General features: G+C 40.1%; 1 protein-coding gene and 1 pseudogene across 2 annotated transcripts; one reads left to right on the forward strand and one right to left on the reverse strand.

Annotated features, from left to right (window-relative positions):
* Positions 1 to 32,085: 32,085 nt before the first annotated feature.
* LOC308240625 (putative P2Y purinoceptor 10) lies at positions 32,086 to 56,448 on the reverse strand (the record flags this gene model as incomplete). The annotated part of the gene is made up of 2 exons (XM_080653956.1): positions 56,328 to 56,448; positions 32,086 to 33,121 (listed from the first exon to the last, which is right to left on the reverse strand). The coding sequence occupies exon 2, from the start codon at positions 33,070 to 33,072 to the stop codon at positions 32,086 to 32,088; it is 987 nt and encodes a 328-aa protein (XP_080510082.1). The 5' UTR covers positions 33,073 to 33,121; positions 56,328 to 56,448.
* LOC308240099 (SPARC-like protein 1) lies at positions 39,088 to 43,020 on the forward strand (annotated as a pseudogene). Its single transcript has 3 exons — positions 39,088 to 39,091; positions 41,249 to 41,852; positions 42,003 to 43,020. The product of its transcript is annotated as an SPARC-like protein 1 (transcript).
* Positions 56,449 to 67,189: the final 10,741 nt, after the last annotated feature.

A 67,189-nucleotide genomic window follows, 5' to 3' on the forward strand; every position in this document is an offset into this window, starting at 1 on the left:
TATTCAATTAGAAAATATTTTTTAGACAAGATGTGCAGAAAGGAAGACAGCAAGTAAGCAACTAAGGACACAAGCAAGATGGAAGGAAGGAAGGAAGGAAGGAAAGAAGGAAGGAAGGAAGGAAGGAAGGAAGGAAGGAAGGAAGGAAGGAAGGAAGAAAGGGAGGAAGGGAGGAAGGAAGGACAGAAGAAGGAAGAAAAGGAGGAAATGTAAACCAAACATAATTTCACTATGCATCCATGGAAAAAATAAAGATTTGAAATATATTGATGTTTGTAATCTAGTCACTGTAATTAACAGTATATTATGAATATCTCCCCTTGTGTAAATAACTATCTGCAACACCATTTTAATGGCTGCATAGTATTTATTCACTTGATTGTGTAGATCACAATTTATAATACCATTTAAGTATTATAAATGGTACTAAGCCAAGTCTTCGGCAATAACATTTTGTTATCATAAATTGTACTATGATGAACATCCTTATAGCTAAATTGGTTGCATTCTTAATTAGTTCATTAAGGTAAATTCCTAGAAGTTGAAATGTTGGATGAAAATGAATGCTCTTTTTTAAAAATATAATTTTTGTTATTTAATGTAAAATCTCTCCCTAAAAACTAGTATTTTATAGTGTCTTTTATACAGGGCTCATTCATAAACTCATTTAATCCTTACTACAATATTTAGATGTACATATTGTTATTATCTTCATTTTTCTAATTCAGAAATGGACTAGAGAAGTTAAGTGTAGTAAATCAGGTAATAGAGCCAGTAAAGACTCAGACTCTGGGTATCAGCCTCCAGATTATAGGGTCTTTCCATGATACCATTTACTATTTTGCTATTATAATCCAGAATTGTGTCAGGTTAACATTTCACATTTGTCAGGACTTGATGATACCTGGTAGCACCTGACTTTTGTAATTTTCTAGCAAACAAGTGACTTCTAGTACCAGTCACTCTGGCATCTCTTGTTGAGACTCAGAATATCACAAAGTATAAAACTTAATATTTCTCTTTTAAGATCTAAGGTTTGTTTCTATTAATTACATTAGATTCACTCAAAGTTTGTGTCTAACTTAATTCCCAGTGTCCAACATATCATATCACTTAATATTTGCTGTTGATTATTGTATGATTTTGAAGGGTGGCAGAAAGGGCACATGTTGCTAACTTAATTAGAATCACACATTCTATATGTGTCATGTCTCTGAATCTCTTTTTTTATTTTTTATTTATTAATTTGAGAGAGATAGAAAGAGAGAGACAGAGAGAGAGAGAGAGAGAGAGAGAGAGAGAGAGAGAGAGAGAGAGGGAGAAACCGATCTGTTGCTCCACTTATCCATGCATTCATCGGTTGCTTCACATATACACTGAGTGGCCAGATTATGATGATCTCTGAACACATAATAATCTGGCCACTCATGGAGGCCACAGGGGCATAGGCTACCAAGGAGACAGAACTGAACCTCACATCACCCTGCTTGGCCCTGGAGGATGGCTGGTTAGCCAGAGATGGGTAAGATTCCTCAGGGAAGGAACAACCTAAGACAGGCACAGTTGCAGAGGGGCCATCAAGAGAGAACTTGGTAGTCAACAGAGGTGGGGCACAAACCCTCACCTCCCCAACTTTGCAGGGGCCTGAACCCTCACCCCTTCTGAGGGAGGTCTCCTGCCCCCATGGCTGCTTCACTTCCCATTGCCAGCTCAAATCAGGACCCAGGTAACAGACAGAGACTTGGCCAACAGCAGCTGCCCTCTCACTGCAACAAGACTTGTTTGAGTTGTCTTTTACCCAGGGTGTGGGGAAGTAGGTTTTGATATCTAAATCCAACCTAGCACCAGGAATGCTCAGGGCCTACTCAAGAAGGCAAATAATTCTTTCCACTAATATTTACAGGGTAAAATAAGATTGTTGTTAGAGTATTAAATTTGACAGTAAAATAGTAGTCAAGTTCTCAGACTAATTTAAATAGGCTAAGTGAAATAAGCGAATATTCTAGAAAAATTAATGGTACTGGACAAAAAGCAGTTCCTAAAGTGTTAACTAAAATTTTTATTGGTAGTTCATCTCATGGTAAAATTGTGTAACATGTAATGAACCTAATGCAGTCATATTTTAGTGCAAAAAATTAAAATTTAAAAGCTATCAAGACTACATTATAAAATTGTCAAAAGCCTCCTAATATTTAAATCAAAAAAGGGGGGATAGTAGAAGAATATCATGTAAGGAAAAATATCCTGTAAGTAAATTACACCTAAAAATTTTTACTTTAGAACATTAAAATTAACTTTCATTAGTAATGCTAACAGCAAGACACCCATGAAAAACACACATGGTGTCAAAACAAGCCAAAGGACAATCGTTTGGGCAAAAAATGTAAAGGGATCCCAAGTCAAATTTATAGAAAAGATTCCTTTATTAACTTTTGGTCGAGAATATGTTTGTATATTTTCAGAAAACACCTCCAAGACCATGTAGATTCCTGCAACAGAGAGGAATTGACAGGACTGCTCCAGCCATGAAGACAGAAGAGAAACAGTCCAGAGATGGAAGACACTGATGATGCCTTGCTATACTAGCAGTCAGCAGCTGTGCATCACTGCAGGTTGCCCAGGACCAAACCAGAGAGGGTCGGACCTGCATTACCACCATTTGTCCACCATCCAGAACTGAAATATCATTGCTGGCATGTACACATAAGGAACTGTTTGACATTGAAATTGGGACTCAAAAGAACTGTTGGCCTAGAAAGAAACTCACTACAGACTGATTCATTTGCCTCTCAGCATAACCATTATTGCTTGTCTCATTTTCGGTTCTCATAAGTGTATTTCTAGTATCACATGATCTCACTCATCTAGGGGAAATAATGAACAACATAAACTGATGAACAAAAACAGACCTGGAGACAGGGAAGCATCGATCAGACTGTCAAACCTCAGAGGGAAGGTAGGGGAGGGTGGGGGTAAGGGGGAGAGATCAACCAAAGGACTTGTATGCATGCATATAAGCCTAACCAGTGGTCACGGACAACAGGGGGGTGGGGGCATGCGTGGGGAGGGGTTTGGGATGGGAATGTGGGGTGAGGACAAATATGTGATACCTTAATCAATAAAGAAATTAATAAAAAAAGAAAAAAATAATCTGGCCACTCAGTGTATATCCTATATAGTAAAAAGCTAATATGCAAATTGTCTCCTCGACCAGGAGTTCGACCAGCAGGCAGGCCGGCCAACCGCCCATGTCCCCTCCCCCTGGCCAGGCTGGCCGGACCCCACCCATGCACAAATTCATGCACCGGGTCTCAATATATATATATATATATACACACACATACACATACATACATACATATATATGTATATATGTGTGTGTATATATATATATATATATATATATATATATATATATATATATACACACACACACTGAGTGGCCAGATTATTATGCCCTCAGAGATTATAATAATCTGGCCACTCAGTGTATGCCCTGTACAGGGATCAAACCACATCTTGGCATGGGATGACGCTACACCCACTGAGCTACCTGGCCAGGGCATCTCCGATTCTCTTTTAAAGTACAAATATTCAAACTCGTTCATAGCAAAATGTCAGACACTTCCTCATAGGCTCATGTAGCTGAAGTAAATGTTCTTTGTTTCCTTAAGGGCAAGCTTTTCAAGAGACCTCTGGGCACTATAATTAATAAGGATACATTTCTAGGAATATCATTGCTGAAAAAATGTTCCTTCCTAAAACGTACCAATTTACAGTTCAAGTAACAGAGCCTGTTCCCCTGAACACTCACCAAGATGACATATTATTATTTGCTTTAATTGTTCTTTTCATAGGAAAAATACTGTATATGCAATTACTCTATTAATTTTTATTTATTTCACATTGAGGTTGAATGTTTTTCATGTTTATAGGTAGTTTGTATTTTTCCTTTAGTTTATTACCAGTTTATGCTCTTTGTCCATTTTTCATTGGGGTGTTCATGTTTTGTCTTATTCATTTATAATAACTTTTTGTTTTTGAATGCTGTTTACTTTTTTTGTTGCATATGTTTCACATAGTTTTCTTCCCTTTGGTACTTCCTTTTTACTTTTTTAAAAAAATATATATTTCTATTATTTTTATATAATGAAAATTGTAGTCATTTGATAACTTATTATTCCTCTTAAAACAAAACCCAAACTTTTTTTCATAGCTATAAGACCATGCATTATTTAACTCATATTTACCTCTACAAATTTATCACAATCCTCTTTTCTATAGCTGACTATTAACTGCCATAGTGTTCACTTCATGTCCTACAAACATACCAGGTCAATTTTGTTCTCAGGGGATTTGAGCATGCCATTTCTTTTGCCTGGACAGTTCTAAGCCAAGTCTTTGATGGATACCCTTTACAAATTATTCAAATCTCAACACAAATATCACTTCATCAAAACTTTCATTGACTATCAAATCTTAAATGTTTTATCTAGGTATTTTATTTTACATAAGTCCATTTGATTTTTAATTATACTTCATACAATTAATAACTAGCATTTCTTCCATTCTTCCCACTTTACAAAGGCAGGGAATAATGTTATCTTGTTCATCCGTACATATCTAGTTTTTAGAAAGCACCTAGCAAGTAACAAATGGTCAATAGAGATCTATTAAATGAATAAGTAAATATCTTACTTTTAAATATATTTTAAAATTATAAATCTATTTTATAAAATTGACTCATTGTATATAAAACTTTGTATATTCAAACCAAATGCAACTTTGCACTTTATTTTAACCAACTTTATAATATGTCTAGAGGCCCGGTGCACGAAATTCATGCACAGGGGTGGGGCGGTCCCCTCAGCCCAGCCTGTACCCTCTCCAATCCAGGACCCCTCGGGGGATGTCCAACTGTCCTATGGATTGGGCCTAAACTGGCAGTCAGACATCCCTCTCACAATCTGGGACCACTGGCTCCTAACTGCTCACCTGCCTGCCTGCTTGATCGCCCCTAACTGCCCCCCCTGCTGGCCTGGTTGCCCCCAACTACCCCCCCCCCCCCCGCTAGCCTGGTCACCCCGAACTGCCCCCCCACCAGCCTGGTGGCCCATCACTACCACCCTCTGTCAGCCTGGTCGCCCCTCACTGCCACCCTCTGCTGGCCTGGTCTTCCCTAACTGCCCCCACACTGGCCTGGTTGGCCCCAACTGCTCCCCCTCTGGGCCTGGTCGCCCCACGCAGCCTGCTGCTCAGTCATTTGGTTGCCCCTCACTAACCCCCTGCCGGACTGGTAGCCCCACACAGCCTGCTGCTCAGTCGTTTGGTCACCCCTCACTAACCCCCCTGCCAGCCTGGTCACCCCACGCAACCTGCTGCTCATTTGTTTGGTCGCCCCTCATTGCCACCCCCAACTGCCCCCCCTTTGGGTCCAGTCACCCCACGCAGCCTGCTGCTCAATGGTTTGGTTGTCCCTCACTAACCCCCCTGCCAGATTATTTTCTTACAGCATAATGGCTCTCTAACATTATGTCAGATGGATGTCCAGTTTGTGCAATCACTCCTGTCATTAGTCACTTACATTGTTTGCAATTATTTGCTATTATTAAAACACTAGAATAAACCTCTTTGTCAAAAAATTTTTAATCAAATTTAAGTCACTAAAAGATTCCTCAAAGTGGAACTACCAAGCCAAAGTGTATGGATATTTTTTTTAAAAAAATGTTGATACATTTTTCCAAACTACTTTCCCAAAAGGGAGCCATCATTTTTCCTTTAACTAAAATAATAGCAAAACTAGTCTCCCACATATTGTGAATGCATAAAACCACTTCTATATGTGGTTTACAGAAAGCTGAACTTCAGGTAGGTAGGCACTTGAAATTTCCACATAGTCTCAATATTTCTTGTTAATCCTCACCTGAGGATATTTTTTCCCACTGATCTTTAGAGACAGTGGAAGAGAGGGAGGGAGGGAGGGAGGGAGACAGACAGAGGTAAACATCAATATGAGAAAGACACATTGATTGGTTACCTTCTGCAAGTGCTCCAACGGGGGCTGGAGATGGAACCTGCAACTCAGGTATGTGCCTTTGACTGAGAATTTAACCTGCAATCCTTCCATGCTTTAGCCTATGCTTTAATCACTGAGCCACACAGACCAGGGCAAGAACTCTATTTTAAATATACATTTTTTTTCTGAGGGGTAACCCTTGATACTCTCAAGAGGCATAAACACAATATTATAGATTATTTTATTATATTGAAGAACTAATATGATAACTTTGAGGGAATGGAACATAGACTAGGTATGTTTTGATAAGCCCTTGTATATGGGAGAATGTAGGGTAAAGAATACCCACACTTTTTAGGAGTCCTCCAAAGGCAGAGATTATCTTATCTCACTTTATGCCTTCAAAGGTGTAGAAAGGAGCCTTTCACTTATTATACTATGAGTAAATACTAGTAGAATGAAAAATAAAACTATATTAATATAGGAGATTAAAGAACTCTTCCATAGCCATTACTTATTTAATCTTCATAAAAATCTTTGGAGACAAATATTGGTAGCTCCTCTTTATATATGAGAAAATAGGCTCAGAGACTCCCAGTTAAATGAGCTAAAATGACTCACCCAAAGTCAAACAGCCACTAGGTGAAATAATCAGGATGTGGAGCCAGTTTGTCTGACTCCAAAACCATATTTCTAATTCACTATGCTGATTGAGTGAATTAAGAATGATAACACATAGACTGTCAACACAGAAAAGGAAAGCAAGGTAATTTCAGTGTAACCACACTGGGGAACTGAAACAAACTCTAAGGGAGGTAGAAACCAGAAAAAAAAGCAACATAAAGCTAAAAATGATTTCTTCTTAGACTCCCCTGCTCCTCTCTCTTTTTTTATATCATTTAAAAAATTATTATTATGCAGAGGTGCCTCTCCTATGGTTTATATGTGTGTTTCTCATCACAGTGGGGACTTGGCCATCCTTTTTTGGTCTGTGGTTGGGTATAATCTGTAAACATGACATCTCTAGATATATTAAAAAATTCAATTGTATATCAGAAACTAGTGATTCATTACTGTGGCTTGTAGATGACATAGAAATAAGCTCAGTAAGACCAAATTCCTCTCCCTCAAATACCATTGTGTCTTGTATAGCAAAAGGATTATTTTAAAGCAGTTAAATGAGAATGCTTATTTCTTGGTGGCTCACTAACTATATCATGAAAGTCTTTATAGTTACCCTTCTGCAAGACACAGTTCTCAGTTTTAAAATTTTGCCAGATGTCCTAAAAATGCAGTGTTGGCCCAAGTTTTAATGACTCGTCTTTATTTTGTCTATGTCTATATACATAACTATTTTGCCATTAAGACAATGATTGGAGAGACTGTTAGTAAATTTTTCTTCCCACACCAGGGTAAGACTGACTTTATATTTTTCAAATTGAAATCCACTGTCTTCCATAGACTAAGCATTTATAGGTTGTCAAATGGTCGAAGACATTCAAAAGTTCCATTTTTCTGGGGCTTAATAGTCAAACCCATCATTGTACTTAATTTCTTATCAAATGGTGGTAGTCAAATATCATATCTGTGCTTTTTGTTCTCTTTGACTATTTGATAATGGCCAGATAACTAAAACAACCAGATAATTAAATTTGCTTTATTGTTCTATCCTCAATAAAAAGACATGCCTTTGGATTTTCTCCTTGAAGTTACTTTCATTTTCAGTTTAGGGGAACAGGAACAAAGGATTGATTTTGTTAGTTTTATGTATAACTGGGGAAAAAAAATTGTTAATATTTTCTTTTATTCTTGAAATATTTCTGAAATCATGCTTAAATTATTCTATAAAATTTCAGCTCAAAAATGTTAGTATAGGTTATTAATGCATTACTGAATTTTATTTGCCAGTGTTTTATTTAGTTTTGGGTCTAGATTTAGAAATAAAATTTATTTATTTTTATGTTTATCATAATAAGAACCATGATTGCATAACAAAATGACTTAGATGCTTACCTCTGTTTCTATATTTTAGGAGCAATTATGAAAAATGGAAATTATGTACTCATAAAAAATGTTAAACGCTGAATTGTGTATAGTTGCCATTGGTGGAGATATGTTTAATGCTTCTCTTAATTTCTTATGCAGTCAATGATTTAGGTTTTCTTCTCTTGCTTAATTTTTATAATATTTTTAATAAAAAATTATCCATTACAACAAATAGTTAAATTTATTTGCCTTACAATTATAGCATTGTCTTATATGATATTGTGTTTATTATTGTGTACATTCTACTTACTACAATTTACATTCTCAGTCATTCTAATTTTGCTCATATGATGTCATATGCATAATCATTGTTTGTGTATCTGAGGCTTTCATTATGACATAGTACATAACCAAATTTCATAAACATTCCATGGATGTTTCAGAATCTACACTTCCTTTTGTGTGATTTAATGTCTACAAACTAGCCATTATGCCTTGTTAGGTTTTATATTCACCCCAAAAATGTTATTTGTTCTGAAGCAATTGTATTTCCTTCATTTGCCTAATTGCTGATTAATGCTTTATAAAATTTACTATTTTCTGACTAAAATTAATATGTTTAACAAAATAATTCTAGAAAATCAGAAAAAAGTAAAGTAGAAATTAATCATAATTCATAATCAGGTTCTCAAGGATAACCACCTTTAATAATTCAGTTTACTTTTTCAAGTTTTTAAATACATTTTATGTACTTATGGCTGAGTCCATCCATACCATCATATATCTATCCAACCTAATCCCCAGGGCTTTGCTACCACACAAGAAGTTGATGCTGAAGCAAAAATTAGATTTCAGGATATTAGAATGTGTAAAAGAAATATCAAATCAGTTATCACAACATTATAAGTGTATGCTTTGTTTTCAATAAAAGGAAAGTGTGCTTTGAAATGTGATGATTTCCCATTAAATTTATTCTGCTGTAGTAAGATATATGTTAATATTTTTTAGACATGAGCTCTGAACTCAGACTTACAGAGTTAAAACCCATAGCACTATCACTAATTATTAGCTGCATACACTTGAACAAATTACTTAAACCTCCTTATACTTGATTTTTTATCTGAAAAGTGGGGATAACTATAACTAGCTCACGGAGTTGGAGAATTAAATATCCATGTAAAAGCCCTCACATAGGCTCAATAGATGATAGCTATTTTTGTTGTATATTTCTGAATATTCACATGCATGTTTGTGGAATTATCTACATAATTTAAACCTCAGAATGAATGAGAAAGCAATGATATACACTTACCACCAGACCTTTGCCAATATTCTTATATAAAATCATTGTTTCTCAAGAAAAGTTAAATATAAGCATTTTTATTTCCACAATGTTCATAATTCACCTTTCTGCACCCCACCAAACAAAAGTAAAAATGCTATACCTGACATTTACATTATAGGCCTATAAATTACTTATATTTATATATAATTAACATATAGCATTATAATAGTTTCAGGTGAACAAAATAATAATTCAATATTTCTAAATATTTGAAAACAGAGGAGAAACCAAGATGGAGGCATAGGTAAACACCTAAACTGCTGCCTCGCACAACAATTTCAAAACTACAACTAAAAGACAGAACGGACACCATCCAGAACCACAGGAAAGCTGGCTGAGTGAAAATTCTACAACTAGAAGGAAAGAGAAAAGCTCACAGAGAATTGGAGGTAAGGCAAAGGGGCTTTGTGAGCGCAGAGACGAAGGGCTGCTGAGAGCCTGGCTGACTTTCTCTGGCGGAAGGGGGAAGGAAGCCTCCGACCGCACTGAACCCCAGTTCTGACTGCACTGAACCCCAGTTCCGGGCGAACCCCTGGGGACCCATGCTCTTACGGGGGGAGTCTGGACTCTCGGGTGGAGACTCGAGCTGGGAAAGGCAGAAGTCTGAAGGCGCACGCGGGCCAGTGCGCACAAAGGCTGCGGAGGTTGCCACAGGCTTTCCCTAGTGGAAGGGAGTCAGAGGATCCTGACTGCACTGAGCCCCAGTTCTGACTGCAGTGAACCCCAGTTCCAGGAGAGCCCCTGGGGACCCACGCTCTTGTGGGGGGAGTCTGGACTCTCGGGCGGAGACTCGAGCTGGGGAAGGCGGAGGACTGAAAGCGCACATGAGCGCAAGGGCAAGGCTGACAGGAAGCCAAGACTGAGACTCCACTCCATCCAAGCTGAGCACAGAGGCTATTGCAATTTGGCAAGTCTAATCCTATAAGGCTGTCTCCAGCACCGAACTTCTCCCAGCATAGACACAGCTGATCCTTACAGCCAACTGGCCCGGAGGTCAATTCTTCCCAGTGATATCAACAACAATAAAGACTTAATTACAACAAGGCTGTACACACAGTCCACAAAGGGGTGCACCAAGAGTGTCCACCTCAGGTTAACTGGGGAAGCAGACCCACTGGGCCATATTGGAAACCTAGCACAAATATCTACCTTACCAACTCAGGGAATCAGTGAAAATGCGGCGTCAAAGAATCAGATCACAAACGAAAGAAATGGAGGAAAACAAACGACTGGATATAGAATTCAAAACCACGGTTATAAGACTTTTTAAGAATATCCTAGAAAAGGCCGATAAATATAACGAGACCCTCGAAGATATGAAAAAGGACCAACTAGAAATTAAACATACACTGACTGAAATAAAAAATATTATACAGAGACCCAGAAACAGAACAGAGGAACACAAGAATCAAGTCAAAGAATTGAAATACAAAGAAGCAAAAAACACTCAACCGAAAAAGCAAAAAGCAAAAAAAAAAAAACCCAAAAAGTTGAAGATAATGTAAGAAGACTCTGGGACAACTTCAAGCGTACCAACATCAGAATTATGGGGGTGCCAGAAGAAGAGAGAGAGCAAGATACCGAAAACCTATTTGAAGAAATAATGACTGAAAACTTCCCCCACCTGGTGAAAGAAATAGACTTACAAGTCCAGGAAGCCCACAGAACCCCAAACAAAAGGAATCCAAAGAGGACCACACCAAGACACATCATAATTAAAATGCCAAGAGCAAAAGACAAAGAGAGAATATTAAAAGCAGCAAGAGAAAAACAGTTAATTACCTACAAGGGAGCACCCATACGACTGTCAGCTGACTTCTCAACAGAAACTATGCAGGCCAGACGGGAGTGGCAAGAAATTTTCAATGTGATGAATAGCAAGAACCTACAACCAAGATTACTCTACCCAGCAAAGCTATCATTCAGAATTGAAGGGCAGATAAAGAGCTTCACAGATAAGAAAAAGCTGAAGGAGTTCATCACCACCAAACCAGTATTATATGAAATGCTGAAAGGTATTCTTAAAGAAGAGGAAGAAGAAAAAAGTAAAGAGAAAAATTATGAACAACAAATACATATCTATCAACAAGCGAACCTAAAAATCAAGTGAATTAAAAACCTGAGGAACAGAATAATCTGGTGAATATAATAGAATCAGGGGCATAGAAAGGGAGTGGACTGATAATTCTCAGGGGGAAAGGGGTATGGGGGGTTCATGAAGAGAATGGACAAAAATCATACACCTATGGATGAGGACAGTGGGGGGGGAGGTAAGGGCAGAAGGTGGGGTGGGAAATGGGTGGAGGGGAGCTATGGGGGGAAAAAAGAGAAATAATTGTAATAATCTGAATAAAGATTTATTTTAAAAAAATAAATAAATAAATATTTGAAAACAATCATCATGATGAGTCTAGTTAACAACTGACATTATACATACTTACAATTTATTTTTCTTATGGTAAAGATTTCTAAAATTTACTTTTAGCAACTTTCAAATCTATAGTAAAGTATTGTTAACTATTGTCATTATTCTATAATGTTACATTTCCATTATTTATTTATTTGTTTGTTTGTTTATTTTCATGATCAAGTGGCATTTATTCCTTGGATGCAAAGATGTTTCCACATACACAAAACAATATATGCAATCCTATCTAATAAAGAGAAAATATGCTAATTGATCATCACACCCTCACATGATGGCAGCACCCACAGTCACAAGATGGCAGTGCCCAGTCCCCTCAGGCCCACCTCATCCAGCCGGAGTCTCCCAGTCCCCTCAGGTCCACCTCATCCAGCCTCAGTCTCCCCGTCCTCTCAGCCCTGCAGGGGAAGGCAGTTGGGGGCAATTGGGACAGCAGGGGAGAGCAGTTGGGGACGATCATGCCAGCAGGGGAGCAGTTAGGTATCAATCAAGCCAGCAGGGGAGCGGTTAGGGGGCTATCAGGCTGGCAGGCAGAGTTGTTAGGGGCAATCAGGCAGGCAGGCCGGTGAGTGGTTAGGAGACAGCAGTCCCAGATTGTTAGAGGTATGTTGGGCAGCCAGTTTAGGCCCGATCCCGCAGTTGGACATCCCCCGAGGGGGCCCAGATTGGAGAGGGTGCAGGCCGGGCTAAGGGACACCCCCTCCCTGTGCACAAATTTCATGCACCAGGCCTCTAGTATAGCATAGTAATAGAATGAAAGACAAAAACCCTATGATCATTTCAATAGATATGTTAATTTCAACATTCATTCCTGATAAAAAAAAATGTCAACAGGATGGGAATAGAAGGAACATACCTCAATTTAATAATGGCCCATATACTCAATAGTGATAGGTTGGAAATATTTCCTCTTAGATAAGGAACAAGACAAGGGTGCTGATTCTCAGCACTTTTTTTTTCATATTTTTTATTGCTTAAGGTATTACATATTGGTCCTTATCCCCCCATTGCACACTCTCACTCATGCCCTCACCCCTGGTGTCTGTGTCCATTGGTTAGGCTTATATGCATGCATACAAGTCCTTTGGTTGATCTCTCCCCCTTACCCTCACCCTCCCCTATCTTCCTTCTGAGGTTTGAGCATCTAATCAATGCTTCTCTGTCTCTGGATCTGTTTTTGTTCATCAGTTTATGTTGTTCATTATATTCCACAAATGAGTGAGATCATGTGATATTTATCTCTCTCTGAATGGCTCATTTCACTTAACATAATGCTCTCCAGCTCCATCCATGCTGTTGCAAATGGTAGGAGATCCTTCCTTTTTACAGCAGGGTACTATTCCATTGTGTAGATGTACCACAGTTTTTTAATCCACTCATCCGCTGATGGGCACTTAGGCTGTTTCCAAATCTTACCTATTGTAAATTGTGCTGCTATGAACATAGGGGTGCATATATCCTTTCTGATTGGTGTTTCTAGCTTCTTGGGATATATTCCTAGAAGTGGGATCACTGGGTCAAATGGGAGTTCCATTTTTAGTTTCTTGAGGAAAGTCCATATTGTTCTCCACCAGCCTGCATTCCCACCAGCAGTGCATGAGGGTTCCTGTTTCTCCGCATCCTCGCCAGCACTTGTCATTTGTTGATTTGTTGATGATAGCCACTCTGACAGGGGTGACATGGTACCTCAATGTTGTTTTTATTTGCATCTTTCGGATGATTAGTGACTTTGAGCATGTTTTCATATATGTCTCTTGGCCTTCCTTCTGTCCTCTTTCACAAAACATCTATTTAGGTCCGTTGCCCATTTTTTGATAGGGTTGTTTATCTTCCTTTTGTTAAGTTGTATGAGTTCCCTGTAAATGTTGGAGATTAAACCCTTATCGGAGATTACATTGGCAAATATGTTCTCCCATGCAGTGGGCTTTCTTTTTGTTTTGTTGATGGTTTCTTTTGTTGTGCAGAAGCTTTTTATTTTGATGTAGTCCCATTTGTTTATTTTCTCTTTAGTGTCTATTGCCTTAGGAGCTGTATCGGTGAAGATATTGCTTCGGCATATATCTAAGATTTTGCTGCCTGTGGATTCCTATAAGATTTTTATGGTTTTCCATCTTACATTTAAGTCCTTCATCCATTCTGAGTTTATTTTTGTGTATGGTGTAAGTTGGTGGTCTAGTTTCATTTTTTTGCATGTATCTCTCCAATTTTTCCAACACCATTTACTGAGGAGACTGTCTTCACTCCATTGTATGCTCTTGCTTCTTTTGCCAAATATTAATTGAGCATAGTAGTTAGGGTCAATTTCTGGGTTCTCTATTCTATTCTATTGGTCTCTATGTCTTTCTTGTGCCAGTACCAGGCAGTTTTGAGAACAGTCGCTTTGTAATACAGCTTGATATCTGGTATTGAGATCCCTACTACTTTGTTCTTCTTTCTCAGGATTGCTGCAGCTATTCGGGGCCTTTTTTTATTCCAGATAAATTTTTAGAGAGTTCTTTCTAGGCCTGTGAAATATGCCATTGGTATTTTAATGGGGAGTGCATTGAATCTATAGATTGTTTTGGGTAGTATGGACATTTGGGTAGTATGGATTCTACAAATCCATTAACATGGTATGTTTTATCATCTGTTTATATCTTCCTCTATCTCTTTTTTCAGTGTCCTGCGGTTTTCTGAGTAGAGGTTTTTTTACCTCCTTAGTTAAGTTTATTCCTAGGTATCTTAATTTTTTTGTGCAATGGTAAATGAGATTGGCTTTTTAATGTCTCTTTCTGTAAGTTCACTATTGGTGTATAAAAATGCCATGGATTTCTTGGCGTTAATTTTGTATCCTGCTACATTGCCAAATTCATTTAATAAGCCTAATAATTTTTTGATGGAATCTTTAGGGTATTCTATGTATACTAGTATCATGTCAACTGTGAATAATGACAATTTTACTTCTTCTTTTCCAATTTTGGATGCCTTTTATTTCTTCTTCTTGTCTGATTGCTGTAGCTAGCACTTCCAGTACTACGTATGTTGAACAGGAGTGGTGACAGTGAGCATCCCTGTTTTGTTCCTGTTCTTAGGGGAAGTGGTTTTAGTTTTTGCACATTAAGTATAATGTTGACTATAGGTTTGTCATATAAGGCTTTTATTATGTTGAAGTATGATCCTTCTATTCCCACTTTGCTGAGTGTTCTTATCAGAAAAGGGTGTTGGACTTTGTCAAATGCCTTTTCTGCATCAATTGATATGATTATGTGATTTTTGTCTCTCAATTTGTTTATGTGATGTATCATATTTATTGATTTGTAGTTATTGTACCATCCTTGCATCCCCAGAATAAAACCCACTTTTCATGGTGTATGATCTTTCTAATGTAATGTTGGATCTGGTTTGCTAGAATTTTGTTGAGGATTTTAGCATCTATGTTCATCAGGGATATTGGCCTGTAATTCTCTTTCTTTGTAGTGTCTTTATCTGGTTTTAGGATTAGGGTAATGCTGACTTCATAGAAAGAACTTGGAATTTTGCCTTCCTCTTGAATTTTTTGGAATAGTCAGAGAGGAATTGGTTTTAGTTTTTCTTTTAATGTTTAGGTAAACTCCCCTGTGAATCCATCCGGTCCAGGGGTTTTGTTTGCTGGAAGCTTTTTGATCACTGTTTCAATTTGTTCAGTAGTTATTGGCCTATTCAGGTTTTTTAATTCTTCCTGATTGAGTTTTGGAAGGTTGTATTTTTCTAGGAATGTATCCACTTCGTAGAGCTTGTTCGGTTTGTTGGAATAGAGTTGTACTTAGTATTTTTTTTTTTTTTACAATCCTTTGTATATCTGTGGAGTCAGTTGTAGTTCACTCCTTTAATTTCTGATTTTGCATTTTTGGGTCCTCTCTCTTTGATTCTTGGTGAGCCTGGCTAGAGGTTCATCAATCTTTTTTATCCTTTCAAAGAACCAGCTCTTGGTTTCATTGATCTTTTGTATTGTTTTTTTGTTTGTTTGTTTGTCTGTTTTTTGTCTCTGTGTCATTTATTTCTGCTCTTATATTTGTTATTCCCTTCCTTCTGGCTTCTGTGGGCTTTTCTTGTTGCTCTCTTTCTAAATATTTAAGTTGCAAGGTTGGATAAGTTATTACCATTTTTTTCTTTTCTTTTTTTTTTTTTTTTGATGTAGGCCTGTAGAGCTATGAACTTCCCTCTTAGGAATGCTTTTATTGTGTCCCATAGTTTTTGGATTGTTGTGTTTTCATTCTCATTTGTTTCCAGGGTGCTTTTTATTTCTTCTTTGATCTCTTTGCTAACCCAATCATTGTTTAATAGCATGCTATTTAGACTCAAGTGTTTGATTTTTTTCATTGTTTTTATTGTCGTTTATTTTTTAATTTTTTGCCATTGTGATCTGAGAAGATGCTTGTTATGATTTCTAACTTATTGAATTTGAAGAGATTTTGCCTGTGTCCTAATATGTGGTCTATCTTTAAAAATGCCCCAGGTTCACTTGGGAAGAATGTATATTCTGTAGCTTTGGGATGAAATGTTCTGAAGATGTCAATTAAGTCCATCTGATCTGCTGAGTCATTTAGGCTTTCTGTTTCTTGGCTGACTTTTTGTTTAGAGGATTTATCCAGTTGTGTCAATGGGGTATTAAAGTCCCCTACTATAATTGTATTGCTGTTGATCTCTCTCTTGATATCTTCCAGAAGTTGTTTTATGTATTTGGGTGCTCCTGCATTGGGTGCATATATGATTACCAGAGTTATATCCTTTTGTTGAATTGCTCCCTTTAGTATTATGAAGTGGACCTCCTTATCTCTTGTTATTGCCTTTAATTTGAGGTCTATTTTGTCAGATATAAGTATTGCAACCCCAGCTTTTTTCTCATTTCCATTTGCCTGAAAAAAAAATGTCCATCCCTTCACTATCAGTCTGTGTGAATACTTTGTTCTGAGGTGGGTGTCTTGCAGACAGCAACTATATGGGTCATGTTTTCTTGTTCATTCAGCTACCCTATGTCTTTTGATTGGAGCATTTAATCCATTTACATTTAATGTTATTATTGATAAGTACTTGCTTGCTGGCTTGATTGTAATAAACTCTCTTAGTCCTTTTTTGTCTGTGAAGCTCCTGATTCCACCTTCAATTTTGAATGATAGCCTTGCTAAGTAGATTATTCTTGGATTCAGTTCCTTGTTTTGCATCACTTTGTATATTTTATTCCATTCACTTCTGGCCTGGTGTGTTTCTGTTGAAAAATCAGTTGATATTCTAATGGGATATCCCTTGTAGGTAACTTTCTGTCTCTCTCTGGTAGCCTATAAGATTCTAACTTTGTTGTTGATGTTTGCCAATTTAATTATGAAGTGTTTTGGTATTGGTCTTTTTGGGTTCATCTTGTTTGGGATTCTATGTGCTTCTTGGACTTGCATGGATTTTTTCTCACCAAACATCAGGGAAGTTTTCTGTCATTATTTCTTCAAACAGGTTTTCAATTCTTTGCTCCACTTCCTCTTCTTCTGATACCCCTATTATGCAGATATTGTTTCATTTCGTGTTGTCCCAAAGCTCCCTTAGGTTCTCCTCCTGCTTTTCAAGTTTTCTTTCCAGTTGCTGCTGTGTTTGTATGTTTTTTCCTACCTTGTCTTCTGATTCGCTGATGCAGTTGTCAGCTTCTTCTCATCTATTGTTTAAGCCTTCCATTGTGTTCTTTATTGCAGCTATGTTATTCTTCATTTCCTCTTGGTTACTTTTCATGTTGTTGACATTCTCATTCAGCTTCTTATAATTCTCATTGAGTTGTGTGTATTTCTCATCCAGCCATTTGAGCATCCTTATAACCATTACTCTGAATTCTTTCTCTGACATGTTACTTGCTTCCATTTCATTTAATTCCCTTTCCTGTGATTCCTCTTTTTCTTTCCTTTGGGGATTGCTCTTTTTCATTTTTTTTTTTTGTCTCCCCATGTTTTGTTGTAATGTTTTAATTGTTTCTGCATCCTAGATCCAACTGCTTTGCTACCTATGTTCTTTGGGGCGGGGGGTGGTGCTACTGGTGCTATCTCTCAGGTCTTCTGGGCTTGGTGATCTAGCGGAGCTCCCTACTTGAGTTATTTGGGTTCTCTTAATGTAGTTGCATATTGAATCTTAGTTTCTTATTTGTGGATGAAATCTTGTCATGGATTGGCAATGTGACTGACCCCTGGCTTCACTGATGTGATCATGGCTTCAAGCTGTTTTTGATGTGATCATGGTTCCAGCTCTTGTGGAAAAGGTTGTCTGAGGTCTCACTGGTATGTGCTCACTCTGGGTTCCCAGAGTCCATGACCTGGGAGGAAGGAGTCTTGGTGCCTGAGGCTCAGGTACTGTGACTTTGGCCAGTGTGGTGTGACTCTTGCTGGATTAGCATCACTTTGAAACTCACTACAAGGGTCCCAGAGCCTGTGACAGTGGGGGTGGGTGTCTCATACTCTGTGGTTGAGGCAGGTTCAGGATCGAGCAGCTAGGGATGTGGAAATCTCAGAGGCTGTGGCTAAAACAATGCGACCTTGTCCAGGGAGGCAAGTGATCATTGACTCATCAAGCTGTCCAAAGGTAGGAAGCTGGGAGGGGGAGGTCTTGGATCCTGCTGAGGAAGCTGTGTACCTTTGGTTGGAGAGGCACACGCCCAGTGGCAGCTCACAGAGAGTCCCTGGAGCCATCTTCAAGGGGTGTGTGCTCGTGGGGTCCACATGCTATATCAGAGTGATTGTGGTGTGCCACCGGCCCTGTGGAGGGAGAAGTCCCAGTTTCTGCTTCGGGGGATGTGCACTCTTGGTTGGATACATGTGCCCAGTGGCTGCTTACAGAGGCGCCCATGAGCTGTATGTTGGGGACTGGATGCCAGCAGCTGGGGTTGTGCCTTGCAGTGGCTCAGAGTGGCACCCAGGGGCCACCTACCAGGGCAGCAGGTCAGGGGGTTTGCACGCTGGATCAGTGCGACTGCAGTGATTGGAGGTCAGCAGCTGAGGAGGGGGAAGTCTGAGTTTCTGCTGCCAAGGCCTTGTGCCCTTGGTTGGATTCGAATGCCCTTAGTGGTGGCTCACAGAGGCACCTGGGAGTCACCTGCTGGGGAAGCAGCCTCAGCAGGCCTGCATGCTGAAACCACACAACTGCAGTGTCTATGGGTAGGCAGCCAGTAAAGGGGAAGTCCGTATTTCTACTGCGGGGGCTGTGTGCCCTTGTTTAGATATGAGCGCACCCAGCAGGGGCTCAAGGAGGCACCTGGGAGCTGCCTATACAGGCAGCAGGCTCAGTATGCCTGTGTGCTGGAAAGGAGCAACTACAATGTCTTGGGGCAAGCAGCCAGGGAGGGGGAAGTCCCAATTTTTGCTGCCTTGCTCTCTTGGTTGAATTCACATGTGCCCAGTGGGGGCTTACAGAGTCACCCAGGAGATGCCTGTCAGGGTTGTGGGGGTCAGGAGGCCTGCTCACTGGAAAGGCACAACTGTGGTGTCTGGCGGCCAGCAGCTGTGGAGGAGGATGACTCAGTTTTTGCTGCCACGGCTTTGCACCCTTTGTTGGATTTACTCTCCCACACCCAGCAGCAGCTCACAGAGGCACCTGGGAGCCGTTTGCCAGGGCAGCGTATGTAGAGGGGCCCTCCCACTGAAACTGCGTGACAGCAGTGTCTGTGTATAAGCAGGTGGGAAGGTGAAAAACCAAGTTTCTGTTGCTGGCACTGTGCACCCTTGTTTGGATATGACCGCACCCAGCAGGGGCTCACAGAGGTAGCCAAGAGCCGCCTTTGGGGTGGTGGGGCTCAGGAGGCCTGCACAATGGAAAGGTGCAACTGTGGTGTCTGGAGGTTGGCAGCTGTGGAGTGGGAAAACTCAGTTTTTGCTGTCGGGGTCTTGTGCCCTTTTTTGGATTCATGTGCGCCCAGTAGCAGCTCACAGAGGCACCTGGGGGCCGTTTGCCAGGGCAGTGCACTAGAGGGGCCCCTGCACTGAAGCTGCGTGACTGCGGTGTCTGTGGACAGGCAGCCAGGAGGGGAGGAAGTCCAAATTTCTACTGCTGGGGCTGTGAGCCCTTGTTTGGATATGAGCATGCTGAGTGGGGGCTCACAGAAGCATACAGGAACCACCTGTCAGGGTGATAGGGTTCAGGACACCTGTGCACTAGAAAAGCGCAACTGTGGTGGCCAGCGGTCAGCATTTGTGGAGTGGGAAGACTCAGTTTTTTGCTGTCAGGGCCTTGAGCCCTTGGTTGGATTCATGCTTGCCCAGTGACAGCTCACAGAGGCACTGGGGGCCCTTTGCCAGGATGGTGCACTCATGCACTGAGAGGGGCCCTTGCGCTGAAGCCGTGTGATCATTGTGTCTGTGGGCAGGCAGCTGGGAGAGGAGGAAGTCAGAATTTCTACTGCTGGGGCTCTGCACCCTTGTTTGGATATGAGCACGCCCAGCGGGGGCTCACAGAGGCACCCAAGAGCAGCTTGTGGGGTAGTGGGCTCAGAAAGCCTGCACACTGGAAAAGTGTGACTGTGGTGTCAGGAGATTGACAGTTGTAGAGTGGGAAGACTGTTTTTGCTGCCTGTGGCCTTGCACCCATGGTTGGATTTGCACGCACCCAGTGGCAGCTCACAGAGGCACCAGGGGTCCTTTGTCAGGGTGGCACACTCACACACTGAGAGGGGCCCTTGCACTGAAGCCGCGTGACCATGGTGTTGGTGGGCAGGCAGCTAGGAAGGGGGGATTCAGAATTTCTACTGACGGGGCTGTGTGCCCTTGTTTGGATATGAGCATGCCCAGCAGGGGCTCACAGTGGTACCCAAGAGTGGCCTGTGGGGCGGTGGGCTCAGGAAGCCTGCATGTTGGGGAGGTACAACTGAGGTGTCTAGAAGTCAAGTAGCTGGGGTGAGGGAAGTCGCACTTACTGCTTCAGGAGCTGTGCACCTTTGGAGGTGGATGTCCTAGCGTCTGCAGGTCTGCGGGTGGGGCAGCAGGATTTTGGCTGGAGTGGCTGCAAGGTTGAAGGCAGTGTCCAAGGCCAGTCTTGGTGGTGGTGCTGATGAGTTCCTAGAAGAGGCTGCTCTCCCCTTCAAGATGGCATGGGCTCTGTGCCTGAGCCCTGCAGCCGGGGAGTGCCCACAGAAGTGGTAGGTGCTCCCTATCCAGGAGAACCTGGTCTGCCAACCCCTGCTACTCCTGCCAGATTTAACTGTCACACACACACACACACACACACACACACACCACACTCTCCTTTCACCCCCTCACTCACTCACACCCTCTCCTTCACCTCCATCCTGCTAGCCACCATCTTCACTTCTCTACTTATTTAATTTATAACTGAAAATGTATACCTTTCAACTCCCTTCACCTATTTTGCCTAAGCTTTTAATCCAAGCCTGTGGCAATGACAAATCAGACTGTGTTGTGGAGCGAACGCGAGTAAACGACCACTGAAGTCCAGACCAAATTAAAATTTAGGGAGCCTTTTAATAACCAGCTGGCTGACTGCTCTCTCCACACAGCAAGCCCAGAGAGCAGCCCTGACCCTTTGTGTCTGACCGTATTTAAACCCATTCACTACATCCTGTTTTTGCAGAGCAAACAGTCTAAAATAATTTAAAACAAAGCAGTTCTATCCAATTAAAAAATACACCTGGCATGGCATTGAGGTTACGGGCATATCTAGTCTCTGGCCTACAAAGTCAGACAGCTAAGTTTATCTTCCTCATTATTCAAGCAGGCTAAAGCAGGCTAGAAAGCAAAGTTAATTTTAGAATAAAAGTCCGTCTAAAAAGAACAGTATGGAATTCCAAACAGTGGTTTTACAAAATAGGGGTTAGCCTTCTCACTAGGAGGAAGCATGCTCAAAAATTCCCACTCTCCAACATTCCCACTGGTTTTATGTACATGAGTCAAATCATTGACTCTTTTGGGTCATTGTTGGCAAGGGAGTTATATTGACCCATGAGGACTATAAGCTTGATAGAATTAATTCTCTGCTGAATAAAGTCAGTGGGCCTGTTTATAAGATAAGGGCCCAGAATGAGGGCCAGGACTAATCGTTAGAGGGTCTGAAAAGTCCTGGACTCTCTATTTTGCCTGGGCTGTCTTAAGCCGGGTGTGATGAAGCCACGTTGGGATTCCGTTAACGTTGACTGCCGTGGAGATGGTCCTTTCCAGGTAGGAGTCAGTCCTTAGGTGGCAAATTTCTTTACCCAAACAGAGTCACCAGGGTGGAAGAGATGAACCGGATCAGAAGCTGGTACAGGTAGAGCATCTCAGATGTGCTTCTGGATTGCTTCCTGAGTAGACTGTAAAGCCTGTGAGAACTTGAATAAAGACTGGTTATGGATTTCAGCTTTTCTAAATTGGGTAGATCAGGGTCTGGAAGAGTCACTAGAATCTGTAGAGGCCCCACTGGTTTTAGGACAGCCTCCCAGGCAGCTTTATCTGTGGCCCTGTTCCCTCTTGCTTCTGTGGAGACCCCTTACCTTGTAAATAGCACTATGTATGTGAGCTATTGTAAATGCGTACCTGCTATCAGTATAAATTGTTACTGATTTTTCTTTTGTCTACCAGAGAGCCTGAAACTGGGTGACTCGAGTGTTTGACATCCAGTGCTCTAGTGTGTTCTGGAGTAAAGCCTTGACCTCATGTGGGGCAGTTAGGATTTAGTTACTGCCCTAGGGTTAACTTATTTGCTTTTTCAATAAGCATAGCTGTGGCTGCTACCACCTGGAAGCAAGTATGTCACCCAAATGCAAAGGGGTTAAGTCTTTTGGATAAATAGGCTACTGGCCTTTTCTAAGGGCTGAGACTTTGGTGAGTACCTCTTTGGCTATGTCCCTTGTCTCACATACATAGAGGTGGGAAGACTTAGTTACATCTGGTAGCGCTAGTTGGTCCATCATCCTTACTCTGCTCATGTCTGTCTAACTGCCTAATTACCTCAAGGATCCTGGCTCTGAATTCCTGTAGGGAAAATGGACATTGAATTTCTTCTGTAGCTGCTTCGTGCTGAGGAGGGTCGGAGTTTTCCCTCAGAGCCAAGAGATCCTTGCTGTCTGTCAGAGGGACGATGAGGCCTGGGCACAGAAGGAGGTGGGCTTGTGACCTGGCAGAGACAAACTGTAACAAATGGTCCGGTGGAAGGGAAAGAAAACCTTTCAGTTTTAATAACCTCTATTGAAATAGAATTTTTTTTCCTTAAAATTACCTCTATGTTTATTAAAAGAGCCAAATCAAGACTACTTTATCTATTGTATTTAATTTGGCCTGATTGTTTGCATAAACATAATAAGAATGGTAACTGACTACCTTTGCCAGAATTTCATGATTGAATCTTAATGTGCCCCATAGGGCCAGGAAGCCAAGCCATCCAGCTGCCGTCAGGCCTGCCTGTAGTATCTGCTGAGTTAGGTGAAGTCCTCACCTATAGTGGCTCTACCTGAGCCCATGCCCTAGGCTTCAAGGCCCATCTCAGCCCTCCTACTTGTCGCGGCTCAGAGTGCGTGGGGGTCCTGCAGGGATGCAGAGGCGCCCTTATTGCTCCCCTTCTACTCTGACCAACCGCCAGTGATGGTAGGTTAGGGGCCTGATGCTCCAGCACCAGCTATTTTCAGGGCGACCAAGCAGGATACCAGACTTTCTCCATGGCACTTTTATTGGCTTCAAGTCTTCAGAGTTCAGGCAGGGCTCTTTAAAACATGATACTCCAGTCAAAGTTTCCGGTCAATAAAACCACTATTAGAAACCGGTCTTATTGAATTTATGCAAAGAAATGTATTGCCATGATTTATTAAGCATTGCCAAATTTCAGAGGAATTATATAAGGAGAAAAATATACTGACCTGCTTCAAGATCTTCTGATTTTCCTTGTCAGTCATTTCTATGGATTCTTCAGAGTAATATAACTGTCTTCAAATGACAAGGAGAAATTCAAAATGTGTCTATATTTAAGTAGACAATTTTAGCTTTCCTTGTAGTAGGGTTCCCCCTACTTGACTTGTCCTTAAAATCTCATATGGTCTCTAGGGGGGTGACATGCCCTCTGAGAAAGGACTAAGGGAGCTTTATTGCTTTACAGGGTCTCACATGTCACAGGACCTCATGGGGTCTGTAATTCCTGTAACAAAGGACTGGTACTCACCACTTCCCTCTGTTCCAAACAGGCCTTCCCCAGTTTCCTAAAGTTGAGGTTTTGTGCCATACCTGACATAGGCATGGTCACACAGGCCTGTAAGACAGTATACAGGCTGCCAACTATCTTTTAATAGAGACCAAAACCAGATGGGTATTCTCCTTGCCCATTTGGGCACCTGCCCTTTTGGCAACTGCATTCAAATCTGTAAGGTTAATGCAATATTATTCACACAATGAAGTACAATACTGGCACTGTGGCCACCTTAGGTAGCCAAATCTTCTGCTACCATATATGACACATGGTAGGGCTATACAAATATCTTAGGGAGGTGACTAAAGTCTATTCTTGACCTTCCCACACAAAGCAAAATTGTCCTTGTCTTTATGGAGTCATGTCCATGAAGATGCAGGCATCATCTAAGTCTATTATACAGTTTTCTGTAGGCCACTGTCAGGGCTGTGCATGGTGGCCAGTTCTTCTTCCTAGCCACAAACACAGCCTGTCTAATTTCCCTAAAATTTATTCTGGCACGGGAGAAAATTGTTTTGCTGTAAACAGGCAGCTTAACCCCTACATAACTGGGCTTGGACATCTGCCTAGAAAGCTGTAATTTATAAGTTTAACATGTGGCCTTAGGTCCTTCCAACCCAACAGGGTCTCTGCCATCCCTCAGTCAGACTCCTCCTCTCTTGGAGAATCTCAAAGTCCTGAAGGCTCCCCGGTCCAGGGAGAGTGCCTTTCCTTTGCTCTTTGACTTTAAGCTGCCAGTCCAAAACAGCCAGAGTTGCAGTTAGAAACAGCTTTGCATACTGCAAAGCGCTTCTGTGGCAGTGGCTTGGGTATTAGACCCCTTGTCTTCCCGCCAGTCCCCTTTGTGGCAGAGCAGCGACCAGGCCTCTCCCAAGGGAGTGCACTGGAAGGGGATCTCAGCCCCTCCTCTTCCAGCAGCAACAGGTACTGAACCCTTTCAGTACATTTGCAAACAGGGAGCTTTCACTAGCTCTAACTGCTGCTTTTACAGATCCCGGGCCTGCTGCTCTATTTCTGGGGCTGCAGGAAGGCTAGTAGCAGTCACTGGCTTCTGGTTTAACTGCTGCAGCCAGCAAGCCAAAGGCCTAAGTCTTGTATTGCTTGTTGTAAAACACTCATTACTCACTGGGCAGCAGCGGGGTAGCTCTAGTGTCAGGTAAATGTCTGCTGTCCCCTGCTTTTCTCGCTGCTGCGGCTTAGGGCCACTGCAGGCAGCTCGGGCATCCAGCCCCCCTTCTTTCATCTGGCTCTTGGGGGCTGAGTCTGCCTAGCAACCAGTTTTAAATCACCAGGGCAGCTGTGGACTTCAGCTCCGTTTCTCCTCCGCTTGGCTCCTGGGAGTTTAGTTTTTTTTAATGTATTAATTATGCTTGCAGAAAACTTGCGACCTTGAATCTAGTGAAGTTCTGATAAGACACCTGGACCAGACCCCTACACCAGCAGAGCGGTCTGCAGCCAGTAAAAATCAACAAAAACCTATCTCTCCCTGCTTCATAATTAACTGCTGACCCCCCCCCCCCTTTTTTTCTGCATTAACCATTTACTCTGTCCTGAAACAAGGCAAATGGTCTGAGATCTTGTATATTTAGGCTTTTTACATTTAAGGATATTTTTTTCTTTCTGTAACCGTTGTTTTCCCTCATAGATTTCTCCTCTTTACTCTAAGCCCCTAGAGGATCTTAAATCCTCCTCCTTTACCACTCTTGATTTCTCCAACCATTCCCATTCCCCAGTCCAGTTGCTTGTCTCCCTTTCCTATTGTGTCAGAGGAAGACAATTCCTACAGAGGGGAGAAATAGAAACAGTGGGGGTTTCAGAGAAAACTACAGACTACCGCTGTAGCAGTCCTCCCTTTCGAAGACTGAGGTCCAATCTGTGGGGAAAAATGACTCTTAGTCAGCCTGGAAAGATAGCGGAGGAGTATAAGGATGTGTAGGGAGATTTCTTGCGAACTGAAAGCCTGGATGGCCTCCTGAAAGAAAAGATCTTTAATCCAGTTACAGATGCTATTAGAATCAGGATGAGAGAGGAAGGGAAACCCAGGTTATGTCCTCTATGAGGATCCTAATAACTGAAAACAGCAAGTCAAACAAATGTTGGACTATGATGTCACAGGCAGGGACAGGGCCTGTAAATCTCTCCGCCCTGCGGAGCTGTAGCCCTGCCCCTGGAAGTCTCCAATTACCAAAAGAGATAAGAAAGCCATAAATAAAAGTTCTTTGTTCTTTGAAATGTCACAAATTTATACCTTTAAATTAACCCTAGGACTTTAAAATTTCAATTTAATACAGCAAATTCACAAATCAGAGCAAACTGAAACCCTTACTTATACAAACAGAGAGAGAAATTTTTATTAGCTAAATGGGCTGATTCCCTCCCACTGTGATAGAGAGCAAACATCTCTGAGAAAAATAACTCAGCAGCACTGCTTAAGACATTTGCAGACCATCACAGCAGGTCTGCCCTATCTTTAAACAAATTAAACAATAGAAAGAGATAACAAATACTCTCCTGTGTACAGCCAGAAGGCACAAAGTGGCTTTTGCTTCACACAGACCAGTTAATGAGCAGATAATTATGCCAAGACAGACAAACATCCATACTCACACTCTCTCAGTAGACTAGCCCAGACTGGAGCTGAGCAGATGAACGAAACAATGCCCAACTTCCCAGACAGGAATGGGGGCACCCCCGGCACCCATGCCCCAGAACGGAATTCTCGTCTTGGTGAGAACCTACCAGAGGAGTTAAGACTGCGTCCAGTCTCCCTTCTCGGTAGCAAATTGGCTAGTCCCACACAAACAGCAAAGTGAACTCATAATTCCTTCATTCACCTCCAGAGTCCCACATTTATATACTAGCTAGTCCAAGTTTTTGACTTCTACCAGATATTTATTCAGAGTTTAAACAGTCCACCTGATTCCTGATTAATTTGCCTGAGGAAGCCGTATGGCTTCCGGGGAGGTGATCAAGCTCCCCCTTCTACTCACTTGGGTATGGGAAAGTTGGCCATTCCCGCTCACAAAATTTCTGTAAATCAAAAGCATTAACAGAGGCTCTGCTTGAATTCCTGAAAATTTTTCAAAAAACATTGCAGGGGAGTACAGACAGAGGAACATGAACTAGACTGACCCATTTTAATGATAGAGACAATTAGACCACAATAACACAGAATAACAAAGACAATGACAACCAAACAGGATCGCCGGGCACCGTCGTGCGCCGGGATCTGGTCTCAGAAGTAGTGCTGCGTCCAGCCTTCCAGAGACCCCAGATGGGCACCCACAGAACAGAACCAGAAATAAGTTTCTTACCGGTAAGAACCAGATCCAGGTGGCTCCAATCAGAGTCCATCAGGAAACTTAGCAGGCGGGGTCTCCGACCTCTACCAGTCCCGGGGCTGAGGAACGTCTCTCAGAGATCTCCCCCTATGTCGGAGAGTCTGGGGACCCCGGTGGGTTCCGGTCACAGGACCAGGCAAAGGCTGGTTATCTCATGGGGGCCTCCAAATGTTGTGGAGCGAACGCGAGTAAAGACCACTGGAGTCCAGACCAAATTAAAATTTAGGGAGCCTTTTAATAACCAGCTGGCTGACTGCTCTCTCCACACAGCAAGCCCAGAGAGCAGCCCCGACCCTTTGTGTCTGACCGTATTTAAACCCATTCACTGCATCCTGTTTTTGCAGAGCAAACAGTCTAAAACAATTTAAAACAAAGCAGTTCTATCCAATTAAAAAATACACCTGGCATGGCATTGAGGTTATGGGCATATCTAGTCTCTGGCCTACAAAGTCAGACAGCTAAGTTTATCTTCCTCATTATTCAAGCAGGCTAAAGCAGGCTAGAAAGCAAAGTTAATTTTAGAATAAGAGTCTGCCTAAAAAAAAAAAAAAAACAGTAGAGAATTCCAAACAGTAGTTTTACAAAATAGGGGTTAGCCTTCTCACTAGGAGGAAGCATGCTCAAAAATTCCCACTCTCCAACAACTGTATATATCCAAAAAATAAAATTTAAAAAATTAACATGGGAAATGTGCCTCCAAGACCCAAAACTTCCAAACCCCAGCCCTCATTTGATACTCCTAATAGAAAGCCTTTACTTGCAAGTGCTTTACAGAAATGGGAAGATTTAACTAGAAAATATAAACTTAAAAAAATGGCCAAAATGCAGTTGTCTTTGGGTACCAAAATTAATATTTTGCATGCAAAAATTAGAAAAATGCTAACTCTAAAATTTAAGTGAATGAATATATACGAAGCATATCTTGATTTGGAAATTGGCTATCCTGATCTGTTCCAATTATTACACCTCCTGCTTTCTGAGAGCAAGGCAACAGAATTACTAAATAAGGTCTGCTGTGTAACTGTAGATGATTCTGTTTTTGTTGTAAAAAGCCAGGTCACCATAAGAAAGATTGCAGAAAACTAAAATGGGATTTACAAAGAGAAAATAAACACAAGTGAAAATATGGATGTTCTGAGGACTGTGAGAAGGTGTTTCCCTTTCTCCTTACTAATACTTTAGGGTAAATTGAAATTATCATAAAAGGGGAATTACTAAAGCCCTTGTAGATACTGGGGCTATTTTATCTGTTCTTAACGCTACCCAACTAACTTTCCTTCTCCCTCAGAGTAAGGCTTCTGTGCAAATCTAAGCAACCAATGGCTCTTTTAAAGTCAGAACCTGTCCCCTTTCAACTAGGGCATGTTATGGGGCAACATATATTTTACTGGTCAAATCAGGCCCAATTCACCTGATAAGGAGAGATTCAGGTCAAGGGCACATGCCTAGGTTGTGGGCTCGATACCCAGCAGGGGGCATGTCAGAAGCAGCCAATCAATGATTCTCATCATTGATTTTCCTATCTCTCTCTCCCTCACCCTTTCCAAAATCAATAAAAATATATATTTTTAAAATCTTGCATTTTTCTCTGGAAAAATTAGTAATTTGATTTATGTGTATGGTGTTCATGTATATGTTCTTTATGTGATATGTATTTGTCTGTGTATTATGTGTGGTAGTTTTTTAGCCTCCAGATGGCATTACTTGGATATAATATTCTATTGTCATAATTTAAAAATGATTAAATACTATAAATTAAGCAGAATTCTGTGGTCTGGACAAAATATTTAATATTAAAACTGGTTTAAGTTTGATTAATGTCTTTTAGAGTTATTACCTTAAAATACGTTTTTACTTAGATTTACAAAGAGTTTATGATACAATGTTTTGGTTAAGTATATCTGACAACCTACCCAAAGTTTAAATTTTAAGAGACTTTTAACTGAGAGATGACTTTGAGTCATTCCAATGGGCCCTGGAATGCCTCAAGGATTTATTCTCTCATCTTTTTTTTTTTTAAATATATTTTATTGATTTTTCACAGAGAGGAAGGGAGAGGGATAGAGAGTCAGAAACATCGATGAGAGAGAAACATTGATCAGCTGCCTCCTGCACACGCCCCACTGGGGATGTGCCCGCAACCAAGGTACATGCCCTTGACCAGAATCAAACCCGGGACCCTTCAGTCCGCAGGTCGACGCTCTATCCACTGAGCCAAACCGGTCAGGGCTATTCTCTCATCTTAAAAAAAATATTTTTAAATTAAATTGGGCCTATTTAATATACTTGCAATTACATGGGAAGTTTGCCAAATAAAAATTAATAATAACTCTATTCTATTTGTATACATATATTTTGTTAAAATGGATGTTACAGAAATTTCGGTCTTCTCCAGAAAGGAACTTGCAAGGATTCAGAGCCAAGTTCAAACAGGAAACTCAGTGGTAGCAGGTATCCAGTCAGTGACACCAGAGAAGCCAAAAGTGATGGTTTCCTGTGGAGGGAGTCCAGCAGTGATACTCCGGATATTTGTGCTCCATATTGGGAGTTTATGAATTATTTCCAATGCTCAATGCACACTTCCAATAAGCCATGTGTAACATTTTAAATTTTTACATGTTATTTGTTCTCTATATGCTGACATTATGTATTGAATCTAAATATATATAGACTTCATATTATTCTCATGCTATTTTACAGTAATTATTATTTACCAAGAAATTATTGTCTTGGAATGTTATATCTTATAGAAAAGCAAAGTTTTTTTTATCAATTATATTACAATAAAATCTATAACCATGCCACTTTAAGTTTTGTCATTCATAGAAAGAAATTGTTTTACTCTGATGTATATGTTATGTCTTTAGAAAAATCCATGAAAAGGACCCTGACTTCAAGTTGCAGGCTTCTAAGCAGGTCATATCTTTTACCAGGATGGAGATTTATAGACCTCTAAGGAATAACTAAATTCATTTTTAAAAATACTGGCAAATAATCAAGATAAACAAAAATAGTTATGGGACTAAATGAATTGAGAATAATTATTATTCTTATGACTCTGTTTAAAATATTGCTGATTTTTAAATCTTTTGTTTCTCCCAATATTAGGAACTAAAAAGCAGACATTCTGCATTAAAATAACTGATAAATTAGCAACATTCATTTCACAGTATTCCCAAAAGACAAAGATTCAAAGACCACAATTTACAAGTGGGAGGTTTTTGTCCACTGGGAAAGACATTAATGAAAGACTCTCTCCAACAGTGTTAAAGGGACTTTACCTTATCAGGTACCTAACCACAAATGGGCATCTGCCCCTGTCTCTGACACTGGCCTTCATCTCAAGGATGAGAAGCTACCAGCCTCGAAGAAGGCAGGCAGCTATTCCAAGACTTCAACAAGGCCTGTATGCTCACAAATTAATGCTGCTCAAACTTTGTTCTTATATCACCTAATTGTTTTTGATTGAATGTATATAAAGTGATTTTTATTATCCTTCTTATGGTTTCCTAGTGGGAACAATATCTGTCTCCCCAGACCCCTTCCCTTATTAGACATGAAAAATTTTAACTTAGGTACCTGTAAATCTTTCCCATCTACTAAACTAATATTCTGATTATCAGCTATGATAATGAATGAATGCTTTGTTGGGCATACACTGGACTTCTTCTATTATCAATATAAGCTTTGGTACATTTTTTTCTGGCTATATGTATTATAAAGGACCCATCTTAGACAAACCTCTCCAAGAACACCTCCCTAATAATTCCTCTAGGAGAATTATATATGGATCTAATCTAGATGAGTATTTTAAATGAGTAATGTCTAAATATAGGAATGGATGAAACTAACTGCCCAGAAGAAAAATTAGAGCTTCTAGATAATAAAATAGTAGAAAGTTTTAATTCATCTGACCAAACATATCGTAAAGTACAAGTTACAGTGGATGAAGGAAGAAAAACATATAACAAGCTTAATAAAAAAAAATATGATAATACATGAAAGGGTTTTTCAGTTGGCTGGGATGCTTGTTCCCTTTGGGCCCTTCCTTGTCTAGTGTCAGACATTTTTTTCTGTTCCTAATCAGTGTTACTGGTTTAATATTGTAGCTTTTGTTCCTGGCATGTAAATGTTATACTAGATGCAGAAAAACAAAACTTAAGACAAGCAGCAAAATTACTTGGATCATGGTGGCTCAAAAATTAGAAATAACACAGAATACATTTTAACAAGGACATATAGGCTCTGACTGCCTCTCATTTGCCTGTCTTTTATTTTAAACTAGTGGCCCGGTGCATGGATTCATGCACATTGAAAGGAAATTAATTAGAAGAAATATTTTTAAATTGCCAGTGCGCGTCGGACATACAGCTGACTAAGTGACGAGCTGTATGTCCAACATACAGAATGACTAAGTGACGAGCTGTATGTCCGACGCGCACTGGCAATTTAAAAATATTTCTTCTAATTAATATTTAATCATATATAATTAATATATATATGGGTCCCAGAGTATGTAGAGGGCACTCTGCAAAGTTGCTATCATACAGGGTGTTGAACACAAACACAAGTGTGCAGTAAACCAGATTCGGGGCCCACAGTGCCCCAGCAGCAACATAACCCACGGCCGAAGGTGGAATTGCACAGCCCAGCAAGGAATTGGGCTCTGTCCTCTCTGGTTCTGGGGGGTGTCACCAGAGAACTGCCACTGCCAAGTCACTGCAGCTCGGCAGCTCCTGCATTGAGCGTCTGCCCCCTGGTGGTCATTGCAAGTAGCAAAACAGAAAACATAGTTAAACAAAGTCATAATTGAAAAGTTATTTTATTTTTAGCCAATCATTGATGAACCACTCTCCCTGCTCATGAGGCGGGAACGGGTCACAGAACTGCCATGGCGGGAGAGTTGGTCACGAAACTCTGAGGCCATGAAATAATAGAGAATTGGATCCAAAAGGCAGCAAAGACTTGCAAGGCATAGACAAAAAGGGTGAAAATACAGTGTGCTTTTGACAATGGAACAACTGATAATGATACGTTCCTTTACCATGGTGTAAAAAATAAAGTTAATATGATAGGGAGTGAAGCATATGAAGAAGACTGCAGCACACATGAAAACCATACGCAATGCTTTCTGCCTCTCACTGATTCCCTGGAAAGCCATTGGTGGCTGTCTCAAGGATATGGTGGTTTTCCAGGTACACCATGCGATGATGATGACTGGAATCACAAATCCTGCCAGTTCAGCAACTGTGATCATCCCAACCAAAGATACTAGACTCATTTCCTTGTATCCAAGATCAGCAAAGCAGGATTCAGTATTGTTGGCTAAGTCTGTGCTTCTGTAGATGGGAAATGGCAAACAGGCAGTGCCCACAATGACCCAGATGACAGCACTGATGCCCACATCATACCTACGCTTCCAGACTCTGGCCCTGAAGGGCTTCAGGAGAAAGAAGCACCTCTGAAGGCTGATGCAGGTCAGGAAGCAAATGCTGGCGTACATGTTGAGATATTTCAGGTAGAAGCACAGCAGGCAAAGGGTCCTCTGGAAAGGCCACTGGTGGCTGATGTAGTAGTAAATCCGGAGGGGTAAGGAGAGCACATGAGCAAGGTCAGCCACAGAGAGGTTGATCATGAAAATGATGGCTTTATTTTTCTTGCTGATGAAGCGGCACAGAACCCACAAGGCTGCACTGTTAGCCAGAAGACCAGGGATGAATATGAGGATGTAGGTGGTTGCATAGAGAGTGTACTGAAATGTCACATTAGTGGCACTGCACTTAGTCACAGCATCGATAGCACTGTTGTTATGCATCTTGAATATTTCAGTATATTCATTAAGGTAAGTCGTAGAGTTATGATCCCTGCCCAAACCAAAGAAAAAAAAAGTTTAATGGTTAACCAGTTCTTTCACTGAGATTTATTTTCACATTTAAAAAGACATAGAATATTATAATTAGAAGAAACCTGTTTGCAGATGAATAAACTAATGCTCAAGGAAAATATACTATTGATCTAAAGTCACCCAATGAATCAGTTAGAGAAACATGGAATTGCCCCCAAACTGCTTTCCCAGATATTGAAAGTTGTCTTTTGCAGGCAAGGATGTCCTGAAATAGTCAGTCTATTGTTCTCACCACAGCAAAATGGGTGTGACATTTGAGTTTGTTTCTTTTGTGTCCAAATTTATCTTGCAAAAGCCTTGGATAAAGTAAATACTGCTCAGTCATTCTCATTTGTAATGATAGAAATCTAGCTTCACTTTTATGTCCCTTTGCCTCTCCTTTGTCTGCTACCTTGCCCATTGGACGCTGACTTCCTATCTTGACACCACAATACTTGGAAAATGGCCCTGTTTTTCTTAGCCTGCATTTCCAGTATCCTGGCTAATTTTCAATGGTTAGGAATGTTATCTCCTCATTATTCTATCACAATAGCTTGTGGTTCTCATGCACTTTATGTCTTTCTCTAGGCTTAGGTCCAATTTGAAATTTACATTTAAAAATTCAGTAATAGTATATGAATTTAGAAGCTGAACTGGGATCTTTCCCCTTATGTGGTCTGGAAGAGAAGAGAGTAATTCTTTGTGTAAGGGAATTCTGTACTGGTGTAACATCATGAACATGACAGATTATCCAACAGTCAGAGTAAACATTGATTAAGGCACCAGCAAAACAGGCCACCAAAATCATTTATTGGAAACAATTTAAAAGTTAATGTGTTGTGTTTTTTTTTCATTGAAGTAGTCATCATAAAGAGTAAAAGACCTTTGGACTTCTTTAATCTTTTTTTATGATTTAGTATGGTTTCTATTATGTATCATGTGTAGGGCCTGGGAAATATAAAATATTTAGGACTTCTCAAGGTCTGGCTGTGGATTTATTGGGTTTATGCAGGCTGTCTACAAATAAGAATGGCTAAAAAGCAGCAAACTTATTATTTTACTTTACCTCTTTTGTAAAATTTTAGACTGAACTTTGAAAATCATTTAATTCATTCTACACATAATACCGGTAGAAGAAGCAAGGCCCAGGTCATTAAAGCCACAAAGCCACTGAACAGAGATCTAATAAGAGGAAAATATGCCTAACATTTATACACATTCTTCTCTTCATTCCTTTTTCTTTCAAAGACAAATTTTACAAACATAGCTTTTTTCCAATTTGCAAGAATGTTTATTACAGTTAGAGCTAGAAGTGGAAGAAATAATGCAGTGAGGTTATTCCTCAGGTGAAGTAAGGTTTTTTGTTGTTATTATTTTTATGTTGTTTTGATTACTTTAAGTTTATAAAAAGGGAGTGGACAAATGTCTATTCAGATCCTCTGCCCACTTTTTTTTTTTAATCCTCGCCCGAGGATATTTTTCCATTGATTTTTAGAGAGAATGGAAGAGAGAGGGAAAAACAGAGAAAAACATCAATGTGAAAGAAACATATCGATTGGCTGCCTCCTGCACCAGCCTTGACCAGGGCCCGGGCCAGGGAGGAGCCTGCAACCAATGTATGTGCCCTTTACTGGAATGGAACCAAGGACCCTTCAGTCTGCAGGCCGACGCTATATCCACTGAGTCAAACCAGCCAGGGCCTCTGCCCACTTTTTAAATGGATTGTTTGTTTGTTTTGAGTTGTATGAGTTTTTATATAAATTTTGGATATTAACCCCTTATCAGATTTATCATTGGCAAATATCTTCTCCCAGTTGGTAGGTTGTCTTTTCATTTTATTGATGGTTTCCTTTGCTGTACAAAACCTTTCTGGTTTGACCCTGATAATTCTGCCACCAACATAGTTACTGCAATATTATTGACTTATATTCTCTATACTGTACTTTATAACCCCATGACTATTTTGTTTTTTGCTTGTTTTTTCCTATGACTATTTTGTAACTAACAATTGTACTTCTTAATCCCTTCACCTATTTAACCCAGTCCCTTAAACTCCTTCCCCTCTAGCAACTATCAGTCTGTTATTTTGAATTAGTGTTTTGGGTTTCTTTGGATATACACTGAGTGGCCAGATTATTATGATCTCTGAACTCATAATAATCTGGCCACTCAGTGTATATCCTATATAATAAAAGGCTAATATGCAAATTGTCCCCTCCACCAGGAGTTCGACCAGCAGGCAGGCCGGCCAAATGCCCATGTCCCCCCAACCCCGGCCAGGCTGGCTGGACCCCACCCATGCATGAATTCATGTACCGGGCCTCTAATATATATACACACACTGAGTGGCCAGATTATTATGCATTCAGAGATCATAATAATCTGGCCACTCAGTGTATACCCAGAAGTGGAATTGCTGGGTCATAAGACAGTTCCATTTTTATTTTTTTTGAGGATTCTCCATACTGTTTTCCATAATGGCTGCACCAATCTACATTCCCACCAACAGTCCATGAGGATTCCCTTTTCTCCACATCTTTCACAACATTTGTTTGTTGATTTATTGATGATAGACATTCTTATAGGTGTGAGGTGGTGTCTCATTGAGGTTTTAATTTACTTTTCTTTGATGATTAGTTATATTGAGCAACTTTTCATATGTCTATTGGTCATTTCTATGTCCTCTTTGGAAAGATGTCTATTCAAGTCCTCTGGACATTTTCTAATTGGATTGTTTGTTTTTTAGGTGTTGAGTTGTATGAGTATTTTTATCAATTTTTTATATTAACCCTTTATTGGAAGTATAATTGGTTAATATATTCTTGCATTCAATAGGTTGAAATTTAGTTTTTCTTAATGGTATCTTTTACTGTGCAAAATTTTTTAGTTTACTGTAGTCACAATTGTTTATTTTTTTCTCTTTTTTGTTTCCCTTGCCAAAGGGATATATCAGAAAGAATATTACTAAGAGCAGTGTCAGAGAGTTTACTGCCTATGTTTTTTATCTAGGAGTTTTATTGTTTGGGGTCTTACATGTAAGGTTTTATTTCATTTGAGTTTATTCTTGTATATGGTATAAACAGGCGGTTTAGTTTTATTTTTTTCATGTATCTGTTCAGTTTTCCCAACACCATTTTTCTTTTTATAATGTTTATTTAAATCATTTTTTATTTTTCAACTATAGTTGATATACAACATATTAGTTTCAGATATACTCTCCAGAGATTAGACATTATATAACTCACTAAGTGATCATCACAATAAATCGGATACAATACATAGTTATTCCTGTCTTAATCCCATTGTACATTCTTGCCTCCTTTTTCATATATTAATTGACCATATATATGTGAGTTTATTCTGGGCTGTCTATTCTATTTCATTGATCTATATGCCTGTTTTTATGCCAGTACCATGCCGTTTGGATTACTATAGCCTTGTAGCATAGGTTGATATCAGGTAGCATGATAACTCCAACTTTGTTCTTTCTCAAGATTGTTGTGGCTATTCAGCATCTTTTGTGGTTGCATATACATTTTAGAATTATTTCTTGTATTTCTGTGAAAAATTCCATTTTTATTTTGATAGAGATTGCTTTAAATCTATAGATTGCTCTGGGTAGTATGACCATTTTAACAGTGTTAATTTTTCCTATCCATCAGGACAATATATGCTTCCATTTATTTGTATTTTTTTATTCATTGTCATAATTTTCTAAGTATATGACTTTTACTTCCTTGGTTAAATTTATTCTTAGGTATTTTATTTTTTAATCTGCTTTTATTGATTTCAGGGAGAGAGATATGTAAATATCAATGATGAGAGAGAATCATTGATTGGCTGCCTCCTGCATGCCCCCCTACTGGGGACTGAGTCCACAACCCAGGCATGTGCCTTGACTAGGAATTGAAAACCGTGACCTCCTGGTTCATGGGTCGACGCTCAACCACTGAGCCACACTGGCTGGGCAGATATTTATTCTATTTTTTATACAATTGTAAGTAAGATTGCTGTCCTAATCTTGCTTTTTTATAGTTTATTATTAGAGTATAAAATGCAACTATCCTGATACTTTACTGAGTTCATTTATCAATTCTATAGCATTTTTGGTAAAATCTTTAAGGCAAGTTATAAATAATCATGGGGTGTAAAATACAGCATAGGGACTATAATCAATAGTCTCTATATATAAAAGGCTAAGCAACCAACCCATCAGCCGACCAGCTGGTAGATATGATGCGCACTGACCACCAAGGGACAGATGCTCAATGCAGGAGCTGCCGAGCAACAGCAACTTTGAAGAGTGCCCTCTCGCACTCTGGGAACCCTCAGAGGATGTCAGACTATGCTATACACCTAAAACTTATATAAAACAATATTAATATTAATTATAATTGAAAAATAAAATTAAAATGCCATTAAAAAAAAAACAGGATAGGCCTGCTTTTAGATTCTCCTTGTAAGTAGCAGATTGCCTTTCTACATTTTTTAAGTCTTGCTCCAGGAAATAGGCTAAAAGAACAGGATCCCAAGTGATTAATTAACAGATAAAAGAGAGCCCACATTATGAGCTACCATTACTCTAAACAGTGCTTTTCATTTTTCTGCCCCTTATACTAGTATTCCATTCTTTCTATTTGGACTATCTTTGCTGTGTTCTACAAAATCATGCAGTCTTTTTGCTTATGAATGCATGACTTAGAAAAGAGGGTTAAGGAATGATCACAGGTAAAAGACAGAAAATACTAGTAATTATCATAGTTTGACTATCAGTGATGTACCACAGAATCTGAAATGGAATTTTTTATATGCATTATCTAATTAAATTCTCACAACTGTCCTCAGAGGTGGGTACTATTACTATTGTCATCGTGCAGATGAGGCAACTGAAGTTCAGAGAGGTTCAGTAAATTGCCTGAGTTAACAAAACTGGAAAATGGTAAAAATGAAAATTACTATCACACCTGACTTGATCCAAAGTCTACAGTATGCTATTTCCACTACACCACTTGCCTCTTTTTGCTCAGAAGGACTAGATAATAGAATGGGGTTCATCGTGACACTTGAAGGGTACATTATGTCAGAATCTTTTTAATAACATAGAGAACCTTATTATCTTACTAGAGGCCCGGTGCAACAAATTCATGCATGGGGGAGTCCCCTCAGCCCAGCCTTCACCCTCTCCAATCCGGGACCCCTCAGGGGATGGCCGACTGCTGGTTTAGGCCTGATCCTCGGGATCGAGCTAAACCGGTAGTCGGACATCCCTCTCACAATCCAGGACCACTGGCTCCTAACTGCTCACCTGGCTGCCTGCCTGATTGCCCCTAACTGCCCCTCATGCAGGCCTAGTCACCCTCAACTTCCCCCACCAGCCTGGTCACCCTTTACTGCCCCCCTGCTAGCCTGGTTGCCCCCAACTGCCCCCTCCTGTGGGCCTGGTCGCCCCACGCAGCCTGCTGTTCGGTCATTTGGTCGCCCCTCATTGACCCCCCTGCCTGCCTGCTTGCCCCATGCAGCCTGCTGCTCAGTCATTTGTTCATCCCTCACTGACCCCCTGCGGGCCTGGTGGCCCCACGCAGCCTGCTGCTCAGTCATTTGGTCACCCCTCACTAACCCCCCTGCCGGGCTGGTTGCCCCACGCAGCCTGTTCATTCATCCATTCAGTTGCGATGGTCTCTTAGGCTTTTATATATAGAGATAACACTAAGATTACTCTAGTTATGCTATCAAGAAATAACTAAACCCTTGTCCCCACACATTAAGCCAATTCCTCCTCACCACCCACTTTAACTTTAGTATCGGCACTGTTTCTTCTCTCATCTATCATCTATACAGAGGCTGTGAGAGAGCAACAGAAGACGAATCAAATGCATTTCAATTAAAAAGAAAATAAGGACAACTTGCACACACCCAAATCACACCTCCACTTCTGCTTTTACAGATATGGGTATTTGTTTCTGCTTCACTGGTGTACTAAGTTTCACTTACTAAAGGGACATATTCTGTTGATACTTTTGTATTAAATAATGGAGCTCTATCAGGCCAGAACAGCAAGCTAGAGGTCAAGTTTACACTTTATTTTTTTTTCTGTAGGTTCTTATACCTCTGCAATTAATATTTTATTGTGAGTTTAGAGATTTGCATGGCCTGCTTTCCAAAATCTCTTCCCTTCTTTAGACTGAAAGGGAAGTAGGAAGGTTTTTTTCCCAAAAAAATATTTTTGGTGACAATTATATGTAAAATCCCCATGGTACGGATATGATGGTGAAATTTGTTTGTGGCAAGGCAGACATATAAACTCTTAGAGAAGAAACATTTAGCTTTCTGTGGAGAATCTGTGAAATTTCTGAAATTTAAGAGAGAAGAATAGACTAAGCCTTTAACAGGAAAATGCTGAATGGAAGGGCTAAAGTTGGAGTATGTGCCTTCTCTATGTCTCTGCCTCTGCCTCTTTCTTTCTCTTTGGTGCTGGTTCTATTGTTGACTATTTCTGGTTTGATTTTGCCCATTGTGTTGCCAATCTCTCTCCTCTTCAATCTAGATGTATTTTGTTGTTTCCTGTTTTAGGATGAAGTGTGATATTGGTGACTCACTCCTAAATCTGAGTTCCCTTTCTCCATATGTGCATGACTCTCCTCTCAGACAATCAAGTTGGAAAATGAGAATTTAAACAACCCCTATCACTACATTTTACCCACACCCAATCAGAAACCAAGTGATTCTCCCTCCTTAAAAAATCTTAAATTCGTATCTATTTCATGTGTACTTTATAGCCATCCTAATCCAGGCCACAGTCATTTCTCTTGACTATTGTGATAGATGCCTTAGTGAACTCCATATATCCCAATTTTGACCTGTGTAGTTCATTCCCCATACTGTATCTAATGCTAACATTAATTATGACTACTATTTATTGAGGGCTGCCATTTATTTATAGCCTAAGCACTTTTCACATATCATGTAATTAATCCTCATAGAAGCCCTATGATTATTTCCATATTACAAATGAGGAAACTGAGACTAAGGGAGGTTAAATAAGTTGCACTAAAGTAAAAAAAAAAAAAGAGAGAATATTATAGTGATGGTATATTAGAATTGGAACCCTTTCCATACTCTCTTACCTTTATCATGGTAATTACCACACTAATTGAGATTCTGTTAAGATGTGTTTCTTTAATTAAATTTTGCACTTCTTGATGGCAGGACTATGCCATTGCTTGGCCTATTCTTATCCTTTCCACATTGTGGCCCAAGTGATTTTTCTTTGAAATGTTTTATCATTCTCCTGCCTAAAATCCTTCACTGATTCTCTGTTTCATCAAGGGCAAACTTCTCACTGTGGCCTTAATGCCATACCAATATGGCTCTTGTTCCCTTTGACATAACCTCATGCCATTCTCTTCCTCATCCTCTATGTTTTAACTTTAACTTTTTAGAACAAGCCAAGTTTTTGTTCCTGACTAAGTCCTCTGCATATGATATTCCTTCTATCAGGAATTATCTTCCTGTAGATCTTCAGATGTTTGACTCCTTTTAATCTCAGTTTTCTAGTCAGAGAGACTTTCACTGTCAGTCCTATCTAGGTAGTTCTACACATAATTATATATATTCTTACTCTTCATAGCACCAATTATAATTTAGATTTTTTACATGTTTATTGGCTATTTCACCAACTGTGCTGTTAGTTCCATTAGTGCCATAACAAGATCTGTTCAGTTTATCACCATATAGGCAAGACATAGGCTGCTACTTAGTAAGCACTCAAAGAAAATTAGTATAATTGAATTGAATTACATACAGGACAGGTTAAAGTCCCTATTTGGGAGCATTATGCAAAAATACAAACCCTGATATGTCAACAAATACATTTTTGCTGCCTTTTGCTTTGCTAAAAATTTATTTTCTAATGGGTTATTGTCATTACTCATCCTTTACAACTTATAAAAGTCATGCCTGAGTGCTCCACCCAAGAAAAACGGAGTTTGCAGTGTGGGAGAGAGACTAAGCATAGGGACACTGGTAGCTGTCATTTCAGCTCTCTCCCCTGAGCCACAAACCCCAGTCTCTCCTCACAGGACACTGTTCCACTCCATCCTCTCTCCAGTGGAGCACAGGAAAAATGCAAGTTTCCTATCTGATCATTCCCAACCAAATGCTAATCACTTGAGTTCCATCCAACAGGCTGAAATGTTAGTAATGCCTGACAACATTATGGTGCCCATTTTAAGGTTTTAAGAGGCAGAAAATTAAAAGTAAACTATAGTACCCATATGAGACCATCTTAAACATAAGGCTGAAAAACTTTGGTATGACAGTCAAAAGAGAAAAACCATGACCAGTCAGCAGATCAGGACCAGAGTTACAACCAAGAACTGAGATTACAGGATCAAGAGAAGAGTGAAAGTGGCTTAAGTGAGAATATGGATTATAAACCATTTGAAGGTACATTGGACCAAGATATGAGTGAGCCTCAAAAGAAAAAACTCCTAGAGAACATTGATTCTCTTGCTCCTGATTTTAGCTCCATTGTAGATTCTAATCAACAAGAAAGTATCAAAAAGACAGAGGAAAACCAAAAACAGCCTGTAAATGATACACATCTTCAGTTTAACAGGAGCAGAAAACTTGGCAAAGACCTGAGTGATCAAGGAAACCAAGAACATGATCCAAACATTTCCAATGGAGAGAAGATGGGAGGAAAAATCAAGGTGAAGTTAATAACCAAGAAAATGAGAGAGAATTTCACAAGAAGCATTCTAACAGGGAGAAGACTACTAAATATGATGATATTTTGGAATAGTCCAATCAATCAATCAAGAAAAAAGAAAAAAAAAAGATGAATTTGAGGACAAGAAGAGGATAACTCCAATGAAGAAATGGAAGAAGAAACTGCATCAAAAATCAATAAGCACAATCAAGATACTGAATGGCAGAGCCGAGAGGGAGAACCTGCCCTTGAGATCATCAGCAACCTTGAGGAGATGGAGAGAAAATTTCTGAGGTTTTCCTTATAGAGCCTACTGATGATGGTGATAATGGCCCCAGACATAGTGCAAGTGACAACTACTTCATCCCAAGGGAGGTCTTCCAGGAGGTTAAAAGAGTTCATTCCAATTACTATCACATAAAATATGACAAGCAAAGAAAAACAGAACATTAGCAGAGAGCTTACTGAATGAAGATGAAAGTTCAAGTAAAGGCTCTATGAGGTGTACAATGTATAATATTGCATGAACTTCCAGTGTTAAAGAGAACACATATGCAAGGCTGACCAACAGGAAAACCCCACTGTGTTTGCCAAGATGCAATGATTTGATTGCCTACAAAACTCCTTAACCAAGTTTGTGGCACTGACCTATGCTAGCTCCTGTCATATGTTTGTTATTAAGTACAGAATGGAGGAGATAAAAAAGGGGCACCAACTGCAGCTGGATTATTTTGGAGCCTGAAAATCTATTTCTGCTTGTACGGATTTTGCGGTGTCTCAGTTTCCTCTAAGAATATCCTCATGCAACTGTATGAGCCTAATCCTAAATATGCTGGATATTTAAATGAGAAGCAGAGAAATAAATTCAAGAAAATTTACCTTGATGAAAAGAGATTCTTAGCTGTGGACCATTTCATCTACCTTCTCTTAAGGGACTGGAAGAAAAACTACCACATGTATATGTATCTTGTTCACTGGCAGTTTATTAAACTTGACCAACATCCTATGGGCAGAGTCTTGACACATTTCAAGTAGTTCCTTTGTGAGTATCTCTGGTGCCCATAGAACACTGCATAACTTGCTTATTTGATAAGTGTGATCATAGCAAGGATAAGCACATCACCCTGAAGGAATGGGGCCACTGCTTTGAAATTAGAGAAGAAAGATAAAAATCATCTTTTTTTATTTTTTTAAATTTGTCTTTGTTGTTGAAAGTATTACAGATGTTCCATTTCTTTTCCCATTGACCCCCCATCCACACTGCCCCCACCACTCCTCCCAGGCTATTGTCTGTATCCAAGGGTTATGCATATCTATATACATAAAACCCTAATATGCAACTAGACTGAATGGCAGAACACCCGAACAACCAGTTGCTATCATGTGCACTGACCACCAGGGGAACATGGTGGGTGTCTGCAGCAGGCAGCAGAGTGCAGAATATGGCGGGTGTCAGCTGTGGTGGGATGGTGGAGCAGATGAGTGGGGGTGCCAGACAAAGGTGGGGCGCCAGTCGCTGTCATTGGGGCGAGCCTCTGGTGGTTACTGAAAGTTCTTTGCTTCCACACGCTGTGGTCACACCGGGTGCTCTCACCCACTACTGGTGCCCAGCACCAGCCCCCCAATCACTCAGCACCGTCAGCAGGTGAGAGTGGCAGCTGCCAACCCCGATTGCCCTTCAGGGTTCTCCACCTCCCCCTGCTCCTGAGGAGTGATTGGGGCCAGCAGTTGCCACTCGCACCTGTTGCTGGCGACAGCCCCACTTGCACCCACAGCCAGCACCAGAGCTGTCACTAGCACCTGCTGCCTGTGCCTGGCACTGGTTCTGATCGCCCCTGAAGGCTTCTCCACCTCCCCATGCTCCTGAGGGGTAATCAGGGCAGCAGCTGCTGCTCATACCCACTGATGACGCCGGCCTGCTCACACTGCTGCTGGCACCAGCCCCAATCACTCGGTACCATCAGTGGTGCAAGCAGGGCCAGCATTGTCAGTGTGTGGGAGCAACAGTGGGAATGGGGCTGTAGGCAGAGAGGAGACTGGGGGCTGCAGCAGGAGGAGCCGCCTGGGAGTGCAGAGGTTGGGTCCAGACCCGCCCTTGTGCCCACCACAGCCTCACGGCCCAGGGTTCCTTTCAAGGTGCACAAGTTTGTGCACTGGGCCCCTAGTATGCATATAAGATAAAAAAATAAATAAAACTTTCCAACATCCTCCTCTGTTCTGACCACTTCTGAAATACATGCAGCCACAATACTTGTAGATCTATATTTAGCAAAATGTTTGCATATCTGAGAAGAAAATGAGAGTAACTGCTTGATAACAGTATATGCACCAGGCATTTAACATTAACTTTGGAAATAAAATTTTAAAATCTGCTTGGCTGGTGTTGCTCAGTGGTTGAGCTTTGACCCAGGAACCAAGAGATCGCAGTTCAATCCCAGGTCAGGGCATATGCCTGGGTATTGATCCCAAGAGGGAGGTGTGCATAAGGCAGCCAATTGATGATGTTTCTCTCTCACTGATGTTTCTATCTCTCTATCCTTCTCCCTTCCTCTCTCTCTAAAAATCAATAAAAGCATTTAAAATTAAATTAAATTAAATTAAGTAAATATATGCAAAATACAGTATGCTATTCATGAACAGAATTTAACTCATTGCTCTGAATCCATTTATGAGATATGCCCATTTTATCCATAATATCATGTACACATCAAGAAAATGGAATAATGCTTTTTTGTTGTGAATGTGTATTACTTTCAATGTCTTTTTATCTTTATTGTTGAAAGTATTACATTATGCCCTCCTTTTCCCCCCATTGACTCCTTCTGGTCCACCCCCCCTCACCCCCACCCCAGGGCTTTACCACCCTATTGTCTGTGTCCATGGGTTATGCATATATGCATACAAGTTCTTTGGTTGATCTTTTCCCAACCACCCACCTCCGCCTTCCCTCTGAGATTCGACAGTCTGTTCCATTCTATGTCTCTGGATCTATTTTGTTCAATGTATTAATCCTATCTAATAAAAGAGTAATATGCAAATTAACCATCACTCTGCTACACCCACAAGCCATGCCCGCCAGCCAATCAGGAGCAAATATGCAAATTAAACCAACCAAGATGGCTGTGGCCACGGAGCAAGCAGGAGGTTTGGGTTTCCCCGGCAATGGAGGAAGCCAAGCTTTCCGCACACCCTTGCGGGCCCAGGCCTCCACTCAAGGCTACAAAGTTTCAATTATAGAAGATAAATAAATCCCAACAAAAATGGTGGCAGCCATGGAGCAAGCAGGAGGCTTGGCTCTGCTCAAGGCTACAAAGTTTCAATTATAGAAGATAAATAAATTCCAGATACCAAGGCCTCTTCTTAGGTCTCCGGGGGGCATGGCCCACCTGCAAACCACCACAGGCCCCTCACCCAGGCCACCTCCCACCCCAAGGGAACCCCCACCCTGATCTGGGACACCCTTCAGGGCAAACCAGCTGGCCACCACCCGTGCACCAGGCCTCTATCCTCCTATCTAATAAAAGAGTAATATGCAGATTGACCATCACTCCAACACACAAGATGGCTGCCTCCATGTGATCAAAGATGGCTGCCCCCATATGGACACAAGATGGCCGTGACAAGATGGCCAGCAGGGGAGGGCAGTTGGGAGGGACCAGGCCTGCAAAGGAGGGCAGTTGGGGGCGATCAAGCCTGCAGGGGAGGACAGTTAGGGGTGACCAGGCCTGCAGGGGAGGGCAGTTGGGGGGGACCCAGGCCTGCAGGGGAGAGCAGGTGGGGGGGGACCAGGCCTGCAGGGGAGGGCAGTTAGGGGTGACCAGGCCTGCAGGGGAGGGCAGTTGGGGAAGACCCAGGCCTGCAGGGGAGAGCAGTTGGGGGGGACCAGGCCTGCAGGGGAGGGCAATTAGGGGTGACCAGGCCTGCAGGGGAGGGCAGTTAGGGGTGACCAGGCCTGCAGGGGAGGACAGTTAGGGGAAAACAGGATGGCAGGGGAGGAGTTAGGCATCAACCAGGCTGGCAGGGGAGTGGTAAGGAGGTGATCAGGCTGGCAGGCAGAAGTGGTTAGGGGCAATCAGGAAGGCAGGCAGGCGAGCAGTTGGGAGGCAGCAGTCCTGGATTGTGAGAGGGATGTCCGACTGCCTGTTTAGACCTGATCCTACCGGGATTGGGCCTAAACGGGCAGTCGGACATCCCTTGAGGGGTCCCAGATTGGAGAGGGTGCAGGCTGGGCTAAGGGACACACCCCAGTGCACGAATTTCATGCACCAGGCCTCTAGTACTCTAATAAAAATTCATAAAAATAAAAAGTCATGCCTGTAGAAGCCTGAGAGAAGTAAAAAATACTCAATTTAAGAATCACAAGTGTCAGACATATCCTATGATTAGAAATCAGCACAACCCAATGTCTCATAGTACCATTAACATTATTATTTGAAACTTGAGGAGAGGGTAGTCCTTCTAATCTCCTTCCAAAATTATCTCAACCCCTTATTTATTTTTTTGGTTGTTATTCTGTAAAGAGAATACCTTTCTCATCTCATCAGCAAATGACTTCCTACTCACCTATGATGGGACCTGGAATGAGAGTGAGATGGCTGCATCTGTAGTTCCCAAAGCTCTCAATGGATGGAAAGTACATATAGAGGAAAAATAAGTTTGCTTACATACTTTCTCCCATGGCTTTTTGACGACTCTGGCTGCCTTGGAAGCCATCACTTAATCAACATAAATTTAATAAGCACCACGTTGTTGTACTTTTCCAAATCCCTTTCAGATCAGCAGCTCATAACATTCAACTGCCCTGACAATATGATCCTATTACCCCCTTCCTTCTTCCAAGTTTTATAAATTTGTTCTCACTGCCAAACTTCATGAATTTCTTACTTTTCAAATCGTTTTCTTTCTCTAACATTATAATCACTGAGTTGCACAGCAAATTTCAGCATGCTAATTTGTATCATACACTCTCAGAGACCTTAAATTTCTAAATCTTTCCATTTTTGCAGGTCTGACCTAGCACCCTCCCATTTTTTACTTCCTCCCCTGCCCAGCCTAGATTAAGTGGTCAATTTAAATACTCTCACACAGAACCCTTAACTTCCTTGTTTAAAATTCTGTTGCACCAGCTTGGCAAGGCCTTAGTCCAAGATCATGTTCATAATCCACTTTTTTACTATCTAAATTGCTAAATAACCCATTAAAAATATCAGGCTCTATTTGGAATGCCCAAACTAGAAATTTATTATTTCCAGTCTAAGATTTTTTTTTGTTCCATCCTTTTTTTACACACCTCTGATTAATATCTTCGCCTGTTCTCATAGTAGCCATTCAGCACCTTCACAACTCTACTAAAGCTTCATCATCTCTCATGTTTTCCCATCACCCACCTTTGCAGAGGGTACTTATTAAATCAGAGAAAATTGAGGTTGTTGAGTGAGAAACAACTCAATTTTATTTATTGTCCTCTGCCAAAACATAATCTACAGCTACATTCTTCTTACTTCCCAATACAGCTGTTTTTCCTGTTGCTTAAGATAAATTCCCATGCTTTCAATCCATTTTATTTAAAATTAATTATTCCATTTTACTCATAGATCATCATGCTCTCCTCTACTCTCAGTCGTATCTTTGTCATAATGTGTCTCCAACACCCAAAATAATTTTCATCTGGTCTGTGCATCTTATTCCAGCTTTTTGACACTTTCTTTCTCTTCTTAAATAAACTCACAAGAGTTCTTTACACTTATTGTTTACTTTTTCTTACCTCATGCTTTCTTTTATATCTGTATGTCCTTTAAATGTTTGTCATCCCTAGGTCTTCATCACCTCTTTTTATTCAGCACTCTTATAATGAGTAACATCATTCACTTTCATGGCTTCAATTGTGAGCCGTATCTTGATGTCTCTCATGTCTCTATGCCCATTATATTAAACCTATATTCCCAAATTCCAGCTGAGATTTCCTATTTGAATATCTCCCAGGGATCTCTAAATGAATATGTCCAAAATAAAACTCATCATACTCCTTAATTTTTTGCATATCCACCACCATCTATCCAGTTACAAGACCCAGAATCCTTAGAATAATTCCAGGCCTCCTCTTCTCTTTCATTCAATCAACCATGTTTTCTCTTTATTCCTCTCCCTCTCAATTCTCCATCTCTCTGGATTATTAAAACACTTGTAAACTTGTATCCCTCCTCTCTCTCACCTTCTTTAGATTGAAACACTAATTAACTGATCTATCTGAATCAAGTATTTCCCTCCTAAAATCTGTCTCTACTCTGCTACCAAAATGATGTATCAAAAGTGCAAATCTGGCCTACCATGTCCACCACAGAAATTGCTTTTAACAGTACACTCACTGCATTATATTATATTTTCTCATTTATATCTCTGTATTTCTGACTCATCTATGATAATTTTGAAGGCAGAGACCATGTCTTACTCATCTTTAAGTCTGTAGAACCTAGCAGGATGAGTGGCACATAGTCATTCAGTAAATATCCTTAACCTAACAAATAGTCTGTCTTATGATAACTCTTATATTGTTAACTACTTATGGATCTCTCCATAGTGGGCTGTGAGCTTGTGAAGTCAGGGGCCATGCCCTAAATTTATTTATCATTCTCTTTCTCCCTAACATTAGAACAAGGTTTTAGGTGTAGATTGGAGCAGTTAGACAATCATATACTTTACTAGTACAAAGTATCCCATCAATATTTCCAGTACCCAACTGACACCATACTTAGTTATCACAATATTGTCCACTACATTTCCTATGCTTTAATTTACAAATCCCTGACAATTTTATAACTACCAATTTTACTTCTTAATCCTTTCACCTTTTCACCTTTTTCACCAGTCCTCCAACCCCTCTTCCCTCTGGCAACCACCAGTCTGCTGTCTGTGTCTATGAGTCTGCTTCAATTTTGTTTGTTCATTTATTTATTTTTTATTTTTTTAAATATATTTTATTGATTTTTTACAGAGAGGAAGAGAGAGGGATAGAAAGTTAGAAACATCGATGAGAGAGAGAGACATCGATCAGCTGCCTCCTGCATGCCCCCCACTGGGGATGTGCCCGCAACCCAGGTACATGCCCTTGACCGGAATCGAACCTGGGACCCTTTAGTCCGCAGGCCGACGCTCTATCCACTGAGCCAAACCGGTTAGGGCTGTTCATTTATTTTTTAACTAGATGATCTTTAAAGTCCATCTAACTCTAACTTGCCATGACTTCGTGGACATGGCTCCTCTCAACCCCTGACATTAATACCACCAGCACTAACATAGCCATCACTGATGTAGCAAACTGACAATTCACACTTCACAAAGTTATTATTATTATTATTACTATTATTATTATTATTATTATTATTATTATTATAATACTAGAGACCCAGTGCATGAGATTCATGTACTGGAGAGTGGGGGGTCCTTCAGCCCTGCCTGTACCCTCTCACCATCCAGGACCGGGGATGTCTGCCTGCCAGTTTAGATCTGATCCCTGGCAGTCAGACATCCCTCTCTCAGTCCAGGGCTCTCGCAGTCCGGTACCCCTTGCTCCTTACCCGCCTGCCTGCGTCAGAGGTGGGAGAGGCTCCCTGCTGCTGGGCTTGCCAGTCGTGAGCCCAGCTTCTGGCTGAGCGGCACTCCTGCGTTGAGCGTCTGCCCCCCTGGTGGTCAGTGCGCATCATAGCAACCAATCATTCCACCGTTTGGTCAGTTTGCATATTACGCTTTTATTATATAGGAGGATCTATAACTTCTCTTAATTGTTGTTAAAGTATATATTATAAATAATAAGGTCAGAAGACATCCCCATTTTAAAATCAGGAAACTGGGGCTCAAAAAAGTGACTTAATTTACCTGAAGACATAAGGTTATCAAGTGACAGAGTAAAGGGGTAAAACCTAGACCTCTGGCATCAAGGTGAATGCTCTTTTTCTAGTACAACTTTGCAAAGTTTTACCCTATCAGTTCCCCCTCTTTTCATTCCTTATTATGTCACTAATACCACCAAGTAAACATGTTTGTCAAATTTGCTTATCTTATTTTCTTTGATGATAGTGCCAATATGTGGGCTTATTTTTTTGGGAAAAAGGAAAATTAAATAGGGAAAGATTGTTGATGGGGGCCCTGCTCACGCTCTAGGGGACAACCTTTACAGGCCATTTTGGAACCTAAATTGCTTTAAAATATTTTTCTTCTTCTTTGAACAAAAAAAAAATCTCACATGAATTACTCAACGCAGTCTGACCCCCATGAACAGGGTGTCCTTCATTCAATCACTCACAAACGTAAGTAAAGAAGACCAACTGAAATTTGGAACTCTACTGTTTCCTGAATTAATTAAAATCAACTCTAAATAACCCATGAACTTTTGGATATATTATGTAGCCTATATACATTTTTCTATAAATTCAAAGAAGTGAAAATTATGTTTATCCTTGAAATGAATTAAGATAATTAGACTATTCACAAACTAATACCTCAAAGTTTGAATTAAACTTGCCTGCATGTAACTTTATCAGATTTATAAAATAATTTTGAAAGGCCTAATTAGGTATCATTTTAGCAGTTGGGGCAGCATTTTGAGTATAGAAAGAATTATGACCTTTGGGAAAATCTGGGGCCATATCTTGATGCAGTTATCAGCTCTCTAGCCTGAAACAACTCACATCATATCTCTGGGCTTCAGTTTCTTCATTTATAAAAAAGTAACAATTTTCATGTCTGGTACACAGTAGACATTAAATAAATGTTAGTTCATTTCAGCTTTACTTGTACAAAAGTAATATCCATGGGCCTTTGGTTGAATTCTGTACTTTTCTGGGTTTAGCAAATGCCCCAAAAAGTAGAGTTATGAGAGATGGCCAGCAGTACTAAAGCAATAATTCTTAAAGTTTAAGGGTTGGAAGCATGTGTTACTTTAAAAAAAATAATATTTCTTATTATAGAAAATATATCTGGAAATAAAAATAATTTCCCTAAAATACAAACTGATGAAAATACAGGTCTACAAAATATTTTTGGCTATACTTGGAAAACTTTAATCTGATGGAGTAGGTTTTTCTAGGAGTTCTTGTGAAATATTTTTATGTTTTTCAAAGGAAAGTTTGGTTTTAAAAGATTGAGAAATACTGTTTGGATGACATTGTCATTGTGGAAATCAGATTTCAGAATCATTCCCCTTATTTGTTGTCTGATTTTATCATTTAAAAAAATAATTTACTTGCAAAACACTTGCCTATGGGCTAAAAGTTGAGGATTTCATGGTAAAATTATTCTGAAAAGAGTATAATGGTCCTTGGCAAAAGTTAATGGGTTCCCTTCAAGATATAGACTATATTTCCAAAAGATTCTCTCTAGCTAATTTCTATACTATGGTCCCATTATTTATCACTTCATGATATATAGCTCTTCTAAGGTGCCTAAGTGTGTAGAGTCAAATCATTGTATTGCTAGGAAGGAAATTAAAGATTTTCTATTTCAAACTTTTCCTCTTATTATAGATTATAATATTGAAATCCAGAGAAATAAAGCTGTAGGTATTTCTCTCTTTCCGCATCCAGCGCAGCTAGAGAGCAGGTCCAGTTCCTGAGTAGGGGTGGCTGGGGAATGAGAAATAAAAGAAAGAGACAAGACACAGAGATAGAAGGAAAAAGCTGGGACCAGGTGGGACCACCGTCTTCTTCTGATGGAGAGACAGGGACAGTGACCCAGAGCCAATCCAGTGAGTTTATTTTATATCCCAAATACCAGGAAGTTTCACCAAAAGGTCAAGACAAAAGGAGATTATTTGCATTCTTGAGTAGGCCCTGAGCATTCCTGGTGCTAGGCTGGATTTAGATATCAAAACCACTTCCCCACACCACAGGCTGAAATAAAGGTCAAGCTGACAACACCCTTGCCCTTTTGGCAAGGCGTGTTCCCAGGGCGTGGCTTTGCCTGTCGCCTTGGGTTCAGCTGACAATAATTAAAGAATGCCCATGTGCCTTCCCAGGGGGCCCTCTACATAAAGCAACTTGCTCAAGGCCACAGAATGAGTCACTAGGAGGACTTGAGCTAAAACCAATACTTCTTGGCTCTCTGTATATTAATCCATCTACTTCATCACTCACCTATGATACATGTGAACCAAACTAGATGAAAATGTCTTGCAAAATCCATGATTTAGATTGTAATTAAACTTTTGACCAAATATATTTTTTAAATAAAGTATAGGTTAACTTCCAGTAATTGCCCTGATTATTAGAATTCTTACAAAGGGTGGTTTCGCAACAGGGAGATTTGTTCTCTTTGTTAGAGCTGTGACAGAGGACTATAGATTTCCCTGCCTCTTAAGACACCAGCTGAATGAGTGCTGAAAGCTGATAAACCTGTCTTGTTGATGATCTTAAAGAAAATGCTTGTGGTTTTTGCCCATTGAGTATGATGTTGGCTGTGGGTGTGTCATGGATGGCCTTTATTACATTGAGGTATATTCTCTCTATTCCAAAGTTGCTGACAGTTTTTATCATAAATGGGTGTTGGATATGGTCATATGTTTTTTCTGCCTCTGTTGGTATAATCATGTGATTTTTATCCTGCATTTTGTTTATGTGCTGCATCACATTTATTGATTTGTGGGTATTGTACCACCTTCCTACACCATACACAAGAATAAATTCAAAATAGTTTAAAGACTAACCTGTTATACTCAAAACCATAAAAATCCCAGAAGAAAAATAAGCAGTAAAATCTCAAACATTTCTCATAGCAATATTTTTCTGATATTTCCTCAGACAAGGGAAAAAATAAACATATGGGACTACATCAAACTAAAAAGTTTTTGCACAACAAAGGAAACCATCAACAAAATGAAACGACAACCTATTGAATAGGAGAACATATTCAGCAATGATACATCATATAAGGGGTTAATATTCAAAATTTACAAAGAACTTATAAAACTAAACATCAGCCTGGCTAGTGTGGTTCAGTGGTCGAGCGTCTACCCTGGACACTGGTTCAGTTCCCAGTCAAGGCACATGCTTGGATTGTGGGCTTGATCCCAATAGGGAGTGGTCAAGAGGCAGGCGATTAATGATGTTTCTCTCTCATCGATGTTTCTGTCTCTCTATCCCTCTCACTTCCTCTCTGAGAATCAATACAAATTTTAAAAATAAAAAATAGTCCTAGAATGGGTGACAAAATTAATATTTAAAACTATACACACAATAGCTAAGATTTGGAAACAGCCTAGGTGCCCGTCAACAGATGACTGGATCAGAAAACTATGGTACATCTACACAATGGAATACTATGCTGCCATAAAAAAGAAGGGATTACTACCATTTATAGACACCTGGATGGAATTAGAGAACATTATGCTAAGTGAAATAAGCCAGTCAATGAAAGAAAAATACCACATGATCTCACTCATTTAGGGATAAAAAACATTATAAACTGATGAACCAAAAGATAGTTACAGAGGCAGTAAAGCATCAAACAGAGTGTCTAATTACAGCGGTAAGGTCAGGGAGAGGTGGGGGAAATAAGAGATCAACTGAAGGACTTGTATGCATGCATATAAGAGTAACCAACGGATGCAAAACATTGGGGGTGAGGGCAGGTATGGGAGTGGGGTGGGGGGGCAATGGTAAGATATGTACACATATAATACCTTAATAAAAATTTGAAAAAAAATAAAAAAAACTATACACACACATACAATGGGGGAAAGGAAACTCATGAAATACTTTAAACAATAAAGAATTTTAATTAAAAAAAACTACACATACACACACAACCAAAAAATCCAATTAAAAAAACAAAACAAGCAAAGAACCTGAATAGACACTTCTCCAAAGAAGACATATAAATGTCCAATAGACATATGAAAATATGTTCAACATCACAATTCATCAGAGAAATGCCAACTAAAACCACAATGAAATATCACCTTACACCTGTCAGAATGACTATCGTTAGCAAATCAACAAACAAGTGCTGGCAAGGATGTGGAGAAAAAGGAACCCTCATGTACTATTGGTGGAAATACATATGGGTGTAGCCACTGTGGAAAACAGTATGGTTTTGAGTTTTTCTCAAAAAATTAAATGGATCTGCCTTATGACCCAGTGTTTCCACTTCTGGGAATTTATCCAAAGAAACCCAAAACACTAATTTAAAAAAAATATATGTACCCCTGTGTTCATTGCAGCATTATTTACAATAACCAAGATTTGGAAGCAGCCCAAGTGTCCATCAGTAGATAGTGGATAAAAAAGCTGTGTTCTATTTACCCAATGAAATACTATTCAGCTGTTAAAGAAAAAAAGGACATTTAACCTTTTACAAAAGGATAGATAGACCTGAGAGTATTATGCTAAGTGAAATAAGCCAGTAAGAGAAAGACAAATCTGATTTCACTCATATGTGTAATCTAATGAACAAAATGAACAAAGAAGTAAAATAAAAACAGACTCATAGATAGAGAGCAGGCTGACAGCTATAGTGATGGGGTAGCTGGGAGGGGGTGAGGAGATTGAGCAAAAAAGATGAAAAAAAACTCATGGACACAGACATCAGTGTGGTGATTGCTGTGGGAGGAGGATTAGGGGAACGTGGAGGAGGGTATAGGGGGCACAAATGGTGATGGACAGAGACTTGGCTTGGATGGTAAACACAAAATACAGTGTACAGATGATGTGTTGTAGAATGTACACCTAAAATCTGTATAATTTTGTTAACCAGTGTCACCCCAATAAATTCAATTAAAAATAGATAAATAAATAAATAATAAACCAATGGACTTAACTCAGACAGAACTGGTTATGAAGGGCCACCCAAAACCATCTAGTAGTATGCTCACTTTTGTGACATCATATGCTCCACCACTGCCAGAATTTGAGCAGACTATATAACTTGAACTCAACAACTTGACCAAAAGAGCCCAAAATGGAACTACTTTTGACCAAAGTAGGACCTGTGTTCAACAGAAACCATTACAAAGACAATTACCCTGAATGCATGACCTGATTATGTATATACTGTAGGCTATTTCCTGCCTCAGTATACCAGGATATCACCTATTTTTAGCAGTGAATAATTTTACTGTGTCACAATTGCTAAGAGATAAACTCAATTAATAGGAATGGTCATGACACCCCATGCATTTTTTAATTTTTTTTTATTAATTTCAGAGAGGAAGGGAGAGGGAGAGAGAGATAGAAACATCAATGATGAGAGGGAATCATTGTTTGGTTGCCTCCTGCATGCCCCTACTGGGGATCGAGCTCGCAACCCAGGCATGTGCCCTTGACAGGAATCGAACATGGGACACTCCATCCACTGGGCCAAACCGGCTAGGGCCACCCCATCCATTTTAACAACCAAAATAAAAATGTCCCACTTTCAGGATCCTTGGTACTGAGACTACTCTCTCCCCCCCCCCCAAATAAAGCACAACAGAGCTTGTTATCATTCTATTCAGAATGATCCTGATACCAACTGCTGTGACACAGTCCACCTTTAAGGACTCCCCCAACTGAAAGATGTTTCTTTTTACTCAGTCATCTTGGCTCAAAATCAAAGAGGTTGCAAGCATTCAGAGTAATAAGAACAAGAATCGCTGAGAGATAGGTGTCTCTATTTGGGGCTCTCTTGTCCAGTAGGGCTGAACTTGAGTCAAAAGTCACCTTTCAAAAAATCAAAAAATGATTCTGAACAGACTGAGATCATTTTACCAGAGCTTATCACCTCCTTTCCTAATGTAAAATCCAACATAGTTATAAATACATCCACAGTATTCTCTTGGAGATACAGGCTGTTATCAGGGAAGGGAGCATGATTTAGAAGACACAGGTCCTAGTTCCAGCTCTATCACTAACTAGAGGAATTAGCCTAAGTGTCTTCCTAAGTGTCTTCACTGGCTCTCAGTTTTTCCATCTGTATTGTGAAGGATTTGGATCTCTAAGAGCTCCTTCAGCCACCAAATCTATGATCTCAAGTTCTTTTCTTCTCTTTTGCTGTATCTATGAGAGCTAAACTTACCAAAGCAATGGGATTATACATAAAAACTTCATTATGCAGCTAGGTAAATAATACAGAACAAGAATTTAAATCCTCTTTTTCTGGCTGAATATGTGAAGTTGTTACAACAATCTCACTGAACACACTATTTTCTTACCACTTGTGCCAACTTCCTAGGTTGATGAAGAAACAAAGAGCCTTCAGGAAAGAGTGAGCTGAAACACAGGCTTCATGCTACTGTGTTATCGTGGGGACTGGTGGCATTAATTTTAACTTTGTACTCTAGTCTTACTCAAGAGAAAACATCACTCTTGCTGCAAGAAATCTGAAATGAACCAGGGACCATTTTCAATTTGAACAATGGTCCCACATTTGCCCCTGTCCTGCATCTTCATGCCCCCATCAATCTTCCCACACAAAACCACCAATTCCCAGATACTACACTGTAACTTACCTTGGAGACTTGCAGGGTTTAGCACTCTAGTTTCTTTGCAGGAAGCTGGGGATGAAAAATATAACTCTGGGTAACACGGATCCTGCTGATAGCTGACAAATTTGTTGTTGAAAGAGGAAGTTGAGTGAATTTTGCATCTCACCACAGAAACCTTATTTGCACAGACCAAAGGTAAGTCCCTTGAGCAGATGACGCTACTAAAGGTTTGTTTTATTTCTATTTCATTGGTGCAAATAAATTCAAAGTGCTTAGAACAAAAGACTGTGCAAAATAAAAAAAATGATATGCATATCAGCCTTCCTCACTGTTCCTCACATTATATCTTTCTACCACAACCCATCTGCCTATTTTTTTTTTTTTTTACTAGATTCCAGTAGGCTCCATTGGCAAGATGGGATTTTGAGGCAAATCTACAGGGAGCTTACCTAAGAACAAGAAAGCTGCAATTCCTTCAAGCATGAAGGGCAAAGGATGAAGAAATCTCAAGAATACAAGTCAGAACTAAGAGCAGTAGGACTAGCTTTGCTTAAACCATTCCCTTTATCTGGAGTGTGCTTCTCTCAGTTTATCTCAAGGCTTAAAATTTAATGTGTAATTTGGTTATTTTTATACATTTTTTACTTCCTTAGTATACTGAAAACTGCTTGAGGGCAAAGATCATGGCTGACTTATCTCTGTATTCCCAACCAGTCCAGCACAAAGCACTTTCATGAATGTTTGTTGAATGACCAATTAAAGGGATGAATAAAAAAATAAATGTTCAAATAATGCATGAATTTAAAAAAATGAACAATGTTGATAACAGGGTCTTCCTACAGATTACTAAGATTTTGGTTTTTATGTATAATGTCTCTGGGAATTTTATAAGTATGCAAATAAAGAAAAGTCATACTCTTAGGGACTGTAGTGTGAGCCAAGTCGGAGAGTAGTTCTGCGAAACAAAGCTTGCAAAGCAGCATGAACCTCTGTGGGCATGTAAGGGAACCTCATTCAGAAACCATGGTCAATGGGGGGAAAAGGATTCATATGTAATACTTTAAACAATAAAGATTTTTTTAAAAAGGAACCATAGCCTGGAACTGCAAAGAGCCTTCTGGGTAATAGCCATAGCAAACAAACAAACAAAAAAAGTACTGTGTGTTAGGTTAAACAGTAGCATTTGGATTTTTGGATAAGATTAAATAAAGAAGGAAGTGGATGACAAAAATTTTTTGTAAAAGGGCAAACTGGACCTGCAACGTCTCCTTATAAAACCAGCACCCTTCAAGAACTAGATGGAGACATGCCCAATACTCAGAAATGTCTAATACAAAATTCAAGGGTACAAGGGATGGAAAAGAGAAAGTTTCAGCACTAGAAACTAAGAGTTTGAACTGATTGATGAAAAGGCCATGACTGGCAAAGGGAGAAGATACCCCTCCTGGCTGAGGAATATCAAATGAAACATGCTTTGCCTTGCAATCCCCTTCTTAGTTCTGATTTCATATATTTATTCAGCCCCAATCTGTTATTAATTTAATATTCTGACTTGGCATCCTACTGAAAAGAAAATATACTGACAGGCCAACACACATTTCAGTTTATTTGGCAGTTCTGTTTCTTACTATAAATTATTAAACTGGATTTCTGGTACAAATTCATCCTTTGTGAGTTTGGGCAGCATAAGCTAATTTTCCTAGGGTATGATCTTACTCTGGACAAAGAAAATTCCAGAACTTTTTAGCTTTAAAGCCAAACCCTGGGAGAGAAAGAGAAAAGGAATGCTTTCCTGACAATTAGCTATTAACACTACCTCCTACCTTCATTTCACAGACACCTTAACATTGCTAAAAAGAAAGCCTGCCTGCTTACCTCATTTCTCCCTTGCATGCAAGTATCCTCTCCTTTCATTGGCCCTAAAAAGGGAAGCAAAATTATCTCAGAAGTCAGTGAACCAATTTAGGCAAAGGGAATTTCAACTCAGGTAAAGTTCTGAGTGTTAATTAAAACAAAAAGCTGATAATTTAACAATAATCTCTGATTAACTTTTAGGAGAGAGTCTACTAGTTACTGAATATGACTGACAGTCTAGGAATCACTATCATCTCAACCGAATTAATAAATATCCACTTGTAAGAGTCTAAAAAACAGTACAGCTGAAACAATTTGTCCATAGTTCTGAACTCTTTACTTTCTCTGTGTATTCCCTCAAAGTATACTTTAACTGGTGCATCATATATTTCCTAGGCTGAGGAAAGTTTAAAAATTGGTACTTCAATGGCTTTTAGGTCTTCTCTAACGGTAACAGTAGATTATGGGTGATCGCTATTATTGAGGACATTATTCATTAAAATACTGTTGTTGTTTTTGTGTTTTGTTTTGTTTTTTTTTTTTTTTTTTTTTTGAGGACCCAAGGGTAATACCTGATCATAATATTAGGAAGAACTACATTTTTCCTAAATAATTTGTTTGATTTGGTCCTTATGGATACTGATAATTGTGTTAAATGTCTCTTTTTACATGTTCTGCTGAATAAACTGGAACTAATTTGTTGTTTACTGGTATCAACTTTGGAGATCTTTCTATAATGTGCTTTTTAAAAAACATTTTTATTAAATTTATTGGGGTAACACTGGTTAATAAAATTATATAGGTTTCAAGTATACAATTCTATAATACATCATCTGTATATTGATTTGTGTGTTCACCACCTAGTCAAGTCTCCTTCCATCACCATATATTTGACTGCTTTTACCATCTTCTACCTCCTCTCCATCCCTCTACTTTTTGGCAACCACCATACTATTGTCTGCGTCTATGAGTTCTTATTTGTTTACTTGTTTGTTTGTTGCTTTCAGTTTTATGTCCCACATATGAATGACATTATATGGTTCTTGACCTTTTCTGCCTGACTTATTTTGCTTAGAATGTGGGACATACTAGTATATGCAATGTAATACTACTCAATCATAAGAAAAGATGAAATATTGTCATTTGCAGCAACATGTATGGGTCATGAGAATATGGTGTGCTTATTTTTATTATTCAATTTCCATGGCTTTATTCTTATGTTCTTAAACATCTTTTCTTTATTATTTTCTCATCTTACTATTTATTTGTATTACCTTATTATAGTATGAATCCTTCCAAACCACCTTTTATCTTTTCTGGAACAAGAGTAAGACAAACAATATTTTTAAAAAAGGAACCCTCAATTTCTTTTGCATTAGAAATACACTTAGTGGCCAGATTATTATGATCTCTGAACGCATAATAATCTGGCCACTCAATGTATGTATATATATATTAGAGGCCCGGTGCATGAATTCATGCATGGGTGGGGTCCGGCCAGCCTGGCCAGGGGGAGGGGACATGGGCGGTTGGCCTGCCTGCCTGCTGGTCAAAATCCTGGTGGAGGGGACAATTTGCATATTAGCCTTTTATTATATAGAATATACACTGAGTTCAGAGATCATAATAATCTGGCCACTCAGTGTATTGAATATTAACTGCTTTTATCTTCAAGAGTTTTCTTTATCTGCTTTTATATCCACAGATTATTTCTGTACTTTTTTGAAATAATCATTCAACAAGTACTTAAAGAGCTACAACAATAAGCAATTTTGTTGGATGATGAGTGGAAAGGGTGGGATTCAGAAGCATAAAGTATATCCCCTATCCTCCAAGATTATACTTTAAGTGACAAGTTGACCACTCATAAAATAATTAGAAAATATAGCAGAGTAAATGATTTATTATTAAGTTATGAGAAAGGTATGAAGATGAGTTCACTATGGGCTGGACCTGTTTGGAAAAGGTTGGGTGGTTTTTGCTCAATCGACAAGTTTTGTTTAAGCAGTGTCCCCAATGGGTTAAATATGTCTCACTGGAGGCATGCAATGTTATTTTTGGTAGCACAGGAATAACTTTTTAAACATTTTGAAGTTATATATTTGTTTAAGATTTTAATGTATAGCACAATTAGCACTCATATTTTTTGTTTCATGGAAATAATTACTTAAGATAAGGCTAAAGCAGGTAGTTAAGATTCAAAAAGTGTGATTTAACAAACACAAACAAATAAAGGTATAGACAGCAAAAACTATGGAACATCTAAATATCTGATATTTGATATATACCAGTTAAAAAAAGGAGACAAGGCATGCTTTTCAGAAGAGAGAAGGAATATTCCCAAGGATATGAATGAAGAGTAACATATACTATTTGTGTGATACTGAGGGAAAACTTTTTGACTAAAGCACAAAGCATGCTACGGAATGACAAATAAGCTTGGACGATGGGACCATACAAAAAAGATCTTAGCTTACAGAACCCATAGGATACAGAAAATTTTTGAAGGGTTTTAAACATACTTAAGGGAGGGAGATAAAAAAAAATCTCATAGTACTTTCTATGTACTGGTCATTATTCTAGGCAATTTATACACATCATCCCATTTAACTCTCAGAACTATCCTATGGAGTAGGGGCTAATATTATATCCTATTTTAACCATGAGTGAATCAAAGCACAGAGAGGTTAATTACCTTCTGTAAGATCATACAAGTAAGTGGGAGAGGCAAGATTCATACTAACTCTGTCTCCAGAGCCTGATCTTCTTTCTACCAGTGCCAGAAAAATTGCTGAGACAAAGGTGCACAAAATAAATTGAATAGGGGCAAAACAGGAGGTGGAGGGCCCTATTGGAGAATACATCAATAATTTAAATTTAAGGTGATAAGAGCATGGATTAGGGTAGTGACAGTAAAAATGAAGATAGAAGGTAATTTCTATTTAATTATTTTTCTCAAAAGAGCACTTAAAACTGTAATAACTAAAATGAAGGAGGAAATGAATCTTCAGGCATAGGAACAAATCAGTCTTTAAGAGATTTAATGTTTGCATATTTTTTCATTAAAACTTTTTTGAGTCATACACTGAAGTATCTTCCTTCAATGAAAAAATACCTTATAGCTAGAAGAGGGGTTCACTTTTGTGAACCCCAGAGGTTTGTTTTGAAGACCAGTATCAGCACAGGACAAATTTTTAAGCCACTCTGTGAGGAACCTGAAGTCCTGAAAAGGGAAATGGTTTATGGTTTTCTCTCACAGGATGTGAATTTCTACATAAATGTATTACAGAGAATTTCCATACAAAGAGGTTTCCTTCAGCTAAACAACTGGGCGTTTGTGTATACATGCTGTGAATTTACATGAATGATGGAATTCCCCCCAATGCTTGGTGATTTATTTGATTACTAGAGGCCTGGTGCACGAAATTCGTGCATCGGGGGGGGGGGTGTCCCTCAGCCCAGCCTGCACCCTCTCCAATCTGGGACCCCCCTGTTTAGGCAGTCGGACATCCCTCTTACAATCCAGGACTGCTGGCTCCCAACTGCTCACCAGCCTGCCTTCCTGATTGCCCCTAACCACTTCTGCCTGCCAGCCTGATCACCCCCTAACCACTCCCCTGCCAGCCTGATTGATGTCTAACTGCTCCCCTGCCAGCCTGTTTTCCCCTAACTGCCCTCCCCTGCAGGCCTGGTCACCCCTAACTGCCCTCCCCTGCAGGCCTGGTCCCCCAAAACTGCTCTCCCCTGCAGGCCTGGGTCCCTCCCAACTGCCTTTCCCTGCAGGCCTGGTCGCCCCCAACTTCCCTCCTCTGCCGGCCTGGTCACCTCTAACTGCCCTCCCCTGCAGGCTTGATCGCCCCCAACTGCCCTCCCTTGCAGGCCTGGTCCCTCCCAACTGCCCTCCCTTGCTGGCCATCTTGTGGTGGCCATCTTGTGTCCACATGGGGGCAGGATCTTTGACCACATGGGGGCAGTCACCTTGTGTGTTGGAGTGATGGTCAATCTGCATATTACTCTTTTATTAGATAGGATAGAGGCCTGGTGCATGGGTGGGGGCCAGCTGGTTTGCCCTGAAGGGTGTCCCAGATCAGGGTGGGGGTTCCCTTGGGGCATGGGGTGGCCTGGGCGAGGGGCCTGTGGTGGTTTGCAGGCCGGCCACGCCCCCTGGTGACCCAAGCGGAGGCCCTGGTATCTGGAGTTTATTTATCTTCTACAATTGAAACTTTGTAGCCTGGAGCAGAGCCAAGCCTTCTGCTTGCTCCGTGGCGGCAGCCATTTCTATTGGGATTTATGTATCTTCTATAATTGAAACTTTGTAGCCTTAAGCGGAGGCCTGGGCCGGCCAGGGTGTGCAGAAAGCTTGGCTTCCTCCATCACCATGGGAAACCCTAGCCTCCTGCTCTTTCCAGCTCTGTGGCTGCCGCCATTTCTGTTTGGATTTATGTATCTTCTATCATTGAAACTTTGTAGCCTTGAGTGGAGGCCTAGGTTGGCAAGGGCAGGCAGAAAGCTTGGCTTCCTCCATCGCCGGGGAAACCCAAGCTTCCCTCCTGCTCTCTGTGGCCGTAGCCATCTTGGTTGGGTTTATTTGCATATTCGCTCCTGATTGGCTGGTGGGCGTGGCTGGTGGGCGTGGCTGGTGGGTGTAGTGGAGTGATGGTTAATGTGCATATTACTCTTTTATTAGATAGGCTGTCACAGTAAGTTTGTAGTTAGTTAACAAAAGAAGGGAGCAAATGGAATCAGACATTAAGCCTGATTAACTAGGAAGGGGCAACTTCCAGACACTAGTAACATTCCTCCACACCCTGCCTCTCCTCACTCCCTGCCCTCCCACCCCTGTAGGGAAGGAGAACAGGCTTTTCAATCTCCCCAGGAAACAACTGGTTTTTTCCAATTAATTGCCAGGGAGAGGAATAATACAGTAAGGGGGAAATTTCTTTGCTGGACACATGTGCAGTAGAAGTCAAAATGGAGCAAGGGGAGGAGGTTCTTCTACTGAAGCATATGGAGTAGGAGCCAAAATGGCAACCAACCATGAAGGTGAGAAGTCTAGCCTAGGAAAAAGAACAAATAGAATAAGGATATGAAACCACAGAAGATGGAAAGGGATTAGATAGGGGCAGGCACCAGCAAAAGCCCACAAAGAAATGGAAAGAAGATTGGTTAGTTTGAAAGAAAGCCAAACCAAAAAAGATTCATCAAAACCTAACAAAGGCCTGGGGTTCATTCCTTTACATGTTCTCTCTCCCAAGCAGCCATGTGGGCTTTGCAGCTGTGTGGGCCAAAGTAGGGCCCAAGCACAGAGTCAAGAACAGACCCAAGCACGGCACCCCTTGCAGCTCAGGAGCCATCAAGCCTTGGCAGTGAATGTCCAGATAGGGAAATGAGATACAGAGAAATCTGGATCTCTGGGTCTTGGCCCTCTTGAGCCTTATGGATGTGGGCGCAAGTCTTTAGCCCCAAAGGCTGCAAGAGGGAACTGAGCCACCTGGTCATGTGGATAAGACATCAGGCACCTAGTGGTAGTCCTTTGTTTTACTCCAATAAATCTTGCCACTATTGCTCACATCATTCTATGCTTGAGCAAGAGGAAAGGGATGAGGGAAAGGTATATCTTGTCTCAGTTTATTTCTGGCTCCTTACTATGAGGTTTACTAACTTCATACATGTCACTAGGACTAATAGGGAAAATGGTATCATAGGAGAAGACTATATTTGTGCCCTACTTTCCTTTGCTGGCTTTTTTGTTCAGCTTTCTCTCCAACAGATATGGTGCTTTCCCAGACCTTCTGGGTTTATGTTGTCACAAAAGAATGTGATCTGGGTAAATTCTTAACTAAAACAGGAACAATTTTTAGGAACTGAGCACTACAAACACAAGAATATAGATTTTAAATGTCTGTAACAAGCAGCAAGATATTCTTTAAATCAACATTCCACAAATTAGCTATTAATGACATTCCTCAAATCAACAGTTATCAAGATTTTTGGTCTCAGATTCCTTTACACTCTTAAACATTATTTAGAATCCCCAGGGCTTCCATTTATATGAGTTGTATCCATCAATATTTACCACATTAGACATTAAAAATTGATGTTAAAATGTTAATTTATTAATCCATTAAATTAAAATGATAATGAATCCATTATATGTTAATAAAAATAATAGATGTAATCCTATCTAATAAAGAGGGAATATGCTAATTGACCCTCATGCCATTGCAAAGATGGAGGCATCCACAGCCAATAAGGAGGGAATATGCCAATTGACTGTCACGCCCTCAAAGATGGCAGAGCTCAGAGCCACAAGATGGCAGCGCCCAGTCCCCTCAGCTCTGCTGGGGTGGCAGGCATGCAGCAAGGCTACGTGCCTGCCTCCAGAGTCCCCCAGTCCCCTCAGCCCCCCAGCCACCCAGGGCCGGCTCAAGGTGCAGGCAAGCCTCGGATGGCGGCTGCCCAGTCAACACCCAAGGCGCAGGCAAGCCTCGGATGTTGACTGCCCAACTGCCCAGGGCCAGCCCAAGGTGCAGACAAGCCTCGGATGGCAGCTGCCCAGCCGCCCAGGGCTGCCCGAGGCTCAGGTAACCAGGGCTGGCCGAGGCTTTCGCTGATGGTAGTGGCAGGAGCGGAGGTGTGATGGGGGTGTCACCTTCCCCTGATTGCCGGGTTGCCTCCTGCCCCTGAGGGCTCCCAGACTGTGAGATGGGACAGGCCAGGCTGAGGGACCCCCCTCCAGTGCATAAATTTTCATGCACCGGGCTCTAGTTAACTTATAAAATACTGAGAAAAGTGACACGTGACACTCTTTTACATATATATATATATATATATATATATATATATATATATGTAAAATATATATATATTTTATTGATTTCAGAAAGGAAGGAAGAGAGACAGAGAGAGAGAAACAAAAAGGCTGACAGAGAATCATTGCTCAGCTGTCTCCTGCATGTCTCCTACTTGGGACCAAGCCTGTAACCTGGGCATGTGCCCTGATGGGGAATCAAATAGTGACCTCCTGTTTCATGGATCTGTGCTCAACCACTGAGTCACACTGGCCAGTCATTGTCTTATAATTTTGCATACTTCTTAAATGTCCTGCTTGATGGATGATATTTGGATGGTCCTATCTGTTTTTTCATTCAATCTGTTGTGATATATTGTTTTAGTTGTAACATAGGAGAAAAATATCAGGGTCACATAGATATATAGATGAAAAAGGGAAGATAAGGACACATATGTAATACCTTAATCAATAAAGAAATTTTAAAAAAGAAAAAGGGAAGAGCATTTTAATAATATTTTTGTGTAAGTGTACATATTTTTCTTTGATACAACACTAAAACTAGAGAAATAGTAGTTTTATTTTAATTTAAAGGATAACTACAATGTGGATTCTGAAAGCATATCAAGGAACTTTTCATATTCTTTTTCACTAAAATTAATTGATCTGTCTTGTACTTTGAGTGTATCTTTTAACCATGCATTATTAGTAACAACATTTATTAGACTTTTGGAAAATATTGTTTGAGTTGTGCACCTGTTGATACAATTTACTACACAGAATCAAAATTGCATCACATTTGTTATTATAACCACTGGTTTCAGTAGAGAAGTCCACAAAAAATAGGAAGCTGTCAAGCACATGGTGATGTGTGCAAGCTGTCCAAAGTTCTAATTTTAACTTGAAAACCCAAATTTTAACATTGGCGACAAATACTTGTCAGTTGTTTTTCTTAAAGTGACAGGTACACTTCACTCATTTTCAATAAATGTCTACCAAATACCGAAATCTGAATAAACATAATATTTGTGGTTTTATTTTTACATTCAATATTATTTGGCATTAGATTTAAGTGTACAGCATAGTGCTTAAATGATTCACATACTTTACAAAGTGTTCTATCTCATATTTCCAGTACCCCCTTGGCACCAATCATAGGTATTAAAATATAATTGATTTTATTAACTGTGCTGTACGTTATAACCCCATGATTATTTTGTAACAATCAATCTGTACTTCTCAGTCCATTCAATATTTTTCAACCAGTTCCACAACTCCCCTCCCCTCTGGCAATCATTAGTCTGTTCTCTGCATATATGCGTCTGCTTCTATTTTGTTTGTATATTTATATTGTCCTTTAAATTCCACATATAAGTGAAAATATATGGCATTTGCCTGTCTCTCACTGATATATTTCACTTAGCATAATACCCTGTAGGTTCATGAATGTTGTTGCAAATGGAAAATGTTTGTTGTTTTTTATGGCCTTGTAATATTCCCTTGTATATATGTACCACTGCTTTTTATCCATTCATCTATTGATGAACACTTGGGTTTCTTCCATAGCTAGGTTATTGTAAATAATGCTGCAATGAACATAGTGGTGCATATATTCTTTCAAATTAGTGTTTTAGGTTATTTCATATATATACCCAGAAGTGGAATCTCTGGGTCATAATGCACTTCCATTTTTAATTACTTGAGGACCCTTCATAAAATTTTCCACAGTGGATGCACCAATTTGCATTCCCACCAACAGTACACAAGGATTCCCTTTTCCTTACATTCTCACCAACACTTGCCATTTGTGATAGCCATTCATGATAGCCATTCTAGCAGGTGTGAGTTGACATTTCACTCATGTTTTAATTTGCATTTCTTTGACAATTAAGGATGCTGAATATGTTGTCTTATGTCTATTGGTCATCTGAATGTCCTCTTTGGAGAAATGTCTATTCAGGGCCTGTGATATTTTTTAATTAGATTATCTTGGTGGGGGGTTTTATTTTTGGTATAATGTAATGTGTTCTTTATAAATTTTGGATATTCACCCCTTATCAGATGTATCATTGATGAATATGTGACCCAATTTTAGGAGGTTGTCCTTTCATTTTATTTATGTTTCCTTTGCTGTACAAAACTGTTTGGTTAGATGTATCCCCATCTGTTTATTTTGTTCTTTTGATTCCCTTGCCTGAAGATATATATATCAGAAAAAAATATTGCTGCTCACCAGCCTGCT

The sequence above is a fragment of the Plecotus auritus genome, assembly GCF_963455305.1.
Source record: "Plecotus auritus genome assembly, chromosome: X".
Lineage (NCBI taxonomy): Eukaryota > Metazoa > Chordata > Mammalia > Chiroptera > Vespertilionidae > Plecotus > Plecotus auritus.